The sequence below is a fragment of the Pan paniscus genome, chromosome 15 (genome assembly GCF_029289425.2).
Source record: "Pan paniscus chromosome 15, NHGRI_mPanPan1-v2.0_pri, whole genome shotgun sequence".
Lineage (NCBI taxonomy): Eukaryota > Metazoa > Chordata > Mammalia > Primates > Hominidae > Pan > Pan paniscus.
Genome location: NC_073264.2, coordinates 15,394,224 through 15,466,312, shown reverse-complemented (window position 1 = coordinate 15,466,312; position 72,089 = coordinate 15,394,224). Strand labels below are relative to the sequence as shown.

The following is a 72,089-nucleotide window of genomic DNA, read 5'->3' as shown; positions in this document are numbered from 1 at the left end:
TTCCAGACTCAGAGAAGTACCACCTTGACAGCCTTCAACAAAATCCAGGAGAATTTTCTGGATTACTAGCCACAGACTCTTTCCCTACCCTTATTTTCCCTCAAAGATACAGAGTCTTTCTCTCTGTTCTAAGCCACCTAAAGCTGGGAGAAGAAAGACACAAGCACCTCTGGCCACCACCACTATGACTGCCCTGGATCAGACCTGAAGCTATCACAGCACAGGTCTTGCTCAAGTCCTGCTGCATGCACTTTCTGACGACTCCCTATGTTCACTCAAGGCCTTTGGTCTCTACAATTAGCAGGTGGCAAAGCCAGACAGGCCTGTGTTCTTTCCTTTAGGGCAGTGAGATCCCTCAGTCCCTGGCTGGGTCCAGAAGTGCTATTCAGAAGTCAGGGCTTTGGCCACTTTTTAATAGGGTTTTTTGTTTTTCTCTTGTAAATTTAAGTTCCTCATATTGAATATTAGATCTTTGTCAGATACATAGTTTGTAAATATTTTTTCCTCATTCTATAGGTTGTTCACTCTATTGATCATTTCTTTTGCTGAGCAGAAGCTTTTAAGTTTAATTAGATCCCACTTGTCAATAGTTGTATTTGTTGTTTTTGGTGTCTTTATCATGAAATCTTTGCCTCTTTCTATGTCCAGGATGGTATTGTCTAGGTTGTCTTCCAGAGTTTTTATAGTTTTGGGTTTTACATTTAAGTATTTAATCCATCTTGAGTTGATTTTTGTATATGGTATAAGGAAGAAGTCCAACTTCAATCTTCTGCATATGGCTAGCCAGTTATCCCAGCACCATTTATTGAATAGGGAATCTTTTCCCCATTGATTGTTTTTGCCAGCTTTGTCAAAGATTACATAGTTGTAGGTATGTGGTCTTACTTCTAACCTCTCTATTCTGTTCCACTGGTGTATGTGTCTGTTTTTGTACTAGTACCATGCTGTTTTGGTTACTGTGGTGCTGCAGGTTAGTTTGAAGTCGGGTAATGTGATGCCTCAAGCTTTGTTCTTTTTGCTTAGGATTGCCTTGGCTACTTAGGTTCTTTCTTGGTTCTATATGAATTTTTTTTTTTTTTTTTTTTTTTTGAGACGGAGTCTCGCTCTGTCGCCCAGGCTGGAGTGCAGTGGTGCAATCTTGGCTCACTGCAAGCTCTGCCTCCCGGGTTGACGCCATTCTCCTGCCTCAGCCTCCCGAGTAGCTGGGACTACAGGTGCCCACCACCACGCCTGGCTAATTTTTTGTATTTTTTGTAGAGACAGGGTTTCACCGTGTTAGCCAAGATGGTCTCGATCTCCTGACCCTGTGATCCCCCCATCCTGGCCTCCCAAAGTGCTGGGATTACAGGCATGAGCCACTGTGCCTGGCTCATCTTCTTTTGAGAAGTGTCTGCTTATGTCCCTTGTCAATGTTTTAATGGGGTTGTTTTCCTAATGTCCAACATCACTAATCATCAGAGAAATGCAAGTCAATGTGAGATACCATCTCATATTAGTCAGAATGGCTACTATTAAAAAGTAAAAAAATGACAAATTCTGGTTAGACTTCAGAGAAAATGAAATGCTTATACACTGTTGGTGAGAATGTAAATTAGTTCAGCCACTGTGAAAAGCAGTTTGGAGATTTTTCAAAGAATTTAAAACAGAAGTGCCATTCAACCAGCAATTCCATTACTGAGTATATATCCAAAAGAAAATTAAGAATTCTACAAAAAGAAACCCCACATGCACTTGTATATGCGTCATATTGCTATTCACAATAGGGAAGGCATGGAATTAACTTATGTGTGAATCAATAAATTGGATAGAAATATGTGCCACATATACACCATAAAACACTATGCACACGTTAAAAAGAATACAATTATGTCCTGTGCAGTAACATGCATATGTCTGGAGGCCATTATCATAAGGAAATTAATACAGGAACAGAAAACCAAATACCATATGTTCTTGCCTATAAGTAGGATCTAAACATGGGGTACTCATGAATATAAAGATGACAACAATAGACACTGAGAACTACCAGATGAATGAGGGAAGGAGGAGGGCAGGGGGTGAAAAACCATAGGTGCTATGCTTACTGCCTAGGTGATGGGATCAATTATATCCCACAATATATGCTCACTACCTTGGTGATGGGATCAATAATATCCCACATTGCTCAGCATCACACAATATATCCATGTAATAAACCTGCAGATATACTCCCCGAATCTAAAAAATTTAAGGCAGAGACAGAGTAAGAGGGCAGAATGGAAGCCTACATTCTCATCCACCACACAAAAACACCAAATTTTCACAACTAACTACATTCAAGAAGCACTGTCAAAGGGACCAAAAATTGGGTGAGCAATCACAGTACCTGGTATTAACTTCATATCACTGAAACGGACATTGGAGAAGACAAAAAAATAAAAGACGGTCTAGAAGCACGGATGCCACCTCTTTTTCAACCACCACTAGTGGCTACATCATGCAGAGATAGTATGTTTGGGAGAGGGAGCGCATAGTTTGTGAGGCTTTGCAATAAACTCAGTACTACCCTGTCACAGTGAAAAGCAGAACCAGACTGTACTCAGCTGACATCTGCCAATGGAAGGAGCATGTGTATTGGCCCTAGAAAGAGGAAAACCTCCCATCCTAGTGTTGGGAGCTTGAGTTTTTACAAGTCTTGCCATCATGAGTTGACGTGCTATTGGACTCTAAGAGAACTTAAGGGGCAGTGTAGGCCACAAGGACTTCAATTATTAGGCAAGTCATATTCCGAGCTGGGCTCAGAGCCAGTGGAATGTGGAGGGTGGGGAGTATGGGGTCTACCGAGACAGCAGCCAGAGCAGCTAAGGGAGTGCTCACAACACCACTCCCCCACCCCCCACCTAGCAGCAGCCACACAACACACAGAAACCTGTGAATTTGGGAGAGGGAGAGCACAGTGACTGGAGGACTTTACATCAAACTCAGTGCTGCCATGTCAGTAAAGACCTGGCAGAATTTATCACCTGCTGACTAAAGAACCCCTGTACCCAGAATAAAAAACAGTGACAACCAGGTAATACACCATGGGCATTGGGCTCTGAGAAGTGCTAAGTTCAGGTGTGACCCAGTACATTTCTAGCCGTGGTAGCTATGGTGAAAGACTTCTGTTTGAGAAAGGCAGGGGGGAAAGTAAAGGGAACTCTACATTGTACCTGGTATACCAGCTCAACCACAGTGGGGTAGATCACCAAGCAGATTCTTAGAGTCCCTGAGTCCAGGCCTAGGGTCTTCTTGGTCAGCATTTCTGCACTTGCCCTGGGCCAAAGGTCGAGTCCCAGGCATTGCAGAATTTATCACAAGCTAACTAAAGAGTCCTTGGGCTTTAAGTGAGAAAGTGATGATGATTTGGTGGAAACCCCCCACGGGCCAGTAGTGTTGGCAGTCATAGAAGAAGCTCTTCTGCCTGCAGAGAGGGGAAAGAAGAGTAGAAAATACTTTGTCTTATTCCCTAAGTGCCAGGTTAGCTACAATAAAATAGAAGAGCAGCTAAATTTTGAAGATTCTATGCTTTAATCTCTGGCTCCCAGATAGCATCTGTGGACCCACTCATGGCTAGGGGAACTTGCAACCCTATAGGCAGACACACAAACCTGGCTGGCATTGCCAACTATTAATCACAGAGTCCTAGGGCTTTGAATAAACTTATATGGTAGCCAAGTAGTTGTTGCAGTGGGCCTTGGGTGAGACCAAGTTCTGTGCCTACTTCAGGTGTGAACCAGCACAGTCTCAGTGGTGGCTGCCACAGGAGTTCTTCTGTTACCCCAACCCCAGCTCCACATGTCTCAGCACAGAAAGAGAGACTGCTGATTTGAGAGAAAGTAAGGGAAGAGAACAAGCTTCTCTACTTGATAAATCAAGAGAATTTTTCTTGATGTTAATCCAAGGCCACCAAGGCAGTACCTCTATGTGTTTGCATAAACTACTGTGCTATTGGGTTTGGGAACCAAGTTTCTTTGAATACCTGGAAAGTGTTCCCGAAGATAATGGGCACTAACAAGCCCAGACTGTGAAGACTACAATAAAGACTGAATTCTTCAATGCCCAGATACAGATGAATATCTACAAGTATCAAGGCCATCCAGGAAAACATGTCCTCACCACACAAGCTAAATAAAGTACCAGGGACAAATCCTGGAAAAAAAAAGATATGTGACCTTTCATACAGGAAATCCAAAATAACTAGTTGAGGTAATTCAAAGAAATGTACAATATAACACAGAGAAGGAATTCAAAATTCTATCAGATAAATTTAACAATGAGATTGAAATAAAAAGAATAAAGTAGAAATTCTGAGGTTAAAATGCTATTGTCATACTGAAGAATGGATCAGAATTACTTAAAAGAATTGACCAAGGAGAAGATAGATTTAGTGAACTTGAAGCCAGACTATTTAAAAATACAAAGTCAGAGGAGACAAAAAGGAATAAAAAATAAAGCATGCCTATAGAATTTTTAAAATAGCCTCAAAATAGCAAATCTAAGAGTTATTGGCCTTAAAGAGGAGGTAGAAAAAGAGATGAGTTGAATATTTATTTAAATAAATAATATTAAATAATATTAAACAATTCCTCAACATTTGATATCAACATTCGAGTAACAGAAAGTTACAGAACATAAAGCAGGTTTAACCCAAAGAAGACCACCTCAAGGCACTAAACTGAACTCCCAAAAGTTAAGGATAAAGAAATGATTCTAAAAGCATCGAGAGAAGAGAAACAAATAACATTCAGCGGAACTCCAATACATCTGACAGCAGACTTTTCAGGGGAAAATTTACAGGCTGGAGATTGACATGACACATTAAAAAACTGAAGGAAAAAAAGACTTTTACTTTAGAATAATGTATCTGGCAAAAACGTCCTTTAAACTTGACAGAAAAATAAGAACTTTTTCCAACAAACAAAAACTGAGGGATTTCATTAACACCAGACCTGTCCTACAAGAAATGCTAAAGGTATATCTTAACCTAAAAGAAAACAAGTTAGTGAGCAATAAGAAATCATCTGAAAGTACACAACTCACTAGCAATAGCACATGGAAAAACACTGAATATTATAATATGGTAATTATGGGGTGCAAAAATCTCAAATAGAACGAGTAAACAATAAACCAATAAAAATAATAACTACAACGTATTTATTTCCAATACATAGACTGTAAAATAGGGAATGAAGAGAAACAACAAAAAGTTGAAAAGAATGGCAGTATAGAGTTTTTATTAGTTGTTTTGCTTGTTTCTTTTTTTATTATACTTTAAGTTATAGAGTACACGTGCACAACGTGCAGGTTTGTTACATATGTAAACACGTGACATGTTGGTGTGCTGCACCCATTAACTCGTCATTTAGCATCAGGTATATCTCCTAATGCTATCCCTCCCCCATCCCCATACCACTCAACCGTCCCTGGTGTGTGATGTTCCCCTTCCTGTGTCCACGTGTTCTCATTGTTCAATTCCCACCTATAAGTGACAACATGCGGGTGTTTGGTTTTTTGTCTTTGTGATAGTTTGCTGAGAATGATGGTTTCCAGCTTCCTCCATGTCCCTGCAAAGGACATGAACTCATCATTTTTTATGGCTGCATAGTATTCCATGGTGTATATGTGCCACATTTTCTTAATCCAGTCTATCATTGTCGGACATTTGTGTTGGTTCCCAGTCTTTGCTATTGTGAATAGTGCTGCAATCAACATACGTGTGCATGTGTCTTTATAGCAGCATGATTTATAGTCATTTGGGTATATACCCAGTAATGGGATGGCTGGGTCAAACGGTATTTCTAGTTCTAGATCCCTGAGGAATCGCCACACTGACTTCCACAAAGTTTGAACTAGTTTACAGTCCTACCAACAGTGTAAAAGTGTTCCTATTTCTCCACATCCTCTCCAGCACCTGTTGTTTCCTGACTTTTTAGTGATCATCATTCTAACTGGTATGAGATGGTATCTCATTGTGGCTTTGATTTGCATTTCTCTGATGGCCAGTGATGATGAACATTTTTTCATGTGTCTTTTGGCTGCATAAATGTCTTCTTTTGAGTAGTGTCTGTTCATATCCTTCACCCACTTTTTGATGGGGTTGTTTGGGTTTTTCTTGTAAATTTGTTTGGGTTCATTGTAGATTCTGGATATTAGCCCTTTGTCAGATGAGTAGATTGGAAAAATTTTCCCCCATTCTGTAGGTTGCCTATTCACTCTGATGGTAGTTTCTTTTGCTGTGCAGAGCTCTTTAGTTTAATTAGATCCCATTTGTCAATTTTGGCTTTTGTTGCCATTGCTTTTGGTGTTTTAGACACGAAGTCCTTGCCGACGCCTATGTCCTGAATGGTATTGCCTAGGTTTTATTCTAGGGTTTTTATGGTTTTAGATCTAACGTTTAAGTCTTTAATCCATCTTGAATTAATTTGTATATAAGGTGTAAGGAAGCGATCCAGTTTCAGCTTTCTACATATGGCTAGCCAGTTTTCCCAGCATCACTTATTATGTAGGGAATCCTTTCCCCATTTTTTGTTTTTGTCAGGTTTGTCAAAGATCAGATAGTTGTAGATATGCAGCATTATTTCTGAGGGCTCTGTTCTGTTCCATTGGTCTATATCTCTGTTTTGGTTACTGTAGCCTTGTAGTATAGTTTGAAGTCTGGTAGCGTGATGCCTCCAGCTTTGTTCTTTTGGCTTAGGATTGACTTGGCGATGTGGGCCCTTTTTTGTTCCATATGAACTTTAAAGTAGTTTTTTTCCAATTCTGTGAAGAAAGTCATTGGTAGCTTGATGGGGATGACATTGAATCTATCAATTACCTTGGGCAGTATGGCCATTTTCATGATATTGATTCTTCCTACCCATGAGCATGGAATATTCTTCCATTTGTTTGTATCCTCTTTTATTTCATTGAGCAGTGATTTGTAGTTCTCCTTGAAGAGGTCCTTCACATCCCTTGTAAGTTGGATTCCTAGGTATTTTATTCTCTCTGAAGCAATTGTGAATGGGAATTCACTCATGATTTGGCTCTCTGTTTGCCTGTTGTTGGTGTACAAGAATGCTTGTGATTTTTGTACATTGATTTTGTATCCTGAGACATTGCTGAAGTTGCTTATCAGCTTAAGGAGATTTTGGGCTGAGATGATGGGGGTTTCTAGATATACAATCATGTCATCTGCAAATAGGGACAATTTGACTTCCTCTTTCCCTAATTGAATACCCTTTATTATGACCACTATGAAGCAGTTTATGACCGCTAGGTTTGTTCTTCAAGAAATGCTAGAAAGTCCTTTGAGATTAAAAAATTAGAGTACCAAAAAAGCCATAGAATGCTATAAAGCTCTGTTGTAAAGCAAATATATAGAGAAATATAGCATCCTGTATTATTGTGATGTTGGTAAGTAATTTCAATCCCCTTATAGAATTTGACACCAATACACAAAAATATTTTATATGTATGTTAAAGAATACATCATGTAAAAAGGCCTAATTTGTGACATCAAGAACAACATATGTGTTGGGAAAGACAGTCATGTAAAAGACTGGAGTTTTTATATGCTACTGAGATAACATCAGATTAAACTAGATTGTTATAACTTTGAGACGTTTCATGTCACCTGTATAGTAATCACAAAGATAATACATGTAGAATGTATACAAAAGAAAAAGAAATAAAAACATATTAGTACAAAAATTAATTAGACAAAAAGGAAGACAGCAAGAAATAAAATAAATAAACAAAAGAACTACAAAAGTAACACAATACAATTAACAAAATGGCAGTAGTAACTCCTTAACTGAAAATAATAACCTTATATGTAACAATGTTAAATTCTCCAATAACAGACACAAGGTCACTGAAGAAATAAAAATATAAAATCGAATGAATTCTGTTTATAAATTTTTTATAAAAATAAAAATATAAAATCAAATAAATTATGTTTATTTAAGGATAAACATGGAATGAAAATGCAGGGATGGAAAATTATATTCTATATGGTAACCAAATCATCCTAAATAGCAACCAAAATAGAACAAAGTGGGTCACATTTACATTAGATGATTAGACTTTAAGCAAAAAACTGTCATAAAGACAAACAAGGACATTATATAATAAAAATAAATCTCCAAGAAGATATCATAATTAAAATATGCACATGAATCAGCAACTATTCCAAACACATAACACAAATAATGACAGAATTAAAAGGAGAAATAGGCTGAGTACAGTGGCTCACGCCTGCTTGTAATCCCTGCATCTTGGCGGGGGCAGAGGCAGGAGGATGGCTTGAGCCCAGGAGTTGAGACTAACCTGGGCAAGATAGCAACACTTCGTCTGTGTAAGAAACAAAATTATAAATAAAAATAAAGGGAGGAATAGAGACCACCACCAAAATGATAGGAGACTTTAATAATGGAGAGGACAACCTGGGAGACCAAATGAAGACAGAGGATTGAGCAAGGAGTGATTCAACCAAATCCAACAGACTTTTAGAAACGGTCTTCTCAGCAACAGAATGCGCATGATTCTGGCGTGCACATGGAACATTCTTGAGACTATATCACAAATCAGACCACAAAGAAATCAATTCAAGCAAATTAAAATCATACAAAGTATCATTTACAACTAAAATGGAATGGAACCAGAAGTGAATACCAGAAGAAAAATTTAAAAATTTGCAAATACATAAAAATCAAGTAACATGCTCCTAAACAACATTATGGGTTAAAGGAGAAATCACAGTGAAAATTTCAACATAACTGGAGACAAAGCATAACAAAATTATTGCATGCATCTAAAGCTTGTATTCAATTGTAGTAGTAAATGTTTGCATTTAAAAAAATCTATCTAAATCAACTAGTAAATGTAATCAAACATCAGCAAAGAATAAGAATTTCAGCAGTTATGAATAAATAACAATTAAAAGCCATAGAAAAATCAATTAAAGTTTGGTTTTATTGAAAAGATTAAGAAAACCGACAAACAGATTAAAAGAAAAAAGAAGATACCCCAAATAATTAAATTCATAAATAAAAGAGGAGCTATTACTACTGATGCCACAAAAGTAGGAAAAGAAGAGATTATAAAAGTTTTTTTTTCTTTTTTTTTTCTTTTTTATTATACTTTAAGTTTTAGGGTACATGTGCACATTGTGCAGGTTAGTTACATATGTATACATGTGCCATGCTGGTGCGCTGCACCCACTAACTCGTCATCTAGCATTAGGTATATCTCCCAATGCTATCCCTCCCCCCTCCCCCCTCCCCACCACAGTCCCCAGAGTATGATATTCCCCTTCCTGTGTCCATGTGATCTCATTGTTCAATTCCCACCTATGAGTGAGAATATGCGGTGTTTGGTTTTTTGTTCTTGCGATAGTTTACTGAGAATGATGGTTTCCAATTTCATCCATGTCCCTACAAAGGATATGAACTCATCATTTTTTATGGCTGCATAGTATTCCATGGTGTATATGTGCCACATTTTCTTAATCCAGTCTATCATTGTTGGACATTTGGGTTGGTTCCAAGTCTTTGCTATTGTGAATAATGCCGCAATAAACATACGTGTGCATGTGTCTTTATAGCAGCATGATTTATAGTCATTTGGGTATATACCCAGTAATGGGATGGCTGGGTCAAATGGTATTTCTAGTTCTAGATCCCTGAGGAATCGCCACACTGACTTCCACAATGGTTGAACTAGTTTACAGTCCCACCAACAGTGTAAAAGTGTTCCTATTTCTCCACATCCTCTCCAGCACCTGTTGTTTCCTGACTTTTTAATGATTGCCATTCTAAAAGTTTAATTCCAAGTATATGCCAAAAAATATGATAAGCTAAGAGAAATAGACAAATGTCTAGAAATACAGATTATACTAAAAATAAACCATAAAAAAATCTGAATAGGCATATAAGTAGTAACAACAACCTCCCCTCAAAAAGCCCAGGCCCGGATCACTTCATTAAATATATATATTTTTCAAAATGTTAAAGCAGGGTTAACACCAACCCTTCTTAAACTACTTCAGAAGAATGAAAAAGATAAAACAATTTCCAACTTATTTTATGAGCCCAGCATTAACACAACACCAAACCCCACAAAGACACTAAGGAGAAAAAAAAATACAACTACAAATCAATTTTCCTGTTGACTATTGATGTAAAAATTCTCCTCGGAACATTAGAACACCAAATTCAATAATATATTGCAAGGATTATACACCATGATGAAGAAGGAATTAACTCTCCAATGAAAGTATTGTTCAACACGTGTAAATCAATCTATTTATTTTTTATTTTTTTATTATACTTTAAGTTCTAGGGTACGTGTGGACAACATGCAGGTTTGTTACATAGGTTTACATGTGCCATGTTGTTTTGCCGCACCCATCAACTCATCATTTACATTAGATATTTCTCCTACTGCTATCTCTCCTCTAGCCCTCCAGCCCCTGACAGGCCCCATTGTGTGATGTTACCTGCCTTGTGTCCAAGTGTTCTCATTGGTAAATTCCCACCTATGAGTGAGAACATGTGGTGTTTGGTTATCTGTCCTTGTGATAGTTTGCTGAAAATGATGGTTTCTGGCTTCATCCAAGTCCCCGCAAAGGACAAAAACTCATCTGTTTTTATGGCTGCATACTATTCCATGGTGTATACGTGCTGCATTTTCTTAATCAGTTCTATCATTGATGGACATTTGGGTTGGTTCCAAGTCTTTGCTATTGTGAATAGTGCTGCAATAAACATAAGTGTGCATGTGTCTTTATAGTGGCATGATTTATAATCCTTTGGGTATATGCCCAGTAATGGGATTGCTGGGTCAGATGGTATTTCTAGTTCTAGATCCTGGAGGAATGGCCACACTGTCTTCCACAATGGTGGAACTAATTTGCAATCCCTCCAACAGTGTAAAAGCCTTCCTATTTTTCCACATCCTTTCCAGCATCTGTTGTTTCCTGACTTTCAAATAATCACCATTCTAACTGGCGTGAGATTGTATCTCACTGTGGTTTTGATTTGCATTTCTCTGATGACCAGTGATGATGAGCATTTTCTCACGTGTCTGTTGGCTGCATAGATGTCTTCTTTTGAGAAATGTCTGTCCATATCCTTTGCCCAATTTTTGATGGTTTTTTTTTTCTTGTAAATTTGTTTAAGTTTTTTGTAGATTCTTGATACTAGCCCTTTGTCAGATGGATAGATTGCCAACAATTTTCTCCCATTCTGTAGGTTGTCTATTCATGCTGTTGGTAGTTTCTCTTACTGTGCAGAAGCGCTTTAGTTTAATTAGATCTGATTTGTCTATTCTGGCTTTTGTTGCCATTGCTTTTGGTATTTTAGTCATGAAATCTTTGCCCATGCCTATGACCTGGATGATGTAGCCTAGGATTTCTTCTAGGGTTTTTATGGTTTTAGGCCTAACATTTAAGTCTTTAATCCCTGTTGAATTAATTTGTGTATAAGGTGTAAGGAAGGGATCCAGTTTCAGCTTTCTACCTATGACTAGCTAGTTTTCCCAGCACCATTTATTAAATAGGGAATCCTTTCTCCATTGCTTGTTTTTGTCAGGTTTTTCAAAGATCAGATGGTTGTAGATGTGTGGTGTTATTTCTGAGGCCTCTGTTCTGTTCCATTGGTCTATAGATCTGTTTTGATATCAGTACCATGCTGTTTGGTTACTGTAGCCTTGTAGTATAGATTGAAGTCAGATAGTGTGATGCCTCCGGCTTTGTTCTTTTTGCTTAGATTGTCTTGGCGATATGGGCTCTTTTTTGGTTCCATATGAACTTTAAAGTAGTATTTTCTAATTCTGTGAAGAAAGTCATTCGTAGCTTGATGGGGATGGCATTGAATCTGTAAATTACCTAGGGCAGTATGACCATTTTCACAATATTGGTTATTCCTATCCATGAGCATGGAATGTTCTTCCATTCGTTTGTGTCCTCTTTTATTTCATTGAGCAGTGATTTGTAGTTTTCCTTGAAGAGGTCGTTCACATCCCTTGTAAGATGTATTCCAAGGTATTTTATTCTCTTTGTAGCAATTGTCAATGGGAGCTCACTCATGATTTGGCTCTCTGTTTGTCTGTTATTGGTGTATAGAAATTCTTGTGATTTTTGCATATTGATTTCTTATCCTGAGACTTTGCTAAAGTTGCTTATCAGCTTAAGGAGATTTTGGGCTGAGACGATGGGGTTTTCTAAATATACAATCATGTCATCTGCAAACAGAGATAATTAGACTTCCTAATTGAATACCTTTGTTTCTTTCTCTTGCCTGATTGCCCTGGCTGTGGGTTTGTCATAAATAGCTGTTATTATTTTGAGATACATTTCATCAAAATGTAGTTTATTGAGAGTTTTTCGCAGGAAAGACTGTTGAATTTTGTCAAAGGCCTTTTCTATATCTATGGAGACAGTCATGTGGTTTTTGTCATTGATTCTGTTTATATGATGGATTACATTTATTAATTTGTGTGTGTTGTACCAGCCTTGCATTCCAGGGATGAAGAGTACTTGATTGTGGTGGATAAGCTTTTTGATATGCTGCTGGATTCCATTTGCCAGTATTTTATTGAGGATTTTCACATCGATGTTCATCAAGGATATTGGTCTATAATTCTCTTTTTTTTGTTTTGTCTCTGCCAGGGTTTGGTATCAGGATGATACTGGTCCCATAAAATGAATTAGGGAGGATTTCCTCTTTCTCTATCGATTGGAATAGTTTCAGAAGGAATGGTACCAGCTCATTTTTGTACCTCTGGCAGGATTCAGCTGTGAATCCATCTGGTCCTGGATATTTTTTTGTTGGTATGCTATTAATTATTGCCTCAATTTTCAGATCCTGTTATTGGTCTATTCAGAGATTCAACTTCTTCCTGGTTTAATCTTGGGAGGGTGTATGTGTCCAGGAATTTATCCATTTCTTCTAGATTTTCTAGTTTATTTGTGTAGAGGAGTTTATAGTATTCTCTGATGGTAGTTTGTATTTCTGTGGGATCAGTGATGATATACCATTTATCATTTTTTTATTGTGTCTATTTGATTCTTGTCTTTTTTCTTCTTTATTAGTCTTGCTAGTGGTCTATCAATTTTGTTGATCTTTCAAAAAATCAGCTCCTAAATTCATTGATTTTTTAAGGGTTTTTTTGTCTCTGTCTCCTTTAGTTCTGCTCTGATCTTTCTTGCCTTTTGCTTGTTTTTGAATTTGTTTGCTCCTGTTTCTCTAGTTCTTTTAATTGTGATGTGGGGCTGTCGATTTTAGATCTTTCCTGCTTTCTCTTGTGGGCATTTAGTGCTATAAATTTCCCTCTGCACACTCCTTTAGATGTGTCCCAGAGATTCTGGTGTTTTTTGTCTTTGTTCTCACTGGTTTCAAAGAACATCTTTATTTTTGCCTTCATTTCGTTATTTGCCCAGTAGCCATTCAGAAGCAGGTTGTTCTGTTTCCATGTGTTTGTGCCATTTTGAGTGAGTTTCTTAATTCTAAGTTCTAATTTGATTGCACTGTGATCTGAGAGACAGTTTGTTGTGATGTCTGTTCTTTTACCTTTGATGAGGAGTGCTTACTTCCAATTATGTGATCAATTTTAGAATAACTGCGATGTGGTGCTGAGAAGAATGTTTATTCTGGTGATATGGGGTGGAGAATACTGTAAATTTCTATTAGGTCCACTTGGTGCAGAGCTGAGTTCAAGTCCTGGATATCCTTGTTAACCTTCTGTCTTGTTGATCTGTCTAATATTGACAGTGGAGTGTTAAAGTCTCCCATTATTATTGTGTGGGAGTCTAAGTCTGTTTGTAGGTATCTAAGGACTTACTTTACAAAACTGCGTGCTCCTGTATTGAGTGCATATATATTTAGGGTAGTCAGTGCTTCTTGCTGAATTGATCCTTTTACCATTATGTAATGGCCTTCTTTGTGTCTTTTGATCTTTGTTGGTTTAAATTCTGTTTTATCAGAGACTAGGATTGCAACCCCTGCTTTTTTTTAATTTTTAATTTTTTTGCGTTCCATTTGCTTGGTAGATCTTCCTCCATCCCTTTATTTTGAGCCTATGTGTGTCTCTGCATGTGAGATGGGTCTCCTGAATACAACACACTGATGGGTCTTGACTCTTTATCCAATTTGACAGTCTATGTCTTTTTATTGAGTCATTTAGCCCATTTACATTTAAGGTCAATACTGTTATGTGTGAATTTGACCCTGTCATTGTTATGTTAGCTCACTGTTTTTCCTGTTAATTGATGCAGCTTCTTCATAAAATCAATGGTCTTTACAATTTGGCATATTTTTTGCAGTGGCTGGTACCGGTAGTTCCTTTCCATGCTTAGTGCTTCCTTCAGGAGCTCTTTTAAGGCAGGCCAGGTGGTCTCAAAATCTCTCAGCATTTGCTTGTCTGTAAAGGATTTTATTTCTCCCTCACTTATGAAGCTTAGTTTAGCTGGATATGAAATTCTGGGCTGAAAATTCTTATCTTTAAGAATGTTGAATATTGACCCCCACTCTCTTCTGGCTTCTAGGGTTTCTGCTGAGAGATCTGCTGTTAGTCTGATGGGTTTCCCCTTGTGGGTAACCCGACCTTTCTCTCTGGCTGCCCTTAACATTTTTTCCTTCATTTCAACCCTGGTGAATCTGACAATTAGTATCTTGGGGTTGCTCTTATCCAGAAGTAACTTTGTGGTGTTGTCTGTATTTCCTGAATTTGAATGCTGGCCTGCCTTGCTACATTGGGAAAATTCTCCTGAATAACATCCTAAGGAGTGTTTTCCAACTTGGTTCCATTCTCTCTGTCACATTTAGGTACACCAAGCAAACATAGATTTGGTCTTTTCACATAGTCCCATTTTTCGTGGAGGCTTTGTTCATTTCTTTTCACTCTTTTTACTCTAAACTTGTCTTCTCACTTTATTTTATTAATTTGATCTTCGATCACTGATATCCTTTCTTCCACTGGATTGAATCAGCTATTGAAGCTTGTGCATGTGTCACAAAGTTCTTGTGCCATGGTTATCAGCTCCATAAGGTCATTTAAGGTATTCTCTACACTGTTTATTCTAGTTAGCCATAGTCTGACCTTTTTTCAAGGATTTTAGCTTCCTTGCGATGTGTTCGAACATGCTCTTTTAGCTTGGAGAAGTTTGTTATTACCAGCCTTCTGAAGCCTCCTTCTGTCAACTCGTCAAAGTCACTTTTCCTCCAGCTTTGTTCCATTGCTGGTGAGGAGCTGCAATCCTTTGGAAGAAAAGAGGTGCTCTGGTTTTTAGGATTTTCAGCTTTTCTGTTCTGGTTTCTTCCCATCTTTGTGGTTTTATCTATCTTTGGTATTTGATGTTGGTAACCTACAGATGGGGTTTTGGTGTGGATGTCCTTTTTGTTTATGTTGATGCTATTCCTTTCTGTTTGTTAGTTTTCCTTCTGACAGTCAGGTCCCTCAGCTGCAGGTCTGTTGGAGTTTGCTGGAGGTCCACTCCAGACCCTGTTTGCCTGGGTATCAACAGAGAAGGCTGAAGAACAGCAAATATTGCTGCTTGATCCTTCCCTGGAAGCTTCGCTGAAGAGGGTCTCCCACCTGTATGAGGTGTCTGTTGGCCCTTACTATGAGATGTCTCCCAGTTAGGCTACATGGGGTTCAGGGACCCATTTGAGGAGGCAGTATGTCCATTCTCAGAGCACAAACACCATGCCAGGAGAACCACTGCTCTCTTCAGAGCTGTCAGATGGGAGGTTTAAGTCTGCAGAAGTTTCTGCTGCCTTTTATTCAGCTATGCCCTGCCCGCAGAGGTGGAGTTTATAAAGGCAGTAGGCCTTGCTGAGCTGTGAGTGGCTCTACCCTGTTCAAGCTTCCTGGCCACTTTGTTTACCTACTGAAACCTCAAAAATTGTGGATTCACCTCCACCTGCTCAGCTGCAGCATGAAGGTTAATCTCAGACTGCTGCACTGGCAGTAAGGAAGGCCCTATGGGTGTGGGACCCAATGAATCAGGCACAGGAGAGAATCTCCTGGTCTGCCAGTTGCTAAGACTGTGCAAAAAGTCCAGCATTTGGGCAAGAGTGTCCTGTTTTTCCAGGTACAGTCTGTCATGCCTTCCCTTGGCTAGGAAAGGAAAATCCCCCAAACCCTTGCACTTCCTGGGTGAGTTGATGCCCTGCCCTGCTTCAGCTCACCCTCCATGGGATGAACTCACTGTCCAATCAGTCCCAATGAGATGAATCAGGTAGCTCAGTTGGAAATGCAGAAATCACCCATCTTGCATTGATCACACTGGGAGCTGCAGACCAGAGCTCTTCCTATTTGGCTATATTGGAATGAGAGTTTAAATCAATCAGTTTAATATATCACATTAACAGAGTAAAAGATGTAAACCACACAATCATCTCAAATAATGCAGAAAAGCCAACTGACAGTATTAATCATCTTTTCAAGATAAAAAAACACTCAATAAACTAGAAATAAAAGGAAACTAACATAGCAAAATATATGTAAATAACTCATCACCAACTGGGTTCAACAGCTCATGCCTATAGTCCCAGCAGTTTGGGTGGCTGAGGTGGGTGGATGATTTTAGGTCAGGAGTTCCAGACCAGCCTGACCAACATGGTGAATCCCTGTCTCTACAAAAAATATTAACATTAGCTTGACTTTGTGGTATGTGCCTGTAGTCCCAGCTACCAGGGAGGCTGAGGCATGAGAATAGCTTGAACTCGGGAGGTGGAGGTTGCAGTGAGCCCAGATCATGCCACTGCACTCCAGCCTGGTTGACAGAGCAAGATCCTATCTCAGAAAAACAAAAACAACAACAAAAACAAAAAAACAAAAACAATCATCACTAATATTATACTGAATTCTGAAGTGTGGAAAGTTTATCCTCTAAGATTAATAATAAGGCAAGATATTCATTGTTGCCACATCTATTCAAAAATAGCAGTGAAAGTCCTGGCAAAACAACTAGGCAATGAAAAAAAGAAAAGATCCACATTCCAAAGGAAGAAGTAAAATTACCTGTTACTTATGATATGATGTTATATACAAAAAAATCCTATATGCTGAAAACAATACCTGTTAGAACTAATAGTTGCATTTAGCAAAATTGCAGAATACAAAATTAAGTGTATCTCTCTTCATTACACGGTACAATCCAAGTTTTTAAAATTCCATTGAAAATAGCATTAAGAAGAATATACTTTGGAATAAACAAGCAAAGAGATGTAAGACTAGTATACTAGAAGTTACAAGATGTTGCTGAAGAAAAGTCACAAACAATGGGGAAGATATTCTATATTTGTAGATTAGACAATTGAAAAGATATCCCATATTCATAAATTAGAAAACAATATTCTTAAGTCTATACTAATGAAATCAACAACAGATTAAATGCAATAGCTATATAAATCATAACAATATTTACTTGCAGAAATACAAAATTCTAAAACATATGAAATCTCAAGATTGAAAATAGCCAATTAAACTTGTAAAATAATGTCAGTTGTGGAGCCCTCACAATTTTTAAATCAAAAACTAATTGCAGTGCTGTTGAACTCTTTTCAAATGTGGTATTTTGAGGCCAGGTTCTATGGCTTACACGTGTAACCTCAGCACTTTGTGAGGCTGAGGTAGGAGGATTGCTTGAACCCAGGAGTTCAAACCACACTGGATATCCTAGTGAGAACACCCATCGCTAAAAAAAAATTAAAATTAAAATTAACCTGGCAATGTGACATGAACCTGTAGTCTCAGCTATTCCAGAGGCTGAAGTGAGAGGATTTTTTAAGCCTGGGAGAGCAAGGCTGCAGTGAGCCATGGTCGCACCAGTGCACCCCAGCCTGGATGACAAAGAACCTGTCTCAAAAAGTAAAAAGGAAAAAATCTGAAAAGAAATGTATTAAATCAAGACGTGTAGACATAGAAAATAATAGAGACCCCTCTCTCCACAAAACCTTGTATATATGGTCAAAATGATCTTCAACAAGGGTGCAAAGGCCAAACTATGGAGAGGGAATAATAGCCCCCTTTAACACAAAAATGGTATGAAGATTTGCTATCAACATGTAAAATATAGAAGTCAGAATTGTAGTTTATACTATATTTTTTTAAAAAACTCAAAATGTGTAAGTCTGAAAATCTTACACAAAAATATAAGGGAAAAATATCCAAAATTATGCCATGGAATTTGGCAATGGGTTCTTGACTGCCAGCAGCCCCACATCCCTGGAGCATCCATCCGCTCACCGCTGCCTGGTGCTGGGTCCTTCCACACCTGTCACACTGCTTTGTGCGGGGCCCTGAGGGGCACGAGCCAGGACACCAGGCCGAGCACAGGGCACAGGCCGGGCGTTCTCCGGCTATTCGAGGGCAGGCTGTCCCCATGACAGCCTCAGGCGCAGGAGGGAGGACGGCCTGATTCGAGTCTGTGGAAGGAGGAAGAAGCTCGTTTCCTGAGCCAGCAGGGACACAGAGGCGGATGCGGGACACAGGGACACAGGGGTGGATGCCATAAAAATATATGGCATATATTTTGAAATATGGCCGCAATTTGAATAATTAGAGTGTTATGCTGAAACTGCACCAAAATTTATCATTCCAGTGACTACAGGGAATTTTTAATAGTTGTTATTTTTATAATAAAATTAAACTTTAATGAAATAACTGACTTTCAAACTTCAGCAAGAGGACAAATATTCAGCCAGAGGTATCAGTTCCCGGTTTCTGCTTCGGGTCCTCTCTGGTCTCCCACAGCCCCTCCTGCATCACCCAGGTCTAAGGGGCCACCTGGCCTGGCCTGTGTTCCCTCGTCCCTCCCCTTCCCCACCCAGATCCTGTAGCGCCTTCCTGGGGCAGGGGCGGCGAACCGTCCAGAGCGGGAGGCTCCATCGCCCAGGGCAGCACCGCTCCACCCCTCTCCACACCTGCCCAGCCCCTGGCAAAGGAGTCGCCTGGGCCTGGCCCGCTGCCCGCCCCCCAATGCCTACCCTGTGCCTGCAATGGCGACGCTGCCAACAAGAGGTGCCAGACACCAGAGACCGTGGCGCAACCCGCCCGGAAAGCAGGGTCCCACTCACCTGGGAGCGGGGGCACGTCCCTTCCGGTAGGCGATGGAGTTAAGATTGTTTCCTTATTTATTTTGCTTAAAACTGGTAGAATGTCACTATTATATGAAGTACCCATGACTCTCTCAGTAAATTTGAGCAAACGTTTATTAGTTTTTGTCAGTTTAACTAGTTCTTTTGTGTCTATTATTAAGGTGAAATTTAACTTCTATCTGAAATCAGTAAGATACAGAGAGATTTTAATGACAAGTGAATATTTTTTTCTCACGGGGAACTGAATTATGAATTGAATGAATGAATTATGAATTAAATGAATGAATTCATTAGCAAGGTAGAGAGGACACTAACCAATCCGTAGTTTTAATCAATCTGTATTCCCTCCCCCCTCCCTCTTTGTTTTTTGTTTGTTTGTTTGTTTTTGAGACAGAGTTTTGTTCCGTCGCCCAGGCTGGAGTGATGTGGCACGATCTTGGCTCACTACAACCTCCGCCCCCCGGGTTCAAGTGACTCTCCACCTCAGACCCCCGAGTAGCTGGGATTACAGGCGCCAGCCACCACGCCCAGTTAATTTTTGTGTTTTCATTAGAGGCGGGGTTTCACCACGTTGGCCAGGCTGGTCTCAAACTCCTGACCTCGGGTGATCCGCTCACCTTGGCCTCTCAAAGTGTTGGGATTATAGGCATGAGCCACCAGTCCCGGCCCCTCCCACCCCTCTGTATTATGACCATGTGTACCCAGCATTTAGCTCCCACCTATGAAAGAGAACATGTGGTATTTTGTTTTTTGCTTTTGCATTAGTTTTCTGGAAACAATGCATTCATGTTGCTTCAAATGGCATAATTTTGAGTTTTTTCTGGCTGTATAGTATTCCATGAGTCTTTATCCAATCCACCACTGATGGATGTCTGGATTAAGTCTATGTCTTTGTGATTGTGAATACTGCTGTGATAAAAATATAGCTACATGTGTCTTTTTGATAGGGTATTTATTTTCTTTCGGATATATACCCAGTAATGGGGTTACTGGATTGAATGGTAGATCAACTCTCAGTTCTTTAAGAAATCCCCAACCTGCTTTCCACAGTGGCTGAACTAATTTACATTCCTTCAGAAAGTGTATAAGTGTTCTCTATTCTCTAAATCTTCACCGATATGTGTTTTTCTTTTGACTTTTCAAAAAAAGCCATTCTGACCGGTGTGAAATGGTATTTCATTTAGGTTTTGATTTGCATTTCTCTAATAAATAATGACGATGAGCACTTTTACATATGTTTGTTGGGTGCTTGTGTGTATGTCTTCTTTTGAAAAGTGTCCGTTCATGTCCTGTTGCCCACTTTTTAATGGAGTTACTTGCTGCTTGCTTGTTGATTTGTTTAAGTTCCTTATAGGTTCTGCATAATAGACCTCTGTTAGATGGGTAGTTTGTGAATATTTTCTTTCATTCTGTGGGTTATCTCTTTACTACCTTGATAGTTTCTCTTGTTGTGCAAAAGTTTTTCAGTTTAATTAAATCCCACTTGTCATTTTTTGTTTTAGTTGCAATTGCTTTTGAGGACGTAGCCATAAATTATTTGCCAAAGCTGTTATCAAGAAAAGTATTTCCTAGGTTTTTTTCTAGGCGTTTTATAGCTTGAGATTTTTCATTTAACTCTTTAATCCATCTTAAGTTAATTTTTGTATTTGGTGAAATATGGGGGTCTAGTTTTATTCTTCTGCATATGACTAGCCAGTTATCCCCGCATTATTTATTAAATAAAGTCTTTTTCCCATTGCTTACTTTTGTCAACTTTGTTAAAGATGTGATGGTTGCAGGCATGTGGCCTTAGTTTCTAGTACTCTAGTCTGTTCCATTGGTCTATGTGTCTGTTTTTCTACCAGTACCATGTTGTTTTGATTACTATAGTCTTCTAGTATAGTTTGAAGTCATGAAATATGATGTCTCTAGCCTATGTCTCTAGCCTTAGTATTGCTTTGGCTTGGCTAGCCTATGTCTCTAGCCTTAGTATTGCTTTGGCTTGGCTATTCAGACTCCTTTTAGGTTCCATATAAATTATAGATGTTTTCTATTTTGTGCAAAATGACATTAGTAGTTTGATAGGAAAAGCATTGAATCTGTAAATCGCTTTGAGCAGTATACTCATTTGCACGCAGATGATACTCCAGTGTATGTTCTGTAGTTGATGAGTGAAGTGTATTGTAATTCCAAATGGTCAAGCCAGACCCTGCCCCCGCCCGGCTCCTCCTCTGCCAGAGCTCGAGACCTCTAGCCAGGGGCCCTCTAGAGCCAAGGCGGATGGGGCTGAGGGCCGCTTCCCGCCCCCATGCAGCTGCTGCAGGGCAGACAGCCTGGCTTGGCCGCAGCCACAGGGACATCTGGCCCTGCTTCCGAGATGTGGGGAGTGCGGGCAGGCTCAGGAGTTGCCTGGAGGCTGCTGCCTGCACACAAAAGGCGGCTGCAGCTTGGGAGCCCAGGCGGGCTGGAGGTGCATGGCCTGGTCGGCCTCGGGATCGCCAGCGCGCCCAGCCTGAGGGCCCCCAGGCCGTGCCTCCCACCCACTCCTCCACCTGAGAGAGATCGGGGCCACTGTCATGGGCACTCGGCAGTCACCCCATGTGGGGTTGAGCAGCGGGTTTTCAGTTCTCGCCCCTGTGCAGCCGCCACCGCCAGGCAGAATGCCTGGCTTGGCCACAGCCACAGGGACACCTGGCCCTGGTTCTGCGAGACTGGGAGCGCAAGCGGGCTCAGGGGTTGCCAGGCAGCTGCTGCCTGCACACAGAGGGCGACTGCAGCTTGTGCGCCCAGGCGGCGGAGCATGGTCTGGGTGGCCTCTGGAATGCGTGCACACCAGGCCTGAGGGCCTCCCTGGTGGTGCCACCTGCCCCAGTCTTCCTCTGCTGGAGCCTGGAGCAGCTGGAATGTCCACTCTGCAGTCACAGGGGATAGAGTTAAGTTTTCTTATCCCACACATGCACACAAAAAGGTAACTATTCTGTGAGGTAATTAACATGTTCATTGACTTCGTTTTGGTAATCATTTCAGAATGTGCATATAAACGCATCACATGTACAATTTTTATTTCTCTATTACACCTCAGTAAAGCTGAAATAATTAACAGGATTGAAAGGATAAACCCACAGTTCTATAGTCACAGTTGGACACTTCAATATCTCATTTTAATTAATGGATAGAAAAACCAGACAGAAGCTTCATGAGAAATACAAGAGTTAAACAACGGTATAAGCCACTGAGAGCTAATACGCATATACAGGACAGTCCATCCAACAACAGCAGAATATACATTCCTTTCAAGTGTATATGGAAGTTCTCTAGGATGGGCCATATCTTCGTCCACAAAATATGTCCTAATCATTTTTAAAAGTTTGAAATCATACAAAATATAATTTACAACCACAATGGAAGAAACAACGGATAAATAAGTGAAAACTGGAAAATTCACGAAAATGTGGAAATTAAACAATACAGTCTTCAACTACCAGTGAGTGAAAAAAATAAATCACAAGCAAAATTTTAAAATATCTTGAGATAAATTAAAATAAAAACAAAATCTACCAAAACTTATTGAATGCAGTGAAAGTAGAGTTCAAAGGAAAATGTAGGGATATAAACAACTACATTTAAGAAAAATCTCAAATCAACATCCTCACTCTATACCTAAAGGCAGTGGAAGAAGACAAAAGAAGACTAAATCCAAAGCTAGCAGTATGAAAGAAATAATAGGGGGCATAATTAGAGCATAAACCAATAAAATAGAAGTTTGGAGAGCAGTAGAATGAATAAACATAGATTATTTGAAAGATCAAGCCTTTCACTATATTGACTGAGCAAAAGATGGAAGACTAATTATTAAAATAATAAATGAAAGCAGAGCCATTACTACCAACTTTACAGAAATACAAAAGGATTACAGGAGTATACTGTGAACAATTGTCTAACAACAAATTAGCTGCCCTGGATGAAATGGACGAATCACTAGAAAGACACAAACTACCAAAGTGGCTCAAGAAGAAAGAGAAAATCTGAATAGACCTATAACCTAGGAGATTGAATTAGTAATCGAAAGTGATTAACAAAGAAACATTTATGACCAAATAGCTGCATTAACTGGTGAGTCAAACTAACATTTAAAGAAGAATTAATACCATTTCTTCTCAAACTCTTCTGACATAATATATGAAGAAGGAATACTTGCTAATTCATTTTTTGATAACAGCATTATCCTTATACCAAAGCCAAAGAGAGCACAAAAAGAGAACTACAGCACAATATCCCTTATGAATATATAAGCAAAAATCTCAGCAAAATACTAGCAATACTAGCAAAATACTAGCAGCAATACTGTATAATCAAAGGATTGTAAACTATCACCCTGTGAGATTTATCCCCAAAATGCAAGGGTGGCTCAACATATAAAAAATCAATCAGTGTAATATACTCTAACAGTAAAATGAATAAGCACGTGATTATTTCCATTGATGCAGAGAAAACATTGATGAAATACAACACCCTTCTATAATAAAAATACTCAATAAACTAGGCATAGAAGGGATTTTCAGCAACATGACAATAGGATGTACAAAAACCCAACAGTTAATATCATGATCAATGATGAAACACTGAAAGCTGTTTTCCTAACATCTAGAACAAGACAAGCATGGTGCATTTGCCACTTGTATTCAATGTACCACTGGCAATTTTAGCCAGAGCAATTAGGCAAGACAAAGAAATAAAAGGCATCTAAATTAGAAATAAAAAACAGAAGTAAAATTATATCTACACATGATCTTATGTGTATAAAGCTCCAAATAAAACACAAAACCGATTATAACTAATAAAAGAGGCAGGATGCAAAACAAACATAGGCAAATGAGCTATATTTCTATATAGTTGTAAAGAACTATGAAAACATTTTAAAAATTCCATTTATAATAGCATCAAAGAATAAGTTATTCGGGCATAAATCTAACCATGGTGGTATACACAAAACTTTGCTGAAAAAAACGAAAGAGAGTGGAAATAACTGGAAAGACATTCTGTGTTCACGGGTTGTAAGACAATATTGTTAAGATGACAATACCATCTAAAGTAATCTACAGATTCAATGCAATACCATCAAAATCCCAAAGGCATTTCTGCAGAAAGAAAGAAACTCATTCTACAATTCATATAAAAATTCAAAGGATCTGACAGACAAAACACTCTTGAAAAAGAATATTAGAAAACTCACATTTTTCAGTTTCACAGCCTACTACAAATCTACAGTAATCAAGAGAGTGTGGTACTGGCATAAGACTAATAGACTTTTAGACCAATACAATAGAACAGATTTCAGATCCTACAAATTAGTGCTCACATATATGGTCAATGACTGTTCAACAAGCTGTCCAAGTCTAGTCAAGGGAGGAAAGAACAGTCTCTTCAACAGCTGGATGTCAGTGCACAAGAGAGAAGTTAGACCCCTACCTTGCAGTACACACGAAAATTAATTCTAAATTAATAAAAGACTTACATGTAAGGACTAAAGTATGTAACTCTTAGAAGAAAACACAAGGTAAACCTTTATGACCTTTGAGTTTTAAGTGTATTTTGAAATATGACAGAAAAGCACAGATAACAAAAGAAAATACACGTAAATTAGATTTAATCAAAATAAAAAACCTTTATGCATCAAAGGATACTATCAAGGGAGTTAAAAGACAACCCATAGTATGTGAGAAAATATGTATCTGATAAAATCAAAGTGCGTATCTGATAAAAGCTTAATATCCCACAACTCAACATCAGAATTTCTAACATCCCAATTAAAAAATAGGCAAAGGACTTGAATAGATATTTCTCCGAAGAAGATACACAAATGTCTAAGACGGATAAGAAAAGATGCTCAACAGCGTTATTCATTAATAAAATGCAAGACAAAACCCAAATGAGATGCCACTTTACATCCACTAGTAAGGCTTTCATAACAACGACACAGAAAATCAATGTTGCTAAGGAGGTGGAGAAATTGGAGCCCTCATGAACTGGCTGCTAGGAATAGAAAATGATGCACTTGCCGTGGAAAACAATTTGGTGGTTCCTCACAGAATCACACAGAGAAACAGGAGCTGCTGGCTTCCGGGTTCTCCTGGGCTGGCGCGGTACCTCCCGGAATCGCAGGCGCGCATCCCTTCCCGCCTGAGGGCCTGCCTGTCCGTGACTCCCGCCCCTCTTCTCCTCCGAAGAGACGTCCGGGCCGCTCCAGGGGCCGTCCGCAGCCACCGGGGATGGGGCTGAGGGTCGGTTCCTGCCCCGGTGCAGCCGCCGCCAGGCAGACCGCCTGGCTTGGCCGCAGCCACGGCGACATCCAGGCCCGGGTCTGCGAGGCTGGGCGCGCCAGCCAGCTTGGGAGTTGCCTGGCGCCTGTAGCTGGGCGCCCAGGTGGTGGAGCATGGCCTGGGCGGCCTGTGGATCGCAAGTGCCCTTGGCCTGAGAGCCCGCCAGAGCCTGCCCCCGCCCGGCTCCTCCTATGCCAGAGCTCGACACCTCTAGCCAAGGGCCCTCTGCAGCCACGGGGGATAGGGCTGAGGGCCGGTTCCCGCCCCCGTGCAGCTGCTGCAGGGCAGACCGCCTGGCTTGGCCGCAGCCACGGGGACATCTGGCCCTCGTTCCGAGATGTGGGAAGTGAGGGCGGACTCGGGAGTTGCCTGGAGGTTGCTGCCTGCACACAGAAGGCGGCTGCAGCTTGGGTGCCCAGGCGGGCTGGAGGTGCATGGCCTGGTCGGCCTCGGGATCGCCAGCGCGCCCAGCCTGAGGGCCCCCAGGCTGTGCCTCCCGCCCAGTCCTCCACCTGAGGGAGATCCTGGCCGTTGGTATGGGCCCTCAGCAGTCACCCAGTGTGGGGTTGAGCGGCGGGTTCTCAGTTCTCGCTCCTGTGCAGCCGCCGCCGCCGGTCAGAATGCCTGGCTTGGCCGCAGCCACTGGGACACCTGGCCTTGGTTCTGTGATGCTGGCAGCGCGAGCGAGCTCGGGGGTTGCCAGGCAGCTGCTGCCTGCACACAGAGGCCGACTGCAGCTTGGGCGCCCAGTCGGCGGAGCATGGTCTGGGTGGCCGCTGGAATGCATGCGCTTGAGGCCTGAGGGACCCGCTGTTGGTGCCACCTGCCCTGCTCTGCGCCTCTCCGCGCCTGCACCGGCGCCCTGCGCCCCCTCCGCGCCTGCGCTGGCGCTCTGCGCCTCTGCCTTTGCGAAGGGCGCTCTGCCTTTGCTAGGGCGGAGCTGCCTTCTCCTCAGCACAGACCCGGAGAGCATCGCGAGGGCGGAGCTGAGTTCTCCTCTGCACAGACTTCGGAGATACAGCGAAGGCGGAGCAGTGTTCGCCTCAGCACAGACCCGGGCGGGCGGGCGGGCCGGGGGCACCGCGAGGGCGGAGCTGCGTTCTGCTCAGCACACACCCGGGGGACACCGCGAAGGCAGAGCAGCGTTCTCCTCAGCACAGACCTTGGGGGCACTGCCTCGCTTTGGGACAACTCGGGGCCGCATCAACGGTGAATAAAATCCTTCCTGTTTGCAGCCCTGATTAATCAGGGTCAGAGACCAGTTAGAAGGGTTCAGTGTGGAAAACGGGAAACCAAAAGCCCCTCTGAATCCTGCCCACCGAAGTTCTCCCCAGCCAAGGCGAGGCGGCCGCAGTGCGAGATCCACACCGCAGCCTCGGAAGACAAATGCGGCATTCCTAATGCAGACATGACACCCAAAGTATGACACCCACATTGCTCATGTAAAAAGCACCTGTAATGCTAATGCGCTGCCTCAATACAAAAATATTAATATAAGATCCGCAATCCCCTTGCTGCCGTGCAGTCCAAAGACAGCCATCATAATAATCAACATTGACATAGTCAATACAAACTTAGTAACGAGCCTAGGGTTAAGGTTGGTGTTAGGGTTAGGGGTTAGGGGTTAAGTTTAGGGTTAGGGGTTGGAGATAGGGATTGGGGTCAGAGTTAGGGGTTAGGAGTCAACGTTTAGAGTTAGGGTTTAAGAGATGTTAGGGATTAGGGTTTAGGGTTGGGTTAGGGTGAGGGTTGGGGTTAGGGGTTAGGGTTAGGGATAGTGGTTAGGGTTTGGGTCAGGGGTTGGGGGTCAGGGTCAGTGGTTAGGGGTCAGGGTCAGGGTCAGGGGTCCCACTCTGCGATTTGTCTATTTACTCTGCTGACTGTTCCCTTTGCCATGCAAAAGCTCTTTAGTTTAATTAAGTCCCAGCTATTTATCTTTGTTTTTATTGCATTTGCATTTGGGTTCTTGGTCATGAAATCCTTGCCTATGCCAATATCTAGAAGGGTTTATCCAGTGTTATCTTCTAGAATTTTTACAGTTCAGGAATTAGGTTTAAGTTCTTAATCCATCTTGAGTAGATTTTTGTATGAGGTGAGAGATGAGAATCCAGTTTTATTAACCTACATGTGGCTCGCCAATTATCCCAACGTCATGTGTTGAAAAGGGTGTCCTTTCCCCACTTTATGTTTTTGTTTGCTTTGTCAAAGATCAGATGGCTGTAAGTATTTGGGTTAATTTCTGAGTTCTCTCTTCTGTTCCATTGGTCTATGTGCCTACTTTTAAACCAGTACCATGCTGTTCTGGTAACTGTGGTCTTATTGTACAGTTTGAAATCAAGTAGTGTGATGCCTCCAGGGTTGTTCTTTTTGCTTAGCCTTGGTTTGGCTACATGGCACTCTTTTGGTTCCATATTAATTTTAGAATTGTTTTTGTAATTCTGTGAGGGATGATGGTGGTATTCAGATGGGGATTGCATTGAATTCATAGATTGCCTTTAACAGAATGGTAATTTTCACAATATTAGTTCTACCCATCCATGAGCATGGGGATGCGTTTCCATTTGTTTGTGTCATCTATGATTTCTTTTCTTTCTTGTTTTTTTTTTTTTTTTTTTTTTCAGAGGTAGTTTCGCTCTTGTCGCTGAGGTGGGAGTTCAATGGTGTGATCTCGGCTCACTACAACTTCTGCCTCCTGGGTTCAAACGATTCTCCTGCCTCAGTTTCCCAAGTAGCTGGGATTATAGGCATGCGCCAACGTGCTTGGCTCCATCTATGATTTCTTTCAGCAGTGTTTTGTAATTTTCATTGTAGAGGTCTTTTGATTACTTTGCTAGGTATATTCCTAAGTTTTGTTGTTTTATTTTTGTTTGTTTTTTGCAGCTATTGTAAAAGGGTTTGAGTTCTTGATGTGATTCTCAGCTTGGTAGCTGTTGATGTATAGAAGAGCTACTGATTTGTGTCCATTAATCTCGTATCTGGAAACTTTGCTGAATTCTTTTATCATTTCTAGGAGCTTTCTAGAGGAGTCTGTAGGGTTTTCAAGGCAAAAGATCATATCGTCAGCAACCAGTAACAGTTTGACTTCCTCTTTACCGATTTGGATTTCCTCTATTTCCTTCTTTTGTCTGATTGCTCTGGCTAGGACTTCCAGTACTATGTTGAAGAGGAGTGTTGAGAGTAGGCTCTTCATCTTGTTCCAGTTCTCAAAGGGAATGCTTTCACCTTTTCCCCATTCAGTATTATGTTGGCTGTGGGTCTGTCATAGATGGCTTTTATTACATTAAGGTATGTTCCTTGTATGCCTATTTTGCTGAGAGCTTTAATCATAAAGCAATGCTAGATTTTGTCAAATGCTTTTTCTGCATCTGTTGATAAAATCATGTGAGTTTTTTTTTAATTCTGTTTATTTGGTGTATCACATTTATTGACTTGCATATGTTAAACCATTCCTGTGTCACTGGTATGAAACCCACTTGATCATGGTGGATTATCTTTTTGATATGTTGTTGGATTCAGTTAGATAGTATTTTGTTAAGGATTTTGGCATCTGTGTTCATCATGGATATTGGTCTGTAGTTTTCTTTTTTGGTTATGTCCTTTCATGGTTTTGGTATTAGGGTGATGCTGGCTTCATAGAAAGAAGGGAGTGTTTCTTCTTTCTCTGTCTTGTGGAATAGTGTGAAAGGATTGGTATCATTTCTTCTTTGAATGAAAGAAAATATTCTTTGAATGTCTGGTAGAATTCTGCTGTGAATCTGTCTGGTCCTCGGCTTTTTTTGTTTATAATTTTAAAATTACCATTTCAATCTTGCTGCTTGTTTTATTGGTCTGCTTGGGGTATCTACTTCTTCCTGATTTAAGCTAGGAGGGTTGTATTTTTCCAGGAATTTATGCAACTCTTCTGGGTTTTCTAGTTTATGTGCCAAAAGGTGTTCATAGTACCCTTGAATAATCTTTAATATTTCAGTGGTGTCAGTTGTAATATCCCCTGTTTCATTTCTTAGTGAGGTTATTTGGATTTCCTCTCTTCTTTTCTTGGTTAATCTTGTAATGGTCTATCGATTTTGTTTATCTTTTCAATAACCAACTTTTTGTTTTGTTCATGTTTTGTATTTGTTGTTGTTGTTGTTGCTGTGTCAATTTCATTTAGTTCTGCTGTGATCTTGGTTATTTCCTTTGTTTGCTGGGATTGGGTTTGGCTTGTTCCTGCTTCTCCAGTTCTCTGAGATGTGAACTTAGATTGTCTGTTTGTGCTCTTTCATACTTTTTGACATAGGTGTTTAGGGCTACAAACCTTCCTCTTAGCACTGCCTTTGCTGTATCCCAGAGGTCTTGATAGGTTGTGTCATCCAGTTCAAAGAAATTTTTTCCATTTCCATCTTGATTTTGTTTTTCACCCAGTGCTCATTCAGGAGCAGGTTATTTAATTTCCATGTATTTGCATGGTTTTGAAGATTCCTTTTGGAGTTGATTTTCAGTTTTATTCCACTGTGATCTGAGAGAGTGCGTGGTACAATTTCAATTTTCTTAAATTTATTGAGACTCGTTTTATGGCCTATCATATGGTCTATCTTGGAGAAAATTCCATGTGCTGTTGAATGGAATGTGTATTCTGTGGTTGTTGGATGAAATGTTCTTATATATCTGTTAAGTCCATTTGCTCCAAAGTATAGTTTAAATCCAGTGTTTCTTTGTTGACTTTCTGTCTTGATGACCTGTCTAGTGCTGTCAGTGGAGTAATGAAGTCCCCCACTATTATTGTGTTGCTGTCTATCTTATTTCTTATGTTTACTAGTGATTGTTTATAAATTTGGGAGCTCCAGTGTTAGGTTCATGTATGTTTAGGATTGTCATGTTTTTCTGTTGAATGAGACCTTTACCATTATATACTGTCTGTCTTTGTCTCTTTTAGCTACTGTTGCTTTAAAGTTTGTTTTGTCTCATATGTGAATAGCTACCGCTGCTCGCTTTTGGTGTCCATTTGCATGAAATGCCTTTTTCTACCACTTTCCTTAAGTTTATGTAGGTCGTTATGTGTTAGGTGAGTCTCCTGAAGGCAGCAGATAGTTAGTTGGTGAGTTATTATCCATTCTGTGGTTCTGTATCTTGTAAGTGGAGCATTGAAGCCATTTACAACCAACATTAGTATTAAAAAGTGAGGTACCATTATGCTCTCTGTTGCCTCTGTACTTTGTTTTTGTTTTTTGTTTTTGCTTTTTAACTGGTATTTTTGTTTTATAGGTCTTGTGTGATTTATGCTTTAATGAAGTTCTGTTTTGATGTGTTTCCAGGGTTTGTTTCATGATTTAGAGCTCCTTTTAGCAGTTCTTACAGTGCTGGTTTGGTAATGGCAAATTCTGTCAGCATTTGTTTGTCTGAAAATGACTGTATCTTTCTTTCATATATGATGTTTAGTTTTGCTGGATACAGAATTCTTGGCTGATAATTGTTTTGTTTGAGAAGGCTGAAGAAAGGGCCCCAATCCCATCTAGCTTTTAAGGTTTCTGCTGCAAAATCTGCTGTTAGTTTGATAGGTTTTCCTTTATAGGTTACCTAGTGCTTCTGTCTCACAGCTCTTAAGATTCTTTCTTTTGTCTTAACTTTGGATGACCCAATGACAATGTGCCTAGGCTAAGATCTTTTTGTGATGAATTTCCCAGGTGTTATTTGTGCTTCTTTTATTTGGATGTCTAGGTCTCTCACAAGGCCATGGAAGGTTTCCTTGATTATTCCCCCGAATATGTTTTCCTAGCTTTTAGAATTCACTTCTTCCTCAGGTACACCAATTAGTCTTAGGTTTCATTGTCTTAGGCCCCACCACTGGGGCCACTACACATGACATGGGATGTGGGCTATCGGGCAAAGGGTGCGGAGATGGGGTGCTGCCAGGGGAGCCAAGGAGGAAAGAGAGCGCTTTCCAAATTGTCTTCCAGGGTTTCAATGTGCATTTTATTAACTCAGAATCTGTCGGGAATAATACTAGGGAGCTACCTTTCCCTGGAGATGGGTCTTGTCAGTGGAGTGAGATAGGCTGGGGGGAGGAAGAGGAATGGGAGGCTCAGTTTATAAATATTAAGATCAGCAAGGGTGTGCTGCTGGCAGGAGCAGAGGGAGCCTGGAGATTTGGGTGGCTGCCGTTGGTAAGTGGTTGCAATCCAGAGAGTGGGATTGAGTTCCTCCCTTGTCATGTTAGCATCCCGTTTCCTGGGCGCGGGTCTAATGCCCTGCAGGTGGTCATTTCACTCATGGTGGCTTTGTCTCTCTTCTGCCATCTCCAGACTCAGCTTCGCACTCCAGGGCTGCGTACCACCAGCCACTGTCATGTTAACCCCTTCCCAGGCCAATGTGTCCTTGGCCTGGAGCCCGATCTGCTGGACAGCATGGGACCGTCCATTTTCGGGGTGGTGGGCAACCTGGTGGCCATCGTGGTGCTGTGCAAGTTGCGCAAGGAGCAGAAGGAGACCACCTTCTACACAGTTATGCGGCTGGCTGCCACCGACCTGTTGTTCACTTTGCTGGTGAGCCAGGTGACCATCGCCATGTACATGAAGGGTGGGTAACCTGGGGGCCAGCTGCTGTGCGAGTACAGCATCTTCAGCCTGTTCTTCTTCAGTCAGTCCGGCCTCAGCATCGTCTGTGCCGTGATATCTATACAGGTAATTTGTGTTAGACATTCTTAGAAGAGTTTCAAAAGTTTTATGTTTGTATCTCGGTTATAAACAGAGTCCTCAAATGCATACAAAGGAAATCATGCCATGATTGAATTTTAGCAGGAATAAGTTTATTTTACCTATTCAAAATTAAAATACTTTTGTTGTGTTTGAACATGTGTTTTAAAGATATGTTTTTGAAAAAAGTTTAAGTACATATTTAATCATGTCCCCTTTTCTATCCCAAGAAATAATTTCATATATAGTTTATTTAAATTTTTTAACAAAAATGTAGCATGATTTTTTAAAATTGTATATTTTATTTAACCCAATATATATCCAAAATATTGGGTCAATATGTAATCAATATAAAAATTGTTAGACATAGTTTGCATTCTTTTTTCATATGAAATCTTTGAAATCCATTGTGTATTTTACATTTTAGGATGTCTCAACTCAAATGTGAAATTTTCATGGAGAATATTTGAACTGTATTTAGAGTAATACAAATTGCAGTTAAAAAGTTTAATATAGATTTACCAGGGGGCGTGCAGACTGCTTGCCAATCAGATCGCTGCTGAGCGGTCCCACAGCCAACCCCTGAAGAGCAGCCTGCTGGCTTCCCCAGCGCCCAGGAGTTGGGGATGTCCTACAAACCTACCACCCCTGCCCCCAGCAGCACCCCCGGCTCCAGCACCCCTGGGCCAGGCACTCCGGTCCCTACAGGAAGCGTCCCATCGCCGTCGGGCTCAGGGCCGGGAGCCACTGCCCCTTTCAGACCGCTGTTTAAAGACTTTGGACCGCCTACCATCGGTTGTGTGTAGGCCATGAAACCACCTGGTGCCCAGGGCTCCCAGAGCACCTACACGGAACTGCTGTTGGTCACAGGGGAGATGGGCAAGGGGATCTGGCCCACCTATGCTTGCAGCAAGAGTGCCGTGAAGCGCCCGAAGAGAGGTATCATCCATCCCTAGTCAGAGTGCCTGGTAGAGACAGAGTGGAATGCCCACACTTAACAGGAAGCTCCTAGGCCTCTGTGTCTGGATTTCAGAGCACCTGCTTCTCCCTGGCCTTCATCCCTAGTTGCACTAACCATCCTGGGCTTCCTGTCCTGTGTCCCTTGATGGGTGCCCTCCAGGAACCAAGGGGCGGTTCTCACTCCAGGTGGCAGCACTAAGGACCCCCCTCCCCACCCCACCCCACCAACGCAACAAGAGTTAGCAGTGAGGTCCCCGTGAGTCCCACCCATGACCGGCCGACAGTGTTGCCCACTGGAACTTTCTGTGGCCCCCACCACTCAGCCCTTCCCAGCACTTGTCCGGAGCCTCCTTCTCCCTCAGCACAGCTCAGGCCTCAGGCCTGACACTTCCCTGCTTTGTGTCTTTTGCTAAATATGTCCTTTCTATATTAATAAAAGATGCTTTGGAGTTATGCTCTCTAAAAAAAAGTTTAATATAAAGGAGAAATAAAAGGAAATTTAGCAAAGAAATATGTAGATGAATATTTAAATACTCAGAGGTGACATTACTACCAGACATAATGAGATTATCAGATGTTTCATTTACTTATGATTAATATGTTTGTATTTCTTTTTTATTCATTTTATTTTATTTATGTATTTATTTATTTTTATTATACTTTAAGTTCTTGGGTACATGTGCACAACGTGCAGGTTTGTTACATATGTATACATGTGCTGTGTTGGTTTGCTGCACCCATTAACCTGTCATTTACATTAGGTATTTCTCCTAATGCTTTCCCTCCCCCAGCCCCCCACCCCATGACAGGCCCCAGTGTGTGATGTTCCCTTGCCTGTGTCCAAGTATTCTCATTGTTTAATTCCCACCTATGAGTGAGAATATGCAGTGTTTGGTTTTCTGACCTTGCAATAGTTTAAACAAACTAGGAAGTTCAGAAGTCACTTTACAAGAGAAATAAAGAAAAATAAAGTATTAATGACATTGGTAACAGAATAAAAATTAGAGTTAGACAAAGTATTAACAAGCAAGCTTATATATTTATAAGAGATGGGAAAATATTAGAAAGGAATAAATCATGTCTTGTCAACATGAAGAAAAAGTGTATTTTTTTTTGTTAACTTATTATTGTGTTTCCTTGTATAATTTTCACTTGGTTTTGCTGGTTTTACTACTTGCTTCATTCTTCCAAAAACTACATCTTCATAGACCATTTCAGCTTTTGCTATGTGGGCAGAATTATAAAACCCAATTTCAAAATTTCAACTGAACGTTGTCAGCATTTTTCTTTGGGCTTTTTATTGAAAAAAAACCTAAGTAATTGTGTGTGTGTGTATTTTAGTATTACCATGAATGTAATAACAATAAAATCAAACAAAAACAAATGGATATGCAATATGTTGGACTAGCATCTCAAATATGAAAAAGGCATTGCCAACAGTGATATGATTTTTTTCAAAATGGTAAGCTTTTTAAAGTATAATCTTATTTTAACCTAAAATCTTACTATCAGAAAATGCAGTGTACATTAAAATGTTCTGAAATGCTTTATTCACATTTATTAAATGGTTGTACTCACTCAGATATCTACAAATTGGTTTTTCACTTATGTAATTATCTTATAGAATGTTCAAAAGTCATGCAGAATGTGAGATAATTTTCTATTGAATATGATTGTTTTATCATTGCAAGACATCAAACATCCCTGTTTCCTGCCAAATGAATGTACAATAGCAATAAATGTAAAGATGTGTTTTTTGGAAAAGACACACTTTTGAGTTATAAAACAAGGATTTTAAAACTTGAATTGTTACAGTGAGTATGTCTTAATATAGACTACAGTCACTTTAGATAAAAAATTACCTCACATCTATTTTCAATATTACTTAAAGATGTTCATTTAGTGGCCAATATTTTTTTTTGCCTAGAGGCAGATATTTTGCCACATGGCTATTTATGAAACTGTATTTAAATGCATGTACACATATAAAAGCTGCCACTGTGGCTGTAAACTATTACAAGTTATCAAGATTAAAAAATAAACCAAAAAATTTTCAGTTTTTCTATAAAATGTCTTTACTCGAGTCCAAATTTAGAGGTTTAAAATGCTTCAAATTAATAAAACCAAGTGTTTCACATATTTCAGTTGGAATGGCATTTGTCCTAGTTTTATTAGTGAAGCAGCAGACTGCATTTTTTCACTCTCATACACCTTCAAAAGGTGGACAGAAAAATTTGATAAAACTTCTAGGGCATTATCTGATGAAACACATTAAACACTAAAGGAGATATACAACTTCATTGCTTGTAAAAGACATATAAGAAGGAAACCTACATACATATATCTATCAGTTTTGGATTTTCAAGAAATATTTGCCTTAAAGTGAGCTTCATAACAGTATGTGTTTTCCAACAAAGCCAAGGAAAGTAAGTTTGGCACAAGGATCTGGAAGTCTACCTGTGTGGCATAATTACATTGAATACATTCCACAAATAAGGCAGAAATGTATAGTAGAGTGTCCATTATAGAGGAACACTCAATAAATATTTAATAAAGTGCTTAAAATTTCTCATTATTGACCTGAACAATGAGTATACTTATTACGTTTGCCAGTGACAGATATTAAAAGTGGAGATTGAAGGAAAAATGATGTATAGAAGAGAGATTTTACCTTCAAAGTGACATAAATAATTTGAAGAAATTGAGGGAAGTGACTTGCTTAAATATCCATACAGTAAATATTTATTGTGTGCTTACTGTGTGCACTGGGAACTAAGCAGTGAAAAAAATACAAAGGAAAACATCAACAACGTCTCTTCTATCATGGAGCTTACATTCTACCAGTAAGAGAAAGACCATCAACAAATACATATGTAGTATAACATGACTATGAATGGTATGGAGAAAAATAAGAACAGTAATGGGGATGTGGGGGCCTGGGGATTTATTTTATATAAGGATAGACAACAAAGGCCTCATTACTAAGTAATTTTACTCAATCCTTTTTTCAATTTATTTATTTGTTGATTCCATAATACTTATTTATGTATTTATGTATTTTAATTTATTTTTTATTTTTAGAATCAGGGTCTTGCTCTGTCACCCAGGCTGAAGTGCAGGGGTGTGATCATAATTCACTGTAACCTTACTCCTGGGCTCAATTGATCCTCCCATCTCAGCCTCCCAAGTAGCTTCGTCTACAGGCATGTGCCACCATGCTTGGCTAATTAAAAAAAAAATTTAGAGATGGGGTTGTGCTATGTTGCCCAGGCAGGTGTCAAAATCTTGGCCTCAAGCAATGCTCCTGCTTTGGCCTGTCGAAGCATTGGGATTATAGGCATGGGCCACCGTGCCTGGCCCTCTAATATGTATTTAGCATATACACTGTGATAGGCACAAGAAAGTCTCTGATAGTTCAGTAAAAAACTGCAATGATGTTTGCAACAGGTAATTAAGTTTGGCCACGATTCTTTTGAGTGTCATAACACTGTCCTAAGAAAAAGTCTATATTTCCACTTTACTGGGTCTGTAAAACTCAAACTCAAGGTTAAAAAGTTCTGATTTTGGGGGTTGAAATCATAATCCAACTAAAAGCCAGAAATGTGGAGCCATTTTTTTATTTTAAGTGAATCATAAGCAGTCTTGTATTTAAGACAGATAAAATTATTGTACAGTATTATGTTTTCTGTACTCAAAATGAGAGAAAACCACGAGGGTTGTTAATGTTTGAAAAAAGAAGGCATCTATGAGGAAGCTTTATATTGGTAGAAAGTGTGAAAGGAAAATAAAATCTCAGGACCCCAAACTCACTATGACAAAGGAAAATTAAGCTTGGAACCTGAGTCATGCAAAAACTGCCATCCTTTTGTTCCCAAACAGCTGTAATTTCATATGCTTACTTTAACTTATGTAAAATGTAGATTTACTGAGAGGATGAATGCACAACTGACTCCTTCCTCCTGTTTTTGCCACATGTAACATACAGATTCACTGAGCACTAATCAGAGCCTCACAAGAATGTAGCCATTTGCTTCCTTGCCTTCCCTCTCTCCTTCTTTTCCTCCCCTGTTTTAATTTCCGGCCTGCTTCCTCTTTCTCCTTTAAATACTGAAGTTCCCAAAACCCTCTTTAGAAAAAGCACAGGACATCGCCTACTTGTGACTTGTGATTCTTTTTCCCAGGTGTATCCTCCACCTTGCAAAGCAAAATCTCTAAATCACTTGAGATCTGCCTCATTCACTTATTGGTTTACAAAAGGAAGTTGGAAAAAACCACTCTTCTTGCAATGCACAAATGACTGTTTTATAGTAACTTTATTGCCTATGCAATCAATCACATATTTGATATAATTATAGTATCAGATGATAAACGTAGATGTAAAAAATCTATCTGTAAAAGTGACTTTTCTTATTTCCCCTCTCTCCTTTACTCCCCTACTGTGCTTTGAATTCTTTATTTTCATATTCACTTTGGTGGCTTCGGATCATTTCCAAACCTACTCTAATGGTAGCATGATAGCATCCAGTGAGTTTGTTGTTGTTGCTGTTGTGATAGGACCATAGACTTTCACATCTAGTTGTGATATCACATGCTCACATTGTCTAACTACTTCATTTTACAGTTGAAGAAATTGAGACACAAGGTAAGGTGACCTGCCCAGTTCCAATCTAGTTATATAATAAAAGAATGGCTAATATTTAATAAATAATATGAGTCAGGCACTGGGAAAATAAGGCACTTTTTTTTTTTTTGAGACGGAGTCTCCTTCTGTCGTACAGGCTGGAGTGCAGTGGCGTGATCTCGACTCACTACAAGCTCCGCCTCCCGTGTTCATGCCATTCTACTGCCTCAGCCTCCCCGGTAGCTGGGACTACAGGCACCCACCACCACGCCCAGCTAATTTTTTGCATTTTTAATAGAGATGGGGTTTCGCCGTGTTAGCCACGATGGTCTCGATCTCCTGACCTCATGATCCGCCTGCCTCGGCCTCCCAAACTACTGGGATTATAGGCTTGAGCCACCGCGCCCGGCAGTAAGGCACTATTTTTATCCCTATTTAAAAATGTAGAAACTGAGCCAAAGAGAGGATATGGTATTTGCCTGGGATCATAGGATTAGTAAATGTCTGAGTTGGTATTTAAAGGCAGGCTGCCGGATTTCATAGCTCATCCACAATTGCATGCCACTCAAGTCTTCTGGCTCCGACTTCTCTGCAATTTACACAGCCCTACGCTGCCTTCCTCCTAAACTCTCCAACCTCCTATTTTTTTCAGCTCTAAACTTTGATTCCCTAAACACAGCAGTCAGGGACAGGTGGAAGATTGTTGTCAAAACAACAGGCAGCAGCATTATGGTTTAGCCTGTTTTTATATCTATTTTAGTCTACAGATTAGTGTACTTTTCTCAATTATGCATACTTTTCCATTCTGCCAAAAATTTATTTTAAGGCTGTTAAAGCTGTAGTCAATTTCTCACTTTGATCTTCCAAAGGAACCTGCTGTATCTTTTTCATTCTGTGCAAAAATAGGCATTTTAGGATCCACTCAATGCTAAAGTCATTGAGTAGCTACAGACTTGCTATTTGTTTCTCCATTGTTATATTTTCATAGTTTTAGAATCTGAGCAGCATTTAATTTGTCTATGCTTTATATTTTCCTTTAGAGAAAGAACACAGTGATACTTGCTCATAGTGTTAGAGGAATAATCCGAAAGAGAGAAATTATTCTTTGAATATCCACCATGACTGAATACTTAGTAATACTGAAACCTACTTATAAAACAAAACAGAAAACCTCCAAAAAACCAAATAAACAACAACAAAACTTAAAACTAAAAAAGTACTGGAAGTCTCAGAAGTATTTAGCAGTTATTCTTGCTCCTTCAAATGAAAAGATGCTTTATCGTATCCTCTATGGAGAGAATTCTGACAGTATTTATCAAAGACCTTACATTTATTCACCTTTTGCCCTAACAATTTCATAACTTAAAAATATATACAACAATGTATAATATAGCATTTTTTGTAAGGGAAATAATCAGAAAGAGTCTAAGTGTTCAACAATAGGGCACTTGTTGAATTATGATACAATCACACAATAAGGTCTTCATAGAGCCCATTAAAATGATGTTATTGATATTTATTTATTAATAGGAGAAATCATTTAGAATTTTTGGTTAAGACCTTTAACTAAGCACAAAGTCTATGAAATAATGTGCACAACATTCCATATTTTCATAAGGGGAATGACTTTTAAAACTACCCTGCAATCATCTCATTTTACACAAATGTCTAGGCAGGTTTGTTACCCGGGTATATTGTGCCATGCTGAGGTTTGGGGTATGACTGATCTCATCATGCAGATACGAAGCTTAATACCCTGTAGTTTTTCAACCCTGGCTGCCCTCCCTACTGCCTCTACTAGTCTCCATTGTCTATTATAGTCATCTTTTCTTTTTTTAAAAAAAATCTGTTTTTCTGATTTTTTTATTAGGTAAAAAATGGAAAAACAAAATATAATTTTCATTCAATACATATTTCATCCTTATGCGTTATTTTTTGAGAAAGTGAAGTCCATTTAGAATGATAGCAGTTCATCAACCAAATAATTCATCTTCACACAGTTTCAATAACTTCAGAAATTTTCTTCATCTCTCTCTCTGTAGAAATTCTCAAACTGTGGAATGGTCATCTTTATCGTCATAAATACTGTCATCTTTATGTCCAAGAGTATCCAACATTTAGCTACCAAACTACTACCCAAATCTGATTAATTGATCATGTTGATTCTGTCACATTCTACTTGTCATATCAGATTTTTATTAAAGAAATCATTAGCTTATCTATTATTGTTACTGGGGCTGTAAGAAAATTTTATAATTCATTTGGATCAATCCTCTTCTTAATGGTCTTATTTGAGAATAAAACTTGATTCTGTCTTAGCCTGTCATTGAATAAGCCAGTGACCTGGGGCAAATCTAAGTGCTTCATCTGTAAACTATGAATAATAATAGAGTCCCTCTGCCTGTCACACATGGGTATAGTAAGGTTCCATTTTAAAAATGGCTCTTATTATGTTACCTGAAAGGCATTCTATAATGATGAGTGGCAAGGTGGTCTTAGCAACAGTGCAGTGAAAATTGGGACCATTTTCTGTCGCTATCATTTCTATTTTTGTGATATCCTATTTAAATTAGTCTTAGGATGTAATTCAAAGGAGTGATGTAATTGGAATTTTCTTCTTTTTTTTTTTTTTTTTTTTTTTTTTTGAGACAGAGTTTCCCTCTGTCGCCCAGGTTGGAGTGCAGTGGCGCAATCTGGGCGCACCGCAAGCTCCACCTCCTGGGTTCACGCCATTCTCCTGCCTCAGCCTTGTGAGTAGCTGAGACTACAGGTGCCCGCCACCGCACCTGGCTAATTTTTTGTATGTTTGGTTGAGACGGGGTTTCACCATGTTACCCAGGATGGCCTCGATCTCCTGACCTCGTGATGCGCCCATCTCGGCCTCCCAAAGTGCTGGGATTACAGGCGTGAACCACCGCGCCCGGCCCATAATTGGAAATTTTTGTACTGTTAGATCTAAGAGTATTTTATGTGGTATAATAAAAGATTAATTTAGTGAACCTCATTAGATAATTAGCATGGAATATATTATGCACTGCCATGCAGGGGCCTAAGAGAATGGTCCACACGTCTTGCGAAGTTGATATGAAGACAGGCAACAAGACAGTCTAGCTGAGTAAAAGTCTGTAGACATCTCTAAGGAGGAGTGGTTAGAGAATGCCCTGACTGTGGATAGCTGGCATATTTTACCCCAGAAAGAAGAGCACAGAGTGGCAGAGAGTACTTGAGATTTAAATAAGAAAAGAGGATGAAAAAATTACTTTCACTAATTATACATTTTCTCAAGAATGGACTTATTCTCTATTTTCTATTGCCTCTTGAGAAATCATTATTTTGCATTCAGTCAACATAATTATTAAGACTAATTGTGGAGGGTGTTCAAAATGGAAAAACAGCAGTCCCTATGATTATATTTTATTTATGAATGATCACTCATTTGTAACTTTTCCTTCAGTTAGATGTTTTTTAATGCAAAAATACCTTTTTAGCACCAGTACAATTTGTGAAACTAAATGAGAAATTCAGGCATATATGTAATTTTATGTGTAAAATATTCCATTTTTTTCTGTTAATGAAGTAAGTATGTTTAACATGAGATATATCCTCTTAATAAATTTTTAACTGTGCAATACAATCCTGTTAACTCTACCTGCTCTGTTGACAGCAGATCTCTAGAACTTATTCATCTGTTATAACTGAATTTTATACCCATTGAACAGCAACCCCCCATTTCCCCTCCTTCCAGACCCTGGCAACAAGTATTCTACTCTATTTCTAGGAGTTTAACTATTTTAGATATCTTACGTAAGTGGAATCAGGCAGTATTAAAACACACTTTCAATTAGTAATGACTATAATTCGGATAATTTAAATAAGAGAAAGCAAACATCACTACTACTAGCTTTTGGGGGAAAATATTACAAATATGGATATTGTGATAAAAGTGTACAATATTTTTTATGTTTGTGCACTTAGATCCGTGTTCAAACTTTGCCACCTATACATGTATAGCACATTTGAATATGTGCTACAGTATGCCATTTATAAAGACTGAAAATAACATTTTTATAAAATATTATTATTTATTTGGCAACCTCATGAGCTTTGGCTTCAAAAATACCTGATTTACAAAGCATAATCCTAGTGCTGGAGAACAGATCAGTGGCTGCCAAAGGTTAGGGTTGGTTGGAAGATGTGATTAGTGAGGGATAACATGAAAACATGTACTTTCTTTGTGGTGATAGAGCAGTTCTGCATCCAGATTATGGTGATGGTTACATAAATCTGCACTTCATAGATCTATACACACACATCACACATACACTCACACCCACCTACACAAGAGTACATGTAAAATCCTTAGAAATATGAATAGGGTCTGAACCTGAGTTAATGGTATGGAAACAATGTGAATTTCCTGATTTTGGCAACATACTAGGTTAAGTTAGATATAATTATTGGGGAAAGTTGGCTGAAAATAACACGGTCATTCTTTTTACTATTTTTTAACTTCTTGTGAGTCAAATTATTTAAAAATAATTGGTGTTAAACAAAGACAAAAAATCTAAAATTTCTAAAATCAAAGCCCTTATGAATTTGAACATATTATTTGATTTCTTTAGTAGACCCTGATTTCTTCACCTGTAAAAATGGAATGATAGTAGAATTTCTATCTCATTATTGTCATGCTTAAACCATACCATTTATGTAAGTGCCCAGTACTGTGTCTGGTGAACAATAATGCTTAAACACTGAGTTCCCCACTTTTTTGTGGCTGTTGGTTTTCAGGTGGTTTTTAAGTTCCTAAGTGGAAGTTTGTTTAAAAAGAGGCAGTCAAAATAAACAGCGATGTCTCAGAGCATCATCTGAACAAGAAAGGAAGGTGTTCTCCATCCCTTGAAATGGTCTCAGTCCTCTTTTATTGTTTAGCTCTCATGTGAGTCTTCACAAATAACCTCAAGAATTGCTACAACACCAACAGAGAATTAACTCTCATTGAGTTTTTAGCTCAGTAGATTCTGGGTCCTAAAATTTATGGACTCACCTGCTTTTTAAATTTTTCCCATTTAGAAATATTCAATTTAAATCTTCCTTCAGTAAGTAATTGTTAACTATTAACAATCCTAACGTTATAATAAAGTCAGAAGTAACATTTATTACTTTTGTTTTCCACTCATACTGCTTGCAGTCCATAAGCATAGAGCATTTTGGTCTTTCCAAATATCTAAAGGAAGATAATCAAAATCAAAACTAAGAAATCCTACTCTGAAGTCATATCTCTCTAACTAGATTGTATATTTATTGAGGGTGTTGACTATATTTTCTTTTCCAGAAGAATAAAACAAATACAAGGTTGGGACGAATTGAATTCAGTGGGGGATGGAGAGGGGAAGGAGTCAAGGTTCTTCACCCTTTTCTTTGCTTTGATAACTTTATCTGTGAGATCCTAGTTAAAAGAACATGACTATGTAAAGAAGTAAGTGCTTGAAAGGCCCACTGTATTAGGAGATTAGGAATTGTTAGCTTGAAAAGACATAAATGGAAAGAAAACATAATACAGAGACAAAATACATGAAATTTGTATTGTGGTACACATGTGCTTTGTGATCATATTTCTGTGTCATAAACAAAAAAAAAAGTATAAAGTTTAACCAAGAGAAATTTAGGGCACATAGAAGCATTTACGTGTTTTCATACTATGAGCTGGGGCTAAGGTGTCCTTTACCATGACAGTTGGTGAAGCATAAGAACAAATCAATTCACAAATGGTCTGGTAAATTCCAATTTCCGCATCTTAAATCATAGACCTAAGTCAGTCAAAGTCAGTCATATATATAGATATATGTGTGTGTGTTTGTGTGTGTGTGTATATATATATATATATATATATATATATATATACAGGCACCTACTTAAGTGGTATGATTTAAGCATGACAATAATGAGATAGGAATCATACTATTATTCCATTTTTACAGGTGAAGAAATCAAGATCTACAAAAGAAATCAAATAATATGTCCAAATTCATATGGGCTTTGATTTTTGAACTTTCAAATTTTTGTCTTTGCTTAATACCTTTTGTTTTAAAATAATTTGACTCATAAGAAGTTAAAAAAAGAAGTAAAATGAATGACTATGCTATTTTCAGGCAACTTTCCCCAATGATTATATATAACTTAACCTAGTACATTGCCAAAATCAGGAAATTGACATTGTTTCCATACCATTAACTTAGGTTCAGACCCTATTCATATTTCTAAGGATTTTACATGTACAGATGTGTTTGAATGTATGTGTGATGTGTGTGTATAGATCTATGAAGTGTGGATTTATGTAACCATTACCATTATCTGGATGCAGAACTGCTCTATCACCACAAACAAAGTACACGTTTTCACGTTATCCCTCACTAATCATATCTTCCAGCCAACCCTAACCCTTGGCAGCTACTGTTCTGTTCTCCAGCACTGGGATTATGCTATGTAATTCAGGTATTTTTTTTGAAACCAAGCTTATGATGTTGCTAAATAAATAATAATGTTTATAAACTATTATTTTCAGTCTTTATAAATGGCATACTGTAGCACATATTCCAATGTGCTATACATGTATAGGTGAGCCAAAGTTTGAACATCGATCTAAGTGCACAAACATAAAAAATATTGTATGCTTTTATCATAATATCTCTATTTGTAATCTTTTTCCCCCAATACTAGTAGTAGTGATGTTTGCTTTCTCTTATTTAAACTATCAGAATCTTTAAACATTCTCTTATTTAAACTATAGTCATTACTAATTGAAAGTATGTTTGAATACTGCCTGATTCCACTTACACAAGATAGATATATATCAGTCATATCTATGTGTATGTATATATTTATATATATGTCAGTCATATATATGTGTGTGTATATATTTATATATATATGTCAGTCATATATATGTGTGTATATATTTATATATATCACGTACACACATATATAGATGGAGTTAGGTCTATGATCTCTGTATATATTTATATACACACATATGTATTTTTAAACTGTTACATGAAGCAAATAGTACAGTTGATTTCATATAAAAAGAGTTATTGGATGTATATGGGCAAAACTTAATGCATATGGGCAAATAAATTGATGAACTTACAGACTCATTTATTTGACATATATTTATTGTGTGGTCTCTATTGAATGCTGGGTATCTTCCAGGAGCCTAAAATTCAGCAGTGAATGTAACAGGCTCAAATCCTTGTCCTCAAGTGGCTAATATTCTAATCGAGGGAGAAGACAATAAACAAAGTTAATAAGCAAAATATTCAACATACTAGTTGATAGGAAGTTCTTTGGTGAAAAATAAAGTAAGAGGAAAAGAATGAGAGGAAGCTCTAAAAGCAACTGAAGATTTACATGAAGAAGCTGCCCAGGCGTTGGCCCAGAGTGAGAGGAAGCACCATGAGTTCAACAGGCAGGTCACAGTTCAGTGGAAAGAAAAGGATTTCCAGGGCATGTTGGAGTGCCACAAAGAGGGCGAGGCCCTCATCCTCAACCTGGTGACAGACTTGAAGCCCCAGATGCTGTTGGACACAGTGCCCTGTCTCCCCGCCTATATCCTCTACATGTGCATCCGGCTCACGGACCAAACCAACGATGATCTCAAGGTGCACTCCCTGATGACCTCCACCACCAACGGCACTAAGAAAGTCCTGAAGAAGCACAGTGATGACTTTGAGATGACGTCATTCCTGTTATCCAACACCTGCCACCTTCTTCACTGTCTGAAGCGGTACAGCGGGGATGAGGGCTTCATGACTCAGAATACTGCAAAGCACAACGAACACTGCCTTAAGAACTTTGACCTCACCGAATACCATCAGGTACTGAGCGACCTTTCCATTCAGATCTACCAGCAGCTCTTTAAAATTGCTGAGGGTGTGTTACAGCTGATGATAGTTTCTGCCATGTTGGAAAATGAGAGCATTCAGGGTCTATCTGGTGTGAAGCCCACTGGCTCCCAGAAGCACTCCTCCAGCATGGCAGATGGGGATAACTCATACCGCCTGGAAGCTATCATCTGCCAGATGAATGCCTTTCATACAGTCATGTGTGACCAGGGCTTGGACCCTGAGATCATCCTGAAGGTATTCAAACTGCTCTTCTACATGGTCAATGCAGTGACTCTTAATGACCTGATCCTGTGGAAGGACGTCTGCTCTTGGAGCACAGGCATGCAACTCAGGTACAATATAAGTCAGCTTGAGGAGTGGTTTTGAGGAAGAAACCTTCACCAGAGTGGAGTAGTTCAGACCATGGAACCTCTGATCCAAGCAGCCCAGCTCCTGCAATTAAAGAAGAAAACCCAGGAGGATGCAGAGGCCATCTGCTCCCTGTGTGCCTCTCTCAGCACCGAGCAGATTGTCAAAATTTTAAACCTTTAGCCTCCCCTGAATGAATTTGAAGAACAGGTAACAGTGGCCTTTATACAAACGATCCAGGCACAACTACAAGAGCAGAATGACCCTCAGCAACTGCTATTAGATGCCAAGCACAGGTTTCCTGTTTTGTTTCCATTTCATCCATCTTCCCTAACCATGGAGTCAATCCCAGCATGTCTCAATCTGGAGTTCCTCAATGAAGTAGATGCATGTTTAGTCTGATTCTCAATGTGAGCAAAAAGGAAGTATAGACAGTAAAGTAAATTCAAGGATCTGTTAAATCTGGTAAAAGTAGATCAAATCAGAGATTGACAGCCTGTGGAGGGTGCTGAACTATACAGAATTAGACACAACTATGGCGTTATTTTTTGTACATACTGCTCAGAATAAAAACACTTGAAATGTGGAAGATTTTAAGTTTGATTTCAGTCCAACAAATATACATAATAATTTATAGACACCAAGCAGTCCCCATAGCCATCTACAAGATGCCAATTCTATAAAATGAAGCTGCTGAGTTTTAATCTTTGCATATAACTGGAGAATGTCCAAATTAAAATACTAACTATATATAAGTCACATAAATTGCCTTCAAAGGGCTTTTAACAAATAATAGTACTAATAACCATGATAATGACATATACTGACATTTCCCAAAGTTTGCAAACCATAGGTGTGGTAGAGTTTGTGGTGAGATGTGTTAAGAACAAAAATATGGGGATGAGACTTCTGAGAAATGTCCCCAAAATATTTTTTAATGGCTGATTATACAAAGACAGCAGTGTAACTGACCTCCAAACCAGACATTTTGAGTACTGGTTTCTGAAGCAAAATTAGAAGTGCCAGTCCTCAGTGTCCTCAAACGCTTTTGTGTAATCTTGGTTTAATGGAAGAGATGATTAAAATGCTGCTACCTGAATCTCCAAGTGAGAAAGATGGAAAAATAATTTGTGTCTGATGCTAGTCCATACACTTTCCAAGTCCCACAAAACTCTCACAAAAATGTATATAAGCTAAATATTACAAAATGATAACAACTTGTTTTATTTATAGATGTAAAAACCAAACAATGTGAAAGCTTTTAATCTCTTAATACCATTAAGCCTCCAGTAAGAGCCTCATATAATGCTCTACTATTCCAAACAACTGAATAGTAAAACAAACTAACCTCGCACATCAGATTATCTGAAAAACCTTCAAAAATACTCAGTTCAGGGATTACTATTATACAAAAGTTTGGGTTTTTTTCAAGAGAATAAAATGGCTTAGGTCAACTTTCCCCTTTCAGGTTATTTTCAACGTTTTTCAAACGTTGTAATTCAAAATTGTAAATATCTCTCCTATGAAATAAGGATTTTAAAAAAGAGTAATTCAGTAATATAACAGACGTAGATGTTTGCTGCTCTTAGAATTTTTTGTTTGTTTGTTTTTGGGCTCTTCAAAAGCAAGCATTCAGTTAGAAACCCATATTATTCTTTCCATACATTTTTAATTATACTTAAAGTTCTAGGGTACATGTGCACAATGTGCAGGTTTGTTGCATATGTATACATGTGCCATGTTGGTTTGTGGCACCCACTAACTCGTCATTTCCATTAGGTATATCTCCTAATGCTATCCCTCCCCCCTCCCCCCACCACACAGCAGGCCCTGGTGTGTGATGTTCCCCTTCCTGTGTCCAAGTGTTCTCATTGTGCAATTCCCACCTATGAGTGAGAACATGCGGCGTTTGGTTTTTTGTCCTTGTGACAGTTTGCTGAGAATGATGGTTTCCAGCTTCATCCATGTCCCTACAAAGGACATGAACTCATCATTTTTTATGGCTGCATGGTATTCCATATTCTTTCCACACATTTTTTTTTACTGTCTTTTCCCTATTTCTTGATAGCAGTATGCTGTTTCCATGATAAGAACAAATAGTGTTTGCCAATCATAGAAGAACAGCCTTTGTATTACATTGAGAAAATGAGATTTATCCATGGATTGGAAGTAGAACAGCCTGCCTCCACCCTCCTTTACTCAACCACCCAACTTAAAAGGCTCTAGGAAACACAGCACACTCCAAGCTACCTTCTGTACTGTGCCCTTAGACCACAGCTTCCTCAGTCATTCTCTGCATCTCCTGGGGCTTAACCCAGTCTTAGCCTGCGTTGAGGCTGCTGACAGTTGTGTTCCAATCAGTTGCCATGGACATTATCCCTTCTACATCCACATTAAACATGCCAGCTTCTCTTGGGTGTCTGCAGAGCTGTGCCTTTTTCTTTCAGTTACAGTTACATAATCACTGACGTCCATGACACTCACACATGGATCCATGTGCTGACTTCATTTAGAAGGCCAATATAAAACAGCTGGGTTTGTGGCTACCTCTTTAAAGTTGTTTGTGAAGTATAATTTGCTTTTTGATGTACTTTAGTTTGAAACTGAGTCCCTTATGTAAGGACTGTCCTTAATCTTAAAAGACCAAAAATGCCTTGTTAGAGAGTTAAGGAGTTTTGACATGCAGTGGTTCCACAAATACAGTGGCTTACTGTCCTTATATACTGTCTTACACCATCATTCTCTCCATCTCTCTTGGTCACTACTGCCTGCTGTCACTGGTTAATTACTAGATGCCAAGAGCTTACTGAACAAAAGCTTGGCAATCAGAATAAATGGGGAAGGAAGGACCTTATGAATTGTCTACTTAGCCTAAGAAACGGCAGGTTTAGTTCTTCTCTTCCAAAAGATACAGGTATATCACTGGAATTGTACTTAAAATTTATAGATGACTAGCAAATATATACTTTATATGTACTTAACATTTAGATCAATCTTATTTAATACTTGGAGGTTAGAAGAAGCATCTTTAGGGGAACTATATAATATTCTGTTAGCATTTTCTCTGCATTTTAAAAAATCATTTCATCTCAAACACTTATCAGTGTCATGAAATCAGTAATGACTCTTAAACAATTCAACATAAAGGTTTGAACTCTGCACTAGATGTCTGTTTAATTTTTTAATATTTAAAATTTAGTTCAGGCTTTTCTCACCAGGTGCCTTTAGTGGTGACTAAGATAACTGACTTCTCAATTGTTTCTCTGAAATAAGTGTTGCTGTGGGAATAATTTTAATGTTCAATGTGATATCACGGTGGAGTTTTGTCTTTTAAAACATTAGAAGCATTTTAAATACTAAGAATCAAATATTTATAGATCAAACACTTGTGTTTTAAGTATTATACGGGACCTGTTTACATATAGTAAATGTGTATGTATACATGAGTTGTTGCTGAAGCCGACAAGCATATTACATACATGCATTTTCCCTGTGCCATCCTAGTTGCAGTTAGAGTTCTAGTACCTGTAGGCTCGCCTGGGAGGCAGATTAGACCCAAAGGTAGACATTTTTCCCTTTCCCTGAAGCATGATGGTGGGAGTTGATTCTTTGATTTCCTTAGTACCAAACTTTAAGGCTTTTGTAAAAAACAAAACCAAAAAACTAGGAGCTTGGAACATTTAAAAATTAACGCTGCTACCATCAATTCATCAAATATTTACTTAGAACCTTCATACATTAAGATTCTGGTAACCAATAAATTAGAATTTATTTCTTCTGCATAAAGTAAATTTTCATACACTCGACCTACTGAGACAGCAAAGGTGTCGTAATTTGAGGCATTTGTGTAATGCCTACATAACTAGATGGTAACTAAAATGGGACAGCATGGGGCAAGACCTTGTAGTTCTTCACAGAGTATTTGTCATCAGTTTCTCCAATTAATTTGCTGCATGAGCCAAATAACCATAATTCACCTTTTGTACCCACTGGAGCCATAATTAGAGAATTAGAGGGTGTAGACAGAGGTTAATGCCAATGACAAATACAGGGCAGGATTTATTATTATTATAAAGGTCATTACATACAAAAGATTTAAAAAAAAATTCCTAATTCTAACAAAGGGGATCAACCAGAAATGAAACTAAGCTACTTTCTGAAGTGACACTGTGTCAGAATAATCCAGATTTGAATATAACATTTTGCCACCCACTGACATTTAGATGAAGGACTGCCTCTCCGGAAGAGTTCAGAACATATTCAGGGGTGAACCTAACACCAGGGAAGAAAGACTACTGATGAAAATATTTTTCCACTTTGAACAAATCTGTAAACTACACCTTTCTTTATAGAAAAATGCTTGGAATAGTCACTGTAATATTTAGCTGTGGATAAAAATTTGTGAAAATAAATACTTTTGAATTAGAAAAAGCAAGGAAGAAGAATGGGGTTGATAGGATGTATATTTAAAATAGATTAACCAGGAACAACTGCACTGTGTTTTTTATATATGTGTGATAACATATGTATAATTATATATCACTATATATAATAACTATATCTTTATATCTGGTGCAGGTGAGTAAATAACCCATGCAAATATCTGGGGAAGGAATAGTCCAGGCACTACAGGAATATCAAAAAGGCCAATATGACACAAGCAGAGTAATGACAGAGTGATATGGAGTGAGGAGCAGATGAAATAATAAGAAAAGTAGGCAGGTCGTTTTGAGGGGTATGCTTCTCAAATTCTAATTTGCATATAAATCACCAAGGTTTCACATTAAAATAAAGATTCTGATTCAGGTGGTCTGGAGAGTTTATATTTCTTACAAGTTTCAGGGGATGCTGGTGCTACTGGTCTGTGTATCACACTTTGAATACCAAAGGACTGGAGATGCATGCATGGTAAGGAGCTTTGGGATGTGAGTAATGTGGGTTGAATTGTGTCTTCCCCAAAAATATGTTCAAATCCCAACTCTCAGTACTTGTAAATATGACATTACTTGGAAATAAAATCTTGCCTAGTCAATCAAGTTAAGTGGATTCAGATGGGCCCTTATCAAATGACTAGTGTGCTTGTAAGAACGTGGATATTTAGAAAAACACACAGTGGATAAAGTATGTGAAGAAGAAGGAAGAGATTGGAGTCATGTAACTACAAGCCAGAGAATGCCAAGGATTGATGGCAACTGTGAGAAGCTAGGAAAAGACAAGGAAGGATCCTCCCCTGGAGCCTTCAGAGACCATGACCCTGATGACACCTTACTTTCAACTCCTAGCCTCCAGAACTGTGAGAGAATAAATTTCTGTACTTTTAACCTACTCAGTTGGTGGTAATTTGTTACAGTAGCCTGAGGAAACTAATACCTTGAGTGGGATGGAGAGTGAAGTCATTGGAGGGTTTTAAGAGAAGAATGGCTTGGTCTGACTTATTCTTAAAGAATCACCCTAATTGCAGAAACAAGAATAGACTGAAGGCAAGGGGCTACAGGGAAGTAGGAAGATCAGTTAGGTGGCTATAGCAGTAAACCTAACTGGAGAGTGGAGAGATGGTGGTTTGAATCAGGGGGTTAGTGATGGTGGTGAGACAGGAACAGAATCTGAAGATGTTTTGAATTACTATTGATAAAATTTGTTAACATAGTATGAGCTAGAAAAAAATGAGGGTGTCTGGGAATGGTGGCTTACTCCTGTAATCACAGCACTTAGGGAGGCTGAGATGGGTGGATTACCTGAGGTCAGGAGTTTGAGACCAGCCTGGCCAACATGGTGAAACCCTGTCTCTGTTAAAAATACAAACATTAGCCGGGCATGTTGGTGGGTGCCTGTAATCCCAGCTCCTCAGGAAGCTGAGGCAAGGGAATCACTTGAACCAAGGAGGTGGTGGTTGCAGTGAGCCAAGATCATGCCATTGCACTCCAACCTGGATGACAAGAGTGAAACTCCATGTCAAAAAAAAACGTAGAATGATTTATAATACTTTGGGTAGAAACCTAGTAATGGGATTGCTGGGTCAAATGGTATTTCTGGTTCTAGACCCTTGAGAAATCACCACACTGCCTTTCACAATAGTTGAACTAACTTACACTCCCATCAACAGTGTAAAAGCATTCCTATTTCTCCATATCCTCTCCAGTGTCTATTGTTTCCTGACTTTTTAGTGGTCGCCATTCTAACTGGCATGGGATGGTATCTCACTGTGGTTTTGATTTGCATTTCTCTAATGACCAGTGATGTGGGAGATCAGTCAGGGTGGTGGGAGAAGCTATAAGGAAAGACGCAAGCCTTCTTGAAAGGTTGGAAGGTCTTGCAAAATCTTCATGAGAGAATAAAGGTGAAGGAAGAAAATTCTCTTTCTCTGAGGCTAAGGGTGAGAAGTAGGTGCAAGGAAAAGTGAAGAAGTTTATCTAAATATGCTTGTTTACTTATGTCATCAGGAAACTGACTTTTGAACTTCTGAGCATGAGACTGCTCCCTGTAAGAGGGAGCAAAAATGTTAATTACCCAGCAATTGTGTTGACTCCAGGCCTTGGACGTTATACCAGTACTGAATAAATACAAGCAGCTCTGGCTTATCGAGACTGCTAACTCTCCTCTGCCCCTAGTGCTCACAGCCTCCTAGCCTGCTCTTACCCTGTATATTTGTGTCTGAGTACTCCTTTCTTCTGTTGCTCAGCCAGGGTCTGCGGGATGGACCCGGCACAGTGATGATGAGCTTTTTTTCATATGTTTGTTGGCCACATAAATTTCTTCTTTTGAGAAGTGTCTGTTCACATCCTTTGCCCACTTTTTGATGGGGTTGGCACAAGCACATGTATGTTTACTGAAGCACTATTCACAATAGCAAAGACTTGGAACCAACCCAAATGCCCATCAATGATAGCAGCCTGGATAAAGAAAATGTGGCACATATATACCATGGAATATTATGCAGCCATTAAAAAGAATGTGTTCATGTCCTTTGCAGGGACATAGATAAAGCTGGAAACCACAGTCTCAGCAAACTAACACAGGAACAGAAAACCAAACACTGCATATTCTCACTCATAAGTGGGAGTTGAACAATAAGAACACATGAATACAGGGAGGGGAATATTACACACAAGGGCCTATCAGGGGGTGGGGGGTAAGGGAGGGATAGCATTAGCAGAAATACCTAATGTAGATGACAGGTTGATAGGTGCAGCAAACCACCATGGCACATGTATACCTATGTAACAAACCTGCCTGTCTGCACCTGTATCACAGAACTTAAAGTATAATTAAAAAAAAAAAATAGGGCTGCCAAGGGTATAAACAGGGTGTTTCGTGGCTTAATAACTGTATAACTATAAGGATGGAGTCTATTACCTCCTGATATGAGGAACATGATGAGAGAAGGTGAGAATGGGAAAGATGCTGGGTAAGTGGGGAGAATAGTAGGAGATTAAGAGCTCTTTTTGAGGTATGTTCACTTTGAGATGCCTATTTTGCCTGCAAGTGGAGATAGTAATTAGGCTACTTGGCGTAAGTCTGGAGTCCAGAGCATAGGTCTCCACTGGAGATTTATCTGATATGAGTTATTAAGAGAAATTATGATGTTTGGCAAGCATGTCCTTAAGTTGTGAGATTAACATCAAGAAGGACAATCATGTACTTCTAAAACATGGTGTTCAGTGTCACTTATTTGAAAATGTACTGGGCCATTATTTGACCTGTGACAGTTCTGACATTCATTCTAAGACTACCAGATATGAAAGTCAGGAGACTGATTATTTTCTTTTTTGGTGCTTTTCTCACTCTAAACTTCAACTTTCCATATCATTAAAGCCACTAAGGTAAACAATTAGCCTAAGAGGTATATTCATTATTTTTTTTGCTGCCTTTAAATTTGATGCCTCATTGTAAAAAATATGACCTCACTTGTATTTGTGTGGATGATATTTTAAAAGATCATACTGGGCAGAGAATATGGACAATTTCATTATTTAATACTTTAGACTAATGCCAATCATTCAAACATGAATTCTTCATTCATCTGTCTTGTCAAAGAAACAGAGCTCATATTGCATATGTGAAATATCACCTAGTGTCTATTTCAATCGTATATATTTTCTGTTTGTATCTTAGAAAAATTATTTCACCTCAACAAGCATATTGCTTGTTGGAATTATCTGGATATAGTGATAAAATAATTATTTTCATCAACATCTGAAGAAAATGCCTATGTATCTGTTGGGATGGGAGGTGGGATGGAGAGGGGTGCAGTTGTCTAGCACCACTTGTGGCTGGGAAGGTATGTGTGTCTACAGTAACAGAAAAAATTTATTGTTACCACAAAGATTCCCCATAGCTCCTTTAAAAATAAACCTGCCATCTTGATCTCCATCTGCCTGAATCTTTGCGTATCTCTCCCTTGGTTCAAAATTCTGACAGAGAATAGAAGCATGTTTATCAATCCTTCAAGCCCCAGTAGAAACATCAGGGGGAGAAAACTTACCTATTTTGAAATGGTTGACCAATTCTCAGTGACAAAGCTACAGTTACGGTCTGATTTTCTTGTCCATTGCCAAGAAAAAATGATTCAGTCTGACTCCAATTTATAAGGGCATGTTGAAAGCAAGAATCCTACTTGTAGACATTCTTCTTCTAGGCATGAGGAATGGTTATTCCAGGTAATGGATTCCTAATTTGCCGTTCTGTGGAACTAGATTTGCATGACAGATGACAGAATATTTGTCACCTTAAGATTCTTGAAAAATTAATTTAAAGCCATGCTATTTCTAATTGTTTTGGCTTATGCTCTGAAGGTTTTTTTTGTTTTGTTTTGTTTTTTTGAGACAGAGTCTCGCTCTGTCGCCCAGGCTGGATTGCAGTGGCGCAATCTCGGCTCACTGCAAGCTCTGCCTCCCAGATTCACGCCATTCTCCTGCCTCGGCCTCCCGAGTAGCTGGGACTACAGGCTCCCGCCACTACACCTGGCTAATTTTCTGTATTTTTAGTAGAGAGGGGGTTTCACCGTGTTTGCCAGGATGGTCTCGATCTCCTGACCTCGTGACCCGCTCGCCTTGGCCTCCCAAAGTACTGGGATTACAGGCGTGAGCCACCGCGCCCGGCCCTGAAGTTTTTCTAAGGCTGCCAAAATTGTGGTCACCAACATAATAGGTACCATTTTTCCATTATCCAGTGTAAAATATATATAATATGTTATATAATATTAAACAATATATCTGCTGGTGCATATAGCTTTATTATCATATAAGCTATATGAAAGCAGAAATATGCATTTAAATTCAACATTTGCAGAATATTTCCTTTTTTTTTTTTTTTTTTCTTGAGACAGAGTCTCGTTCTGTCGCCCAGGCTGGAGTACAGTGGTGTGATCTCGGCTCACTGTAACCTCTGCCTCCTGGGTTCACGCCACTCTCCTGCCTCAGCCTCCTGAGTAGCTGGGACTACAGGCGCCCGCCACCACACCCAACTAATTTTTTTGTATTTTTAGTAGAGACGGGGTTCACCATGTTAGCCAGGATGGTCTTGATCTCCTGACCTCGTGATCCCCCCACCTCAGCCTCCCAAAGTGTTGGGATTATAAGCATGAGCCACCGTGCCCGGCCTGCTTTTAGCTCTTACGATCGAGGGTAAATCTACTTATAAGGGTGGATTGCAATATGCATATATTTGAAGAAACCTGATACACATTGCTTCATTTTTGCATACAGCCTTAAGCAGATTATTAAATTTACCTTTTTATTTGAGTACTAACACTTTTCCTACATAGTTAGAGAGAGCTGTTTGCTCAGTTAATGCAGCAAAGGGATGAGGGTAAGCATGTGTGACAGTTAGCTCATTCTAATTTGCTTATTGATTGTTGGACATATTCCCTCAATTACTTGACCTCAGCTCCTATATTGGGGCTTACATTAGGTGAAGACCCAGGGTCTCAGGGCTCCATGTGGGTGTTTGAAATCACTTGTCTAGATATATAAAAGAGAACAGGATATACTCACCACTTGCTTGGACACATTTTACTGCCTAAACGGTTCATTTACACTGGCCAGTGATGCATTACTTCTTGCCCCTAAGCGTTTCTCAATCTGTGTTTTGTGTCTAAAATACGCCTTTTTCTCCATAATCTTTTAAGTTGTCTTTTTTTGCTAGCATTGCTTATAAAATCTCATTTTCTCCAATAAATCTCTCTTGAAGCTTAGAAAAACAAAACTGGGGTAATACTTTCTAGGTAAATAGGCACAATTCTATAATTCTATATTCCATGATTTGTATTAAATATAAATATCGATACATATTCTTTGTCTTTCAGAACAGGTATGTTATGTTCATATGTGTCAGGTTGGATCAGTATTTAAATTTTACTACTGAGATAAACAAAGAATTATTAGCAATTTTTAAAAGTTGCTGTACAATTTGTCATATTTCATTGTGCTTCTTAATGACAAATATGTCCAAGATTATATTGGGAGATGCCATTTTCTGTACTTTATCCCCAGATTTGGGAGTGATACTTATTACAGCTTTCAGAATTTCAAGAAATAGTAGCACTACTTTTAACTAGACTAAAGTCTTTTGTTTTTCTTTTGTATCACTTTCTGGACATTTGTAAATTCACAGGATGTCTTCCTCAAATCACAAAATGCCTATCTTCTAATTCAATTGGGAGGTCAGATACCGGTTTAATTCTGGAGCCATATGAATATTGCCTGATTTAGTGTTATAGCTGAATATCATGCAAATGTGGAAGAAGTCTATTGAATCAATTTCATTTTATACATGGAAATAAGCAAACAGTTGTAAATAATATGGAATATTAAAAATCTTTCTAGTAAACCAATGTTTATGCTTTTCAATTGTCTTGCTAAAGAAACATAGCTTCTTTAGCAAGATGTAATATACCATGATGGAAAATATTGTGCTGGAAATAAAGAAAATAACAAATTTTGGGTCTCAGCTTAGGTTATCAGTTACCTAGTCCTAAACAAATGATATATCACCAGTGAAATTAAGCTTTTAGACATCAGTAAAGTAAGAAAATAAGCCTTGTTTACCATGAAATTTGATGCAAAAATTAGGTAATATTTAACTGGACTTATAAAGGACTTCTTTTTTCAAGAAACAATAAGAAAATGACCTGAAATAGTATAAGTTTTTATTCATAAGTAAAATTATTGCTAATTCACTTTACAATTGTCTACTTTTATTAATGGTGATCCTTGCATATTAAGACTTACAATCCTATTAATAATTGCTCACCTACAAATGACATTTGTCAAGGGATCAAAGTCTTCATGTACCACATAAAATATTATTATAACAAAGTAAACCAGCTGTATGCCTTTGATCACTACATCAATATCTAAATCTTTTAGCTTCTATTTCTGTTCCATTCTGCCAGCCAAGGGTCTTTATAAAAATACAAAGGAAAATGAACAGCTGGTAACACATTTGATGTGCCACTCTGATGAACTTCAGAATGCTTAATATCATCTTGTTTAATTTCATGTTTCAAAAAGCTTCTCAATGGCAGGATCAATTACTTTCAATCTCCACATCAATCAGTCCAGATGGTTCTCATGATTTGCTAAGGATAGCTGCAAACTGAACTTTGTGAACCCACGATGCATATTGTGTTAATCCTTGATATGGAAGGATCCTTCTGCAGAATAAGCGGAGCTGAAAAAGGTGTGCTTACTTTCACAAACTGAATGTTATTTAAGGAATAAAAGGTATTCTTTAAAGTGTTAAATCCAGATGAACACCGAAAAATACAGTCTTGAGAAAAATCAAGTGATTTCACTTCTGTATTCATTGCTGAAATGAGAACATCATTTCATTTCTAATTCTAATTTGAATTTTGATTTAAGTTTAAAAACACTTTAAGATTGTTTCGTATTGCAGAATAATCTGTAACTTGTTCTGTAAACACTAGTTGCTAGGCTAAAACAGTGAGTTATATTTCTTTGTGTATGATACTATTCCTTTATTGTCAATTTTTCCTGAACTCACCAGTAGAATATATTTTAATTTGAATAATTTAAGAAGCAATGTCACCAATATGGATAGAACAATAATTTCACTTTTGTTACTAATTTAATTAAGCAGGTGATTTTTAGCAATATCCATTTATATTTGGTTGTGTTTTTATCTATTTCAATTATTTTCTATATTGGAAGTAATTATGAATTTTAATTTTCATACAGCCCTCTTATCTTTTACTTAAAAAATTTAATGTTTAATGAATTTGGAGGGAGGGCCAACCTTCATTCTTACATTTATTTATACATTCAATGGGAAAGCAGTACTATTCTCCTGAATGTTCATACAAGCAATGGAAATTTGCAAGAGAGAAATAATTTAAAATTTTCATCACATTGTATTGAAATTTCTTCTTTGTTTCCATTTTTTCACCAGATCTTGAGCTCTTGAAGATGCATTGCCCATAGATGGTCTTCATTAATTTAAGCAATGTTTTCAGGGCAGTTATTCTGTGAATATGCCTGTAGGATTTAACTGGTCTTTGAATTATGGATATTATTTGGAGAGCTGGAGAGGAGAGTGAAGGACACTATGTAGGTAGGCAAACATCTTGAAATTTTGAAACATTGTGTAATTATTTTACACATAACTGCCTGGACATGACCAACAGGTATAGGAATAGAATCTGTTGGTTGCTAAAACTATACATTTTTAGTTAATGTCCAACATGTACCAATAGATGCCACTGAAGATCTTCTATGAAGTTCCTCCTAAGAGTCATAACTGGTGAACACAGTTCATCCATGGGGAATACAGACTATAACTTACTATTGGATTTAGGAAGGAATCTACCTAGCATTTTTGGGAAAATGTGAATAAATCAACCTGATCAATGTGGTGGGTTCCTCTAGAAAATAGAAAAATAGGGTTAGGCTTAGTAATGTGGAGATTTGAGAAGATAGATCTGGGGTGATAGGATATTAGATATAACAAAGGCAGTCTCTTCAACTTTACCAAGTTTTTCTTGTCATTTGTGCTGGTGTCTATCAAATTGTATGTGACTGCTTGCTTTCAATATGGCAAATGCATCTTCAGAAACATTATAACTAAGATAACTTTTCCAATAGAGTGCAAAATGTGCATCTCTAGAAAGGTTTACTCAGAGAACTCTGGCAATACAATGCCACATACATGCAGCTTTATGATCTCTAGTTTGATTTCTCCTTCCCTTGACCCTGAATAGGACTCTACAGTCAAGGAAGTTGAATGGAGAGGGAATTTGAGAAGTCAGGCTGTGTTTGTTAAAAGGGTTTTATGATGTCTTCTCTTTGAGTAAATATACTGGCTATTGTATCTTCCTTCCTTCCTTCCTTCCTTTATTGTATCTTCCTTCCCTCCTTCTTTCCCTGTTTCCTCCCTCCCTCCCTTCCAGCCTTCCTTCTTTCCTTCCTTCTTCCCTTCCTCTCTCCCTTCCTTCCTTCCTTCTTTCTCTCTCTCCTTCCTTAACTCCCTTCTTTCCTTCCATCCAGAACTATTTTTGAGAAACGCTGTGATGTGTCAGTTGGTAGCACATTCTCTGGAGCTGGTTGCTTGGATTAAAATCATAAACCTTGCTCCTATTAGCTATGTGACCTTGAACAAGCTACTAGGCTATAAATTAGGACTAATAATGGCATCAATATGATCCTGCTGTAGATTGAGTTGTATGAGTTAATGTATGTGAAGCATTTTTATATGGTAAGAATTGGATAAAATACAGTTACTATTTTATTTATTGAACACTTAGCATTTTTTAGCTTTTTATTTTGAAAAGATCATAGATCCATAGGGAGTTTCAAATACAGAGAGGTCTCGTGTACTATTCTACACAGTTTATTTCAAGAGTTACATCTTGTATAATTTAGTACAATATCAAGACCAGGCATTGACATTTATACAATGTGAATTCATAGGTCTATGCCAATTTTATCACGTGTTGATTAATGTGACCATTATTACAATTAAGTTACAGAACTCTTCCATCACTAAAAGTGTCTTCCTCACATTTTATAGCCATATTCATCTCACATTCCCATACCATCACTAACCTCTGGAAATCACTAATCTGTTTTCTATATGTATGTTATTTTATTAAAGTTATATACATGAAATAATATGCCATGTGTCCTTTTGATATTTGCTTTTTTTCACTAAGCATAATGCCCTTCAGATCTATGCAAGTTATTGCATGTGTCAAAAGTATATTCCTTTTTATTTCTGGGTAGTATTTAATCATATGGATATACCACAGTTTATTCAACCATTCACCTGTCCAACATCTTGGATGTTTCCAGTTTTTCTCTGTTAGAATTAAAGGTGCTATGAAAGATATTAAAGATCGCATATAGGTTTTCATTTCTCTTAGATAAATTTCCAGGGGTGCAATTGCTGGATCTTATTATAAATACATGTTTAGTTTTTAAAGAAACTGATAAATTATTTCCAGAGTATTATAACATTTTACAATTCAAATAATGTATGAATGATACAGTTTCTTCATCATTGCCAGCTTTTGTTGTACTATTTTTATGTTTAGTTGTTTTAATAGGTGTGTAGTTACCTAGTATTTTGATAAGAGCTGAGGATACAAATTTGAGTTGACCAAGAAATCAAACAAATAGAAAACAGTCATTAAAGATTACAATAAAAATAAACAAAGTGAGGAGACTGCTAGTAACCAGGGAAGGAACTTTAATTAAGGTATTTCAGAAAACTTCTTAGCCGAGATTTCAAAGAACAATGATCTAATTTTACAAAAAGCCACAGAAAGCTTATTTTAGAAAGAAAGAGAAACAAGCACAAAATTCTAGAGGCAGAAAAAGGGTTGGCATATACAAAGACTGTGGAAATAATTAAGAATGTTTTGGGTGTGATAAGAAAAGAAGGGAAGTGTATGACATGTGGTTGGAGAGGTAGGTAGAAAACATCAAGCCAGGATCTATGGTCATTAAAAAGAAGTTGGAAATTTTTCTTTATATTAGCAGAGGAAAGCCAAACAAGGAGTTAAAGCAGAAAGTAGGGAATGAAGTGTCAAGATCTTGTGTGCTTTTAAAAAAAACAGCCACTCTGACTACTGTGAAAATAGAGCATTTAGGGAGGAGATGACAAGTGGGGAGGCAGATTTGCAATGCATTGTGGTATTCTGACAGAGAGATGGGTGTGGCTTTGAGAAGTGTTCACGGAAGAAATGGAAATCTTGGAAATGGAGAGTCATGGGGAAAAAAAGAACCTAGGTCGACCTCTAGGTTTTGGGCATGAGTCATACAGGCACAGTGTAGTACCATTTATTGAGATGAGAAAAGCTGTTGAATGAATTTTGTTTTGCTTTGTTTCAGTGTGAACATGTGCAGCAGTCAGCTTGATTTCAGACATACTAAATTTGAGTTTTCTGTTAGATACGCAGGAGATTTCAAATAGGAGATTGGATATATTAGCTAAAATATTGCATCTGCAAGTCTCTTTTTTCAACTGATCTTAGATGGATGGATAAATAAGATAAACCAGTTGAAGTCCAGTGGAAAAATATTCCATTAAAATAAGACCTATTTGGGCTTCTATTATGATATTTTGCCCTTTCTTATCTCTGTGACTAGAGCGAATAATAATAATCAGAGATGCAGTTTTCTCACCTGTGCAATAGTAATATCTATTAGATATGCATAGTGTGGAAAATTAGGTAAACTCATTCATACAAAGTAACTCTGACATTGAAGATTCTAAAATTAACAACATTTAGAATTTTAATCTTCCATCTAGTTTTACCATTTGGAGTATATAAGGAAACCTAGAAAGAAACCTTATATCCACTTGTCTATCCTATAATGTTTGCACATTATAGGGTATAATCTCAGGGCATAAATACAACTTTTTATAATTCCTATAGAGTGATACTCTTAGGCCAATATTACTGATCTTGAAAAGTGGGGTATTGAGGTATTTTACTTGGTTGTAAGCCATCAACGTGTTTTACAAATGTGATATTATGTTTTGATATTAGTAAAAAAAAGAAGCTTCGAAATGTCCTCTCTTTCTTTGAATGCAATCACAATCATTTCCTTTTTGAATTTTAAATATAAGCAATCTAAAACTTAATAACTTGCTCACAAGTCTAGAAGCAGAAAAAATATCACCCACAAACCTGATTTATAATACTACGTTAAACTGACTTAAGGTTTTAGACATTCATAAACATCTTTTAATCTATTCCCTTTTTGCATGGATATGTAAATATATACTCCAGGAGGTATAATTTTTGTAGTTATTGTAGTGCTTTTGTAATGAAGAACTAAGTCTATTTTCAGAGTGATAGAGAATTGAGTTGAGTTCTTTTGACCCTGGATGGAGTTGTCTAGCTTTTAAGGTGCTACTTAAAAATGTATAGGAGAAAATAAAAATAAATTATCTCTTTCATAAATTAAAAATATTTTACATTTCAGCATTCTGAAAGCACAGAGGATTCAACAAAAATGATGGTTTAGAATCAAATTCAATAAAGAAACATCAGCTTGAGATCAGACTCTCTGAGGAATGTTTCTTTTTTCCTGATGAATCTGAGCCATTCAAGGTCCTTATAAATACATGAGAGCACCTTTGATTTTTGACTTTTTATAGTTAACAATTTCTGTTTGCTAATACAAAAGACCTCATGCCTCTTCATCCAGAAAACAGAGAACACTTTCTATTATGTAAGAGTATTATGTTTGAAGGAATATGTTTGCTTCAACTATGCGTGCTATGGTACAGAAAGCAAAACCACCTCCCTGTAGGTCTAAATCCAAGGGGTTTTCAATGTATTTGGGTTAAGTCATGTTGTAAGGTTATAGCTCTCTAAGATTTTTACAAGATGCATTATTAAACATAAATCTTCTGTAACATGTACAGCATATCTTGTATAAAACAATACAATATTTTCTTCTAAGTATGGGATGGTTTTGGTCACCCATGCTTAAAAAAAAATTTGAAGAGACAATTCATCTTTTTCCTATGAAGCAATTTTTGTTAATTGACATCATTCTTCAGCAGTCAAGCTATTACTGTCATTAGGTAGTCCTTTCCTTTATTCAGAAGCCCAAGAAGTTAGTAGAGGTTTGTATACTATGCACCTTTCACCAGAAAATAAAAAGGGAGAACTTTAAGTATTTGACATCATCAAAAATTAGGTGTTATGGTGCTATGCTTAAGTTTTGATATTATATATTAATTACATTTCCCTTAGTACTACCTCCTCTGAATTCTTGAGCTTGTCAGTAGTTGAAAACATTTGAACCTAAACCATTTTTGCACATTCACAACTAAATGTCTCGGTAACTTGGGAATTAATACTCTACAACCTGTGATGGAGGAGGGAGCAGGGTCAGCTGTCCATTAGCATCTCTTGTAAGGTCTCTCCATTTTCATAAAGAGGCTTGAGAAAATCTCCAGATTTGCCTGAGGGTAGACACAAAGCAATGCTCAGTTATACTCAATGTTATCAACCTACTGGACTTGGTATAAAAGACTTTTTGAGCACTGTATTACTTATTTAAAAACAGTAAAGTGTAAAAGATAGTTCTTTAGACAAATTGGGCCATGGAAATGCCAAATCATTAGTTTTGGTGTCTGTAATGCCTCACAAAGTTAACTTTTATGAATAATTTGCTAAGAAATTAGCTCTAATGACAGGTAGTTTATTTATATACCTCGATAACATCTACAGGTATCTTATGCACATGACATTATAGAAATATTTGTTTGGGTTTTTCTCAACCAGTCATTTTCTACACCATAATTCCAGCTCAGCCCACTCCACTTGCAATTGCTTGCTCTCATCTTCTAACTCCTGTTTATGCTTCTCAATTTCTGCTGCAATGGCTTCAATTAACCTGCTCCTCTGTATCTTGTATGCTTTTTAGTTCACTGCTTATTTCCTTCTTCCTGCTGGAAAACTTGGCTAAATAACTCGTATTAATATTTTAGCCTCATTTGGCTTTAAGATTATCCATAAGGATATCCTATATAAATGGTAGTTAATATTTCTGAGCACCAACTTCCCTTACTCCAGCTCTCAGACTTCTTCCCATTGTTATGACAATTGAAGGCTTTTTAAATTCCTGTCTTAGGAGAAGTGGCCCAAAATTTGCCATAGATCTATGATGTTTTAATTAATACTGACCTCTGAATGATCTAGAAAATAATGGTAAACCATGTATACATATTTGTGTGTGCACATGTGTGCATGTATCCATAGCATCTGTGTGTGTGTATATTTTATGGATTTTGTCTTTATGTGAAGAAACATACTGAATATCCAAATAAGCATAATTTCTATACAAGTGAGGTATGTGGGTTAAAATCTAGTGAACAAAATATACATTCATGATTTGGAAACCTTTTAACATGATTCTTGAGGAATTACTCAATTGTTAATTGTTTCTACCTTCTCTAACAAAATGACTAATATTTGGACTGAAAAGAAAAAAGGAAAACCTCGGTAAGGAAAAGTGGAATTTCTGTAGGTGGTAACTCTGGAATATCCCACCAAGAGAATGAATCAGATTAAAATAATGACTGTAGAAATTTCCTTGTTAGTGAATATTCAGCCTGGCCTTAAGGAAAAGGTAGCTCTCTCTTACTGCTTTGTATCTTATTTCTTTTACTATGTCAATTCTCACCTTAGTAGAACTACTACTAGTTCTAGTACCATGGCTATCATAGATGCAACCATTATATTCCATTTAGTTTCTTCCTCAGGTTCCCTAACAATTGTTTGAAACTGAATATATATGTTTATGTATGTGTGTGTGTTCACTTTCATGTATATGGTGTATATGGGATGTGTGCAGTTTTCAGTTTTATATATATTCATATATATACATGCATATATATGTATAATATACATATATACATGCATACACATGTATAATATACATATATACACATATATGCACACATATAATCACTGAGTTCCAAAGTGAGACTTTATTTGGGGCAATTGTATTCTCTCCCCTCTGTCTGCTCACTGGCCTTTGCAAGACATAGCAATTGCTTGATTTTCCTTTGGATAACAGTCTTATCTTTGGCACTCTTGACTCTAGCCTTAAATTTGGATTTCTATTCCAGAATACCTCTCATATCAATCTTAAAACCTAAGATGGGTAAAGAGGTCATAAGATTTTTAGTATGAAAGAGTTTGCTTAGTTAAATTATATCCCAGGAAACTCATTCATCTACAAGTTAAATTGTAAAATATTGTTTGTTGTATCTGAAAAAATCTTTAGAACAAGAAATGTAACTGGGTAGCCTGTTATATCAAAGAACCCTCGATTTATTAAGTCTCCTCATAGCCATATCCTTATATAGCCCTCTCTGACACTGACTTAATAGACACTTGATAAATGATAGTAAATTTAGGCTTGCCAAATTAAAATGGCACCAATGCCAAATGAGAACCTGATCTACTCTACTAGAGAGACTAAGTGGAGGAGAACCCAGCTGATAGCACCAGTGAACTGCCAGATATTTGAGTGATGTCACTTTGGACTATGTAGGCCTTGTCAGTCATATAAGGAAACCTAGGCAAGACTCCAAATATTATCCTCCTGAGCTCAACCAAAGTTAACAAATTGTGAGTTTGCGTTTTAAGCAACTAAGTTTGATGACTGCTAATTGCACAGCAATGGATAATTGAAATAACAACTAAAAATTAAAGATGAGATAATGTATTGTGTTTAAAAATTTAGCAAGTGAGTACTTCATGAATATATTTACCTTGATGGCATTACAAGCTAAGTTTTATTGGGCTTTATTAGAACAAATTATTTGAGCATTGATGAGAAAGTGAACTTTCAAACTATCTTATTTACATTTATGTTTCAGTTATCCCACAAAAGCAGGAAATTACTTTCAACAACGCACCCGAGGTATTTTATAGTAACTCTCTGGTTATTTCCATGTATCAGGTGGAAAAATATGGATCAGACACAAAGACAATAAGGTTCATTGCTCTCTAGTGGAATACTTTTTCTTAAATGGGTTTATTAGTAAATTGATGAGAACTTGATTTGATGTTTACTCTGACATGTGATGTAAAGTTCTTCCTAAAGCCCCCTTTCTTTTCCTTTTTAAAATTATTAACATAGATGAATACAGAGAATGTGAACATATTAGATATATAGATATCACAACAGGAGAACAGTAAATGTTATGTTTTAGATTATTTCAACCCTAAAATATGGACACAGGTTGGAATGAGGATCCAATTCAGCATAATAGCCTCTAATGGAGTGGGGAACATACAAAATCCTGTGTTGCTTTATGAAATGTTGCTTATTTGCTGCATGGTTTTAAAAAGTATCAGTTTTATTTAATAGTGGGATCTTTATGTCAGTGATTACTGATGTTTCCAGCAAGCTAATTCATACCAGGGAGACAATGTAAACATTTAGAAAGGGGATTATATTTCTCTATTATCTCCATATGTCAGATGACAACGAGAGTTTCAAAGTACAATCTTATGAAGGATTTTATTGCAGATTTGGCCTAGAAGCCCAAAACCATTAAATTTTTATCAAAATTATACCTGAAAATTCTTCATGTTGTTTATTAGCAGTCATTATCTTTACAAAGATATAGGAAATAAAGTGATTTCCATCTGTTGCAATCACTTGCCTTTTACAATAGACAAAATTGTTCTTTTCATTAGGTTTTACAAAAGGAATGATATATAAATTTTTAAAAGGCATGTTTAGGTTCTTTCACCAGAGAAATTTAGATTATTCTTGCATAAAATCAATAAACATAATCCAGCACATAAACAGATCCAAAGACAAAAACCACATGATTATCTCAATAGATGCAGAAAAGGCCTTTGACAAAATTCAACAACGCTTCACGCTAAAAACTCTCAATAAATTAGGTGTCAATGGGACATATCTCAAAATAATAAGAGCTATCTATGACAAACCCACAGCCAATATCATACTGAATGGACAAAAACTGGAAGCATTCCCTTTGAAAACTGGCACAAGATAGGGATGCCCTCTCTCACCACTCACATTCAACATAGTGTTGGAAGTCCTGGCCAGGGCAATCAGGCAGGAGAAGGAAATAAAGGGCATTCAATTAGGAAAAGAGGAAGCCAAATTGTCCCTGTTTGCAGATGACATGATTGTATATCTAGAAAAACCCATTGTCTCAGCCTAAAATCTCCTTAAGCTGATAAGCAACTTCAACAAAGTCTCAGGATAAAAAGTCAATGTACAAAAATCACAACCATTCTTATACATCAATAACAGACAAACAGAGAGCCAAATCATGAGGGAACTCCCATTCACAATTGCTTTAAAGAGAATAAAATACCTAGGAATCCAACTTACAAGGGATGTGAAGGACCTCTTAAAGGAGAACTACAAACCACTGCTCAAGGAAATAAAAGAGGATACAAACAAATGGAAGAACATTCCATCCCCATGGGTAGGAAGAATCAATATCATGAAAACGGCTATACTGCCCAAGGTAATTTATAGATTCAATGCCATCCCCATCAAGCTACCAATGACTTTCTTCACAGAATTGGAAAAAAACTACTTTAAAGTTCATATGGAACCAAAAAAGAGCCCACATTTCCAAGTCAATCCTAAGCCAAAAGAACAAAGCTGGAGGCATCACACTACCTGACTTCAAACCATACTACAAGGCTACAGTAACCAAAACAGCATGGTACTGGTACCAAAACAGAGATATAGACCAATGGAACAGAACAGAGCCCTCAGAAATAATGCCGCATATCTACAACTATCTCATCTTTGAAAAACCTGACAAAAATAAGAAATGGGGAAAGGATTCCCTATTTAATAAATGGTGCTGGGAAAACTGGCTAGCCATATGTAGAAAGCTGAAACTGGATCCCTTCCTTACACCTTATACAAAAATTAATTCAAAATGGATTCAAGACTTACATGTTAGACCTAAAACCATAAAAACCCTAGAAGAAAACCTAGGCAATACCATTCAGGACATAAGCATGGGCAAGGACTTCATGTCTAAAACACCAAAAGCAATGGCAACAAAAGCCAAAATTGACAAATGGGATCTAATTAAACTAAAGAGTTTCTGAACAGCAAAAGAAACTACCATCAGAATGAGCAGGCAACCTATAGAATGGGAGAAAATTTTCGCAACCTACTCATCTGACAAAGGGCTAATATCCAGAATCTACAATGAAGTCAAACAAATTTACAAGAAAAAAACAAACAACCCCATCAAAAAGTGGGCAAAGGATGTGAACAGACACTTCTCAAAAGAAGACATTTATGCAGCCAAAAAACACATGAAAAAATGCTCATCATCACTGGCCATCAGAGAAATGCAAATCAAAACCACAATGAGATACCATCTCACACCAGTTAGAATGGCAATCATTAAAAAGTCAGGAACCAACAGGTGCTGGAGAGGATGTGGAGAAATAGGAACACTTTTACAGTGTTGGTGGGACTGTAAACTAGTTCAACCATTGTGGAAGTCAGTGTGGCAATTCCTCAGGGATCTAGAGCTAGAAATACCATTTGACCCAGCCATCCCATTACTGGATATATACCCAAAGGATTATAAATCATGCTGCTATAAAGACACATGCACATGTATGTTTATTGTGGCACTATTCACAATAGCAAAGACTTGGAACCAATCCAAATGTCCAACAATGATAGAGTGGATTAAGAAAATATGGCACATATACACCATGGAATACTATGCAGCCATAAAAAGTGATGAGTTCATGTCCTTTGTAAGGACATGGATGAAGCTGCAAACCATCATTCTTAGCAAACTATCACAAGGACAAAAAACCAAACACTGCATGTTCTCCCTCATAGGTGGGAATTGAACAATAACACATGGACACAGGAAGGGGAACATCACACACCAGGGATGGTTGTGGGGTGGGGGGAGTGGGGAGGGATAGCATTAGGAGATATACCTAATGTTAAATGATGAGTTAATGGGTGCAGCACACCAACATGGCACATGTATAGATATGTAACAAACCTGCACGTTGTGCACATGTACCCTAAAACTTAAAGTATAATAGTAATAAAATAAAATTAAACCAAAGGAACTAGTTTGTTGAGTTCATTTAGGAACCAAGTTGTAAGAAATGTTGCACCAGACAGTTTATTTTCTGAGATGAAGCTCAAGGAACTATGAGCACAGTATCAGGAATGACATTCATTTGTTCCCAGCTGTCTCTAGGCATTTTGCACTCTTGAAAAATACTAAGTTCCCTGGACCTGAAGAGATTTATGAATCAGTAAGAATGTGAGCCCCTTGAGTGTTCAATATACCTTTAAACCTTAGAAACTGTAAGTCAATGATGGTGATTATCATATCACAAGAGTATAGTTAGCTTCTTTCAAAAGACATAAAAGACCCCTCTGAGTTAGCCCTAGACACATATTACTCCAACTGCCTGAAGAAATGTTTATCGATCCATACAGAATTACTCTCAATTAGATTTAGAGAAAACATTCTCTCTTTGAAGAACACTAGAATTGAGGAAAATATGGTAGAGTATATAGGTTATTTTGCCTTTGTTACTTTGTAGACCTTAAATCATGGAGTGTGTTAGAACACAGTATATTTGTGACAACCATGACAGTTCAGAGAAATGCAGTGAGGTCATTTACTCTGAAACTGAAAGACACTAATCTCTGCTCTGAGACCCACGAAATCAGATTATCTGTTTTACCTGCATGATTTCTATTCCTCTCATTTTGTTGTTCTTTTTATAAAACATCTTTGCTAAATAATAAAGTTATTACTCTAAGGTAGTGTCCAGGTCTCTTTGATAATAATGAAATGTCCATGGCCAATTACCATTGCTTTGTTTTGACAGTGTGCTCCAAGAAAATTACTTTGATATACCCTCTCATATTAGAATAAATACATTATACATACCTATTGCCTACATCAAGTTTTGAATTGTACCACTTTCAGGTTTAACCTGGCCATACAGCAGATTTTCTTAATGGTTGGTGAACACAGAATAATAGTTTAATCATTCAGGTAAACTATTTTGCAGAAACATTTAAAATGAGAAATTGCAGAACTACTATCTGAACTTAACCATATTTTGTTTTATTTAGTACTCACGCTGACAAGTTAATTTACCACCTCGTTTTCCCAACAAGTGTCAAGATTTCAATATGTAGTTAATGGTTTCTAAAAACAGTGACTATTTAATTACATCCTTATAGTTTCCCCAAATTGCTTATAGTTTGCCCTCATTTAGTTAGGTCTATAATATTTCTCAATTAGTGTAAAAATTTCTACTCCTTTTTAATTATTGATGCATATAATGATGTATAAAAATTATTATGTAGATAGCCCCTCCATGACAACTTAAAATCAAGAGCTTTTAGCATCAAAGTATCAGAATACAAACTAAAGAAAACACACCAATTCAGAAAGATTTTCTTTAAATATATTAAAGTGAATAAAATGTTCACTGAGAATCACTCACATCTAAGGATATAGACTTTTTCCTAAAGTGAAACTATTTTTGGTTCACTCAGACTCTTGGTAGTGTTTCACTGATTGTGAATTTCACTGCTCAGAACCAGTGTTGGTAGTAAGAATTATTGTCCCAGAAGAGAATGGAAATGCTTGCCAACTCTACTTTCAACCCTTGTTGGAATCCCTATGTTGTGGGTAGAGATATGACTAAAGCAGTTTTAAGTCTAAGCCAGAAAGATTTAATTATTGATTTATTGATTTTACAATTGTTAAATATTGCCTTTAACCAAGCATATGTTTTATCATGTAATAATCACTTTGGCAGCCTCAAATGTTGTGGGTTCACAGGGTAAATGTTAAGGTAATAGCTAAACAATTGAGCGTATAGGAGATCTATAGTAAGTGAAAAAATTTCAAGATGTAATACAGAGTCCAGTATGACAGACTTGAGAAACTTTCAAAAACTAGGAAAAGAAAACCAAAAGTCATTCTTGCAGTGTCTCTGATTGCACTGACTTGATGCAGAATTGGTGCATTAACATATGTATACATTACATATGTATACATGTGCCATGCTGGTGTGCTGAACCCATTAACTCGACATTTAGCCTTAGGCATATCTCCTAATGCTATCCCTCCCCGCTCTCCCCACCCCATAACAGCCCCCAGAGTGTGATGTTCCCCTTCCTGTGTCCATGTGTTCTTATTGTTCAATTCCCACCTATGAGTGAGAACATGCGGTGTTTGGTTTTTTGTCCTTGCGATAGTTGACTGAGAATGATGAATTAAAATAAAAATGCATGCACTTTCAAATGTACTTAGTGCAACATATTGAACTTACATTCCAGTTTTCCTGGAATTACTTGTGTTTTGAGCTAAAGGCTGTATTTGGTATAACGGGTAAGGAAAGAAATTATTTTTTCCTATAAAATTAGTTTAAAAACACATATAATTAAACAAAATAAAAATATTATCCCATCTTTTAAAGAACATTTACTAAGTCACAGATATTACCCGAAGTTTCACCTAAGAACAATTGTTTAAAAATTATTTAGGGAAAATGAAGCAAAATTGTTTTTACAATCTGAGATTTTAACAGCCAGTGCACTCCTGTTCTTCAGCTGAATGTCCCCTTCATTCTGAATGTCTGCAGTAGAACTGAATTGGGGAGCAGTTAGGTTCCAGGAACATATTCACTCCTGTTTTGTTCTCTCCCCAATCTCAGCCTTTCGGTGACTGTTTGGGCAAAGCCTCCCTTGTGGTAGAAGATGCCTCACTTCTGGGGAGAGGAGACTCCTCATCTTGCAGACAAGAAGCAGCACCCACTTGTTCCTGCTCCAAAAGCCATTAACATTATAAACTGGCCAGGTGCGGTGGCTCAAACCTGTAATCCCAGCACCACTTGGGAGGTTGAGGCAGAAGGATTGCTTGAGCCCAGCAGTTTGAGAACAGCCTTGGCAACAAAGTGAGACCCAATCTCTACAAAAACTAGAGAAAAAATAGCTGGGTGTGGTGGCACTCATCTGTACTAAGGAGGCTGGGCTGGGAGGATCTCTTGAGCCCAGGTGGTTGAGGCTTCAGTGAGCCAAGATCACGCCTCTGCACTTGAGCTTGGGTGACAGAGTAAGACCCTATCTCAAAAAATCAATTATAAACTGATTCACAATAACTTTGGTTTTGTCACT

The 72,089-nt window shown here is 38.1% G+C and overlaps 1 protein-coding gene and 2 pseudogenes across 1 annotated transcript; 2 read left to right on the top strand and 1 right to left on the bottom strand.

Annotated features, from left to right (window-relative positions):
- Positions 1-24,675: 24,675 nt before the first annotated feature.
- On the bottom strand, positions 24,676-25,843 carry LOC129395126 (uncharacterized). Its single transcript, XM_055105807.2, has one exon. The coding sequence runs from the start codon at positions 25,836-25,838 to the stop codon at positions 25,116-25,118; it is 723 nt and encodes a 240-aa protein (XP_054961782.2). The 5' UTR covers positions 25,839-25,843; the 3' UTR covers positions 24,676-25,115.
- A 6,853-nt stretch (positions 25,844-32,696) lies between these two features.
- On the top strand, positions 32,697-33,068 carry LOC117978888 (cyclin-dependent kinase 2-associated protein 2-like; annotated as a pseudogene).
- A 3,393-nt stretch (positions 33,069-36,461) lies between these two features.
- On the top strand, positions 36,462-46,305 carry LOC129395172 (unconventional myosin-Vb-like; annotated as a pseudogene).
- Positions 46,306-72,089: the final 25,784 nt, after the last annotated feature.

Coding starts and splice junctions, on each gene's coding strand:
- LOC129395126 (XM_055105807.2), bottom strand. CDS start 25,838: ATGCACCTCCAGCCCGCCTGGGCACCCAAGCTGCAGCCGCCTTCTGTG.